This window comes from Homo sapiens, unplaced genomic scaffold (genome assembly GCF_000001405.40).
Source record: "Homo sapiens unplaced genomic scaffold, GRCh38.p14 Primary Assembly HSCHRUN_RANDOM_CTG28".
NCBI lineage: Eukaryota > Metazoa > Chordata > Mammalia > Primates > Hominidae > Homo > Homo sapiens.
In genome coordinates, this window is record NT_187506.1 from 1 (window position 1) to 72,089 (window position 72,089).

The following is a 72,089-nucleotide window of genomic DNA, read 5'->3' on the forward strand; positions in this document are numbered from 1 at the left end:
GAATTCCTAGTTTCTGAGTCTTATTTTTCCCCTGATTCAAGAAAACTGTGAATTATCCAGCCAGTAAAAAACTCTCACAGCTCTGGATGTGAGTTTAGGACACTGGATTTCTACCACTCATTTTCTTACTACTTTTCTTGTGCAAGGATCATGGCACAAGTTGCAGTTTCCACCCTGCCCATTGAAGATGAGGAGTCTGTTGAAGATGAGGAGTCCTTGGAGAGCAGGATGGTGGTGACATTCCTGTCAGCTCTCGACTCCATGGTCAGACCTTCTGTTCTCACATTCTGTATTTCAGTAGGACTGGGCGGTAGATAAGGTTGATTTGTTTTTGTAGAACTTACAATTTTGTGATTTTTAGTTCTAATGAGAAGACCTTTTTCGTGAATAGTAGTTACGGTCAAACACCTCTGACCAAATGTGCATGTGGAGTTTCTACACTGATTTTCAGACAATCTGGATCCCAACTGGGTATCCCACAATTCTATCCTGACACTCCCTGGAGTTAGTGCAGACCCCGCAGGAGGGGCGCTCAGTCCCAGGAGTCTACTCTCACTCCACATGCCAATTGCAAGTCTTGGGTTGTTACATGTAGTTTTGACCAACCAGTTAGAAAACAAGGTTTAATGACCCTCATTGGTGGGTGGAATCATTTGCTCGGACAGCTTGCAGAACTCAGAAAAACAGATTGTTTTCTTTTTTTTCTGAGATACAGGGTCTCAGTCTGTTGCCAGGCTGGAATGCAGTGGTGTGATCAAAGCTCACTGTAGCATGGGACTCCTGGGCTCAAGTGATCCTCCCACCTCAGCCTCCCAAATAGCTGAGATTATAGGCCTGTACCAGCATATCTGGCTATGTTCTTTTACTTTTTGTAGAGATGGGGTCTTGTTATGTTGCCCAGGCTGGTCTCAAATTTCTGGGCTCACGTGATCCTCCCACCTCAACTTCACAAAATGCTGGGATTATGGGCATGAACCACTGCATCTCACCAATTTACTTTCTTTTACTGGTTCATTTTAAAGGCTAAATCTCAGGATGTTGTCAGACTCCTGGCCTCAAGTGATCATTCTGCCTCAGCTTCCCAAAGTGCTTGGATTATATGTAGGTGGGAGCCACCTGTGTTCAATGCCCATTTTCTTTTTCTTTCTTTCTTTTGGAGACGGACTCTTACTCTGTCATGCAGGCTGGAATGCAGTGGTGTGATCTCAGCTGACTGCAACCTCCACCTCCCTGGTTCAAGCAACTCCCCTGCCTCAGCCTCCAGACTAGCTGGAATTACAGGCCCATGTCACCACTCTCAGCTAATATTTTTGTATTTTTAGTAGAGACAGAGTTTCAGTATGTTGGCCAGACTGGTCTCGAACTCCTGAAATCAGGCAATCCACCCACCTTGGCCTCCCAGTGTGCTGAGATCAGAGGCGTGAGTCACCACGCCATGCCCAGCCATTTTTAAAATAATAACGTTATTGAAATATGGTTAACGTATCATGCAATTCATTTATCAAAGTACGCAATTCAGGCCAGGTGCAGTGGCTAATTCCTATAACGCTAAGACTTTGGGCAGCTGAGGCAGGTGGATCGCTTGTGTTCAGGAGTTTGCGACTAGCCTGGGCAACATGGCAAAACAGCATCTCTAGCAAAAATACAAAAATTAGCTGGATGTGGTGGCTCATGCCTGTAGTCCCAACTACTTGGGGACATGAGACTGGAAGATCACTTGAGCCCAGAAGCCATAGGTTGCAGTGAGACCAGATGGCACCACTGCACTACAGCATGGGTGACAAAAGGAGACCCTGTCTTTAAATAACTAAAGAAAAAAAGAAAGTATACAATTGAGTGGTTTTTAGAATATTCAAGGAGCTGTGCAGTATACATACAGATGGATAATTGTATAAATAAGTACAGATGTGTATAAATGTGTGAGTATACATACATATATTTTCTAGCTCCTCTAACAAAAGGGCCTAGAAACAACATCATCCCAGTAACAATGAGAACACCATTCTCCAATTAAAGGAACCAAGGCTCCTTGGGGACATATTTGATATCAGGATTGGCCAGGGAAAATACAACATTAGTTTGAAATATTTTGTCATGTTAGGAAGTAAGGAAATGCTCACAAAATGGGGAAAATGTGAAAGGGAAACAGATCCATTTTGAATAAACTTCCATAGCCAAATTTGAGAAAATTGGGGCAATAAAATAGATAACAATAGTAATATATTACAATCTACAGAAGAAAATTTTCAATTAATCCAGGCCAGGTGCGGTTGCTGATGCCTGTATTCCCAGAACTTTGGAAGGCAGAGGCGGGCAGGTCACTTGAGGTCAGGAGTTCGAGACCAGCCTGACCAATGTGGTGAATCCCTGCCTCTACTAAAAATACAAAAATTAGCCGGGCATGGTGGCCCATGCCTGTAGTCCCAGCTACTCTGGAGGCTGAGGCAGGAGAATGGCTTGAATCCCGGAAGGTGGAAGTGCAGTGAGCGGAAATCGCACCATTGCACAACAGCCTGGATGACAAAACAAGACTCCAACTAAAAAAAAATCCATATTGACATAAATAATAAACCAAAGATTGAGAATGGGTAGTATTTATTACAGTAAAATTTCATTAAATGTAGGAGACATAAAATATAAGAATCATCACTTTGCAAATATCACAGTAATAATTGTTGCAAGAAAGAACCTTGGAGGGATGCTAAGATTAGTGGTGAATATATGTTGGGAAAGAACATATTTGCATAATATGAAAGTATCTTCCCACAACATAATTATAGAATAGTAACTTCAAAGTGGAGATGTCAACTTAGCCAAGTGATCAAAGTTAACGTTACTAATAATAAGATAAATGAACTTCATGTAACTTCTTATATGATGCACTGAGTAGGACAAAACATCAATTCTATGGTATTCTTAGACAAAATGTATAACTTTAGTCCTAACCGTGAGAAAACATCAGACTAACTGAAATTGAGGAGGGACATTCTACAAAATAACTGCCAGTATTCATCAAAAGCATTTTAGAAAGACTGAGGAATTCTCCAGAGACATGGAGGCATGTTATCTAAGTGCAATGGAGAACATGCATTGTATCATGAACCAGAGATGGACAACAGTAGGATATGTACAATAACACCCCAACATTTGAACATTAAACAAAATACTTCAGAAAAACCCATTGGCCAAGAAAAGTTTCACACACAAAAAAAAAAATAGTTTAAACTGAAAGAAAATTTTTTAAAAACTTAATAAAATGTGGGATGCAGATAAATCTTTTCTTAAAGGTACATTTATAGATGTAATATACTGAAAATAAAAGGCTTCAATCAATGACCTTTAGGTTCTTTTTTAAGAGGCTAAAAAATGAGCAAAGTATATCCAAATTAAGAAGAAGGAAGATGATAAAGATAAAAATGTAAACCAACAACATAGCAAATAACAAAAGGTGGAGCTAATTAATATACCCACAAATTGGTTCTTTGAAAAAAATTTTTTTAATAAACAATGGCTAGCAAGATTTATCTCGAAAAAATTTAGAGAAGCTACATAATGTAGATAATGGGAATTAAATAGAAGATGTAACTACAGAACCTACAGACATCAATATAATTATGAAAACTTTAGGCCAATACATTTGACAATTAAAATAACATGGGAAATTATTTGTAAAACTAATTCTTAAAACTGATGCAAAATGAAATAGAAAAAGTAATAGCTTCTCTATGTATTGAAGAATTTTTTTTAATTTAAAAAGATTTCTATACTTACAGGCTACATGCTTTCTTAGGTGAATTCTATCAAACATTTAAGAAAGTACAGAGAGTCCTCAACTTACAGTGGTTTGACTTGTGCTCTTCTGACTTGATAATGGTGCTTTCATCTGTGTACATTAATGATGAGCATCAATATGACCAGTTTTTCACTATCAGTGTAGTTTTCAATAAATTTCATGAGATACTGAATATTTTAAAATGGGTCTTGTGGTAGATGATTTTGCCCAATTGTAGGATAATGTAAGTGTTCTGAGCAAGTTTAAGGTAGGCGAGGCTAAGTCATGATATTCAGTAGGTTAAATATATTAAATGCGTTTTAGACTTACAATATTTTCAATTTAGGATGAGTTCATTAAGACATAAGACAATTGTAAGTTAAGGAATATCTATAATATCAATCTTGAACGGACTCTTTTTAAGAAATAGAATTTAAGGGCCAGGCACAGTGGCTCACACATGTAATCCCAGCACTTTGGGAGGCCAAGACTGGCAGATCACCTGGGGTCAGGAGTTTGAGACCAACCTGACCAGCAAGGAGAAACCCCCGTCTCTACTAAAAGTACATAATTAGCAGGGTGTGGTGGCGCTTACCTGTAATCCCAGCTCCTTGGGAGACAGAGGCAGGAGAATAGCTTGAATCTGGGAGGCAGAGATTGTGGAGAGCCTAAATTGTGCCATTGCACTCCAGCCTGGGCAACAAGAGTGAATCTCCGTCTCAAAAAAAAAAAAAAAAAAAAAAGAAAATTTAAAGGGACATTTCCTATCTTATTTTATGAACCCAGTATTGCCGATTCCAAATCGAGACAAAGGCATTATACAACTTTGATGTTTATCCCTCATAAACATAGACTCAAAAGTCCTTAAAACATAATAACCAATTGAATGTAGCAGTACATAGAATGGATAATAAACTGTGAACAAATTAATTTTCTAGCAAGATTGCAAAGTTAATTTATTATTTGAAAGATCAGTTTAATCAATTTTATTCACCTGGATGGTTACATCTGGCAAAACTCAGCAAACTGTGCACTTTAAAATAGTATTTATTTTATGTAAATTATGTTTCAATACAATGGATTTAAAAAAAAAAAACTTTTCCCAGAGTGATCAAAGTTGAGGGCAGGGAACAGTAAACATCAGTGCTTATGTTATAGCTACTAGAAGCCTCCCAATTCCAACGACATGCTTTCAAGCAGGTCTGATCCTTCCCCTGGAGGATACCTCTGACCCAGGTGTGCTACAAATGCATTGCCCCTAGTTGCTTCTGTCACCTTAGTGATGGAAGTGACAACAGGTTACTGGAGAAAGAAAAGGTGTACAGGGTTCCAAATATACATTCTATTTCCAAAGGACATTTGTGAAGCCAGTGGAAAGCGAACAAACAAGCTGCTAAATAAGTCACAAGTGTGTTCTCATACAGTTTTGCGATTAACTAAATAGGACATTCAACAGATAAAATTTGTTTTACATAGTTACTCCTCTAATAGGATGAACTTGTGGATTGTGAGATAGAGCTGATATAACCTGTTTTCTCTCTGCCTCTTTTTTTTCCCCCAAGTTTTGTGTGCAATACATTAGGAAAAATATAATTGGGCTACAAAGCTACAAAAATGGCTTCCTGGCAGTTCCATGCTTGTTTCCATGTGGTGCCTATATTTGGCACTGTGTTCTCATTTGCACTTTCCTGCTTGATTAGTTAATGTATGAAGGACAAGCCTGATCTCTACTGTGAATTTTTACCAAGGTATTCTAGTAGAAAAATGAGTATGTAATGGTGCTGTGGCATGCTAAAGTGTGTAAAACATTAAGAATCTAAAAATATGCTGATTTCCAAGTTTTGTCCCAGAGCAACTGTGCACTCTGATTATATCGCTACTGCTATTTAAAGTTATCCATTTGCATGTCTAAAAAATAGATTCATACTGATTGTCCCATTTTGATCTCAAAAAACTCCGGAATATGAGAGTCGTGATCAAGGGACGCTTCATGAAATGTTCCAAAGTTAAAGTGTGCAATGAAACCAGATTTATCATAGCCTTATTTAAAATAATTATTTCTAAAATTGTTATTGTTTAATTATAAACGGTATCCTTTCAGGATACTTGGAAGATCCATAGCAGTGCTTTTATTTTCACAGAACAAGCATAAATTATTTATGAAATAATAACTCAGATACAGAGATTACTTCCTATTGGCCTTACATATGAATATAAATAAATACATATTATGAACATGAGCATACTTATTTTATAATTATGTAAATGTGTGTGTAATGTTATATATAAGTTCAATAAAGTCATGCTTATACATGGTTTCAATTCATGCTTCTAAAAACCACTCAATGTAGTCATTATCATATGTTAATAAATAATCTCTGAAAATGTGCTTCTAGTAGTTTCACAATATCCCATCATAAAGATTGTCATGCTGTTTTTAAGTCATACTTTTGGGTATATAAGTTATATCTGATATTTTTCTGCTACATATATACTATTATAAATCTATTAGTAGCTGATTTTTTGTCAACACATATGATTGTTTCCTCATAGTACAAGAGTTGGTTGTAACTTTATTTCCTTCCAACATTTATTTTAGGTTCAGCGGGTACATGTGCAGGTTTATTATATGGGTAAAATGTGTGTCAATGGGATTTGGTGTACAGATTAGGTAGTCATCCAGGTAGTGAACGTAATATCTAATAGGGAGTTTTTTGATCCTCACTCTCCACCAACCCTCCACCCACAGTAGACCTTGTGTCTATTGTTCCCTTCTCTGTGTCCATGTGGACTCAATGTTTAGCCCCCACTTATAAGTGAGAACATGCAGTGTTTGTTTGGTTTTCTGTTCCTTCATTAATTCACTTAGAATAATGGTCTCCAGCTCCATTCATGTTGCTGCAAAAGACATTATTTCATCCTATTTTATAGGTGTGTAGTATTCCATGGTGTATGTACGCTGCATTTTTTTAATCCAGTCTTCTGTTAACAGGCATCTAAGTTGATTCCGTGTCTTTGCTATTGTGAATAGTGTTATAATGAAAATATGCGTGCATATGTCTATGACAGAATGATTTATATTCCTTTGGGTATATACCCAATAATGGGATTGCTGGGTTGAATGGTAGTTCTGTTTTAAGTTATTTCAGAAATCTCCAAACTGCTTTCCACAATGGCTGAACAAATTTACATTCCTGATGAAACTGGAGACTTCCCTGACTCCCCTTGGCAGGATGTGCAACAGGGGTGTGGCTTGTCTGGCCACCGTGTGTGCTGTCAAACCCCTTACTGGGCAGGGGAGCATGCAGACAGGCAGGTGCAATAGGCAGGGCAAGTGGCCATGGTACTGTCTAGGGGTGGGTTCCTGCGACTCCCACAGCCCAAGTGGGCATGTGTTACAGTGCACTCTTTTAGCTTTGCCATCCACAGACGGCTTAAGTGTTAACCTGTTCAGTGCCCTCTTGGTACCCAGTTCCTTGTCCAGCATCCAGAAAGAATTAAGTTGCACACAGACTTGAGGATGGTGAATGTGGGGGTTTTATTGAGTGGTGGAGGTGGCACTCAATGGGATGGATGGGGAGCTGGAAAGGGGATGGAATGGGAAGATGATCTTCCCCCGGAGCTTTGCCATCCAGAGGCTGATCTCTCCAACCACTGCCAGCCAAACTCCTCTAGGCATTCAGATGCTCCTTCTCTTCTTTCTGCCACATCATTCTGCAATTCTGCTCTTCTGTTCATCTCCTCATCTGCTTGCCATCCAGAGGCTGATCTCTACAACCACTGCCAGCCAAACTCCTCTTGGCATTCAGATGCTCCTTCTCTTCTTTCTGCCACATCATTCTGCAATTCTGCTCTTCTGTTCATCTCCTCATCTGCTTGTCTGCTTCTGGAGCCTGGGGTCTGGGGCATATATGGGTACAGGACAGGGGGTGCATGGTGAGCTGAAAGACAACTTTTGGGTGCAAAAGCAGGAATGCCTGTTCCCATTTAGGGCCATGGGTTTCCAGGCTTGTGGGCAGGGCTTTGCCAGGGAACCACTCTCTTCTACCCAGTATTTCCCTGTCTCCTTTCTATATCACCACCAGCAGTGTATAAGCATTCCCTTTTTTCCACAAACTCGGCACCGTCTGTTATGTTTTGATTTTTTAATAATAGCCATTCTGGCCGGTGTGATATGGTATCTCATGGTTCTGATTTTCTGATGATTAGTGATGTTGAGTATTTTTTCATACGGTTGTTTGCCATACATACGTTGTATTTTGAAAAAAGAATTCACAGACGGCTTAAGTGTTAACCCTTTCAGTGCCCTCTTGGTATCCAAGTCCTTGTCCAGCATTCAGAAAGAAGTTGCACATGGACTTGAGGATGGTGAATGTGGGGGCTCATGTTCTTTGCCTATTTGTAGTGGGTTTGTTTTTTGCTTATTGATTCTTTATACATGCTAAGTATTAGACCTTTTTCAGATATGTAATTTGAAAATATTTTCTTCTGTTCTGTAGGGTGTTCTCTGTTGATAGTTTCTTTTGCTGTGCTGAAGCTCTTTAGTTTCATTAGGTCCCACTCATCAATTCTTCTTGTTGCAATTGCTTTTGGAATCTTCATCATGAAATATTTGCCTGCGTCTATGTCCAGAATGATATTTCCTAAGTTTTCTTCTAGGGTTTATATAGTTTTGGGTCTTACATAAGTCCTTCATCCATCTTGAGTTGATTTTTTTATATGGTGAAAGGAAGGGAGTGTACATGCCCCTGTGATATTGTTCCTAATATCCAGGTTGGGAGAGGATATTATACTCAATATTGCAGGAAGTGTCGACCACCCTGAATATTGCTTTTAATATCCGGGGAGAGAGGGTGATATTACTCCCAATATCATCCTCTCCCCCCACACCCTGCATAGTACAAGCAATATCAAAGGGGGTCTGTGCAACACCTGCAATATTGGGAGTAATATCCTCCCCCAACATGGATATTAGAAACAGTATCACAAGGGGTTGTACACCACCTGTGATATTATGGAGTACTATCATTTTCTTTCCCCATGGATATGTAGAACAATATCACAAAGGTGGTGTACAACCCCTGCCATATTGGGAGTAATACTGTACTTTCCCCACCTAGATATTAGGAACAATATCACGGGGGGTTATACACCACTGCAACATTGGGAGTAATATCATCCTTTCCCTCCCTGGATATTAGGAACAATACCTCATGGGTGTGTACACCCTGTTCCATATTGGGATTAATATTTTCTCCCTTGCTGGACATAAGGAAAAATATAACGGGGGGTATACACTCCTTATGATATTGCCAGTAATATTATAGACTTCCCAAAGGGATATTAGAAAAAGTATCAGAGAGGGGTGTACATCCCCTGCGATATTGGGAATAATATTCTTTCATCCCTGGATATTAGGAATAATATCACAAAGGGGTTTTATACCCCCCGTGACATTTTAATTAATATCATCTTCCCCACTGAATATTAGGAACAAATTCCCAGGGGTGGTACACCACCTGCAATATGGACAGCTATATCATTGTCTCTCCCCCGAATATAAGGAACAATATCACAAGGGGGTTGTACAACCCCTGTGATATTGGGAGTAACTTTATACCCTTTCCACATGGATATTAGGAACAATATCACAGGGTGGGTGTACACCCACTGCGATATTGGGAGTAATATCATCCTCCACCCCCTGGGTATTATGAACAATATCATGGGGAGGGGGTGTATGCCCTCTGTGATATTGGGAGTAATATCATCCTGTCCCCTCTGGATATTAGGAATGATATCACAGCGGGGCTGTACCTTTTCTGCACTATTGGGAGTGGTATCACCCCCTCCCCCTATGGATATTAGGAACAATATCACAAAGGGGGTGTACACATCCTGTGATATTGAGAGTAATATTGTTCACTCTTCCCTGGGATATTAGGAACAATATCACAGGCAGAGTGTACACCCCCTGCTATTTTACCTGTAATATTATTCTCATCCAACTTGGATATTAGGAATAATATAACAGGAGGGGTGTACACCACCTGTGATATTGGGAGTAATATCATTCTCTCCCCCCATGGATATTGAGAACATTATCACAGGGGCGGTTTACACTTCCTGCGCCATTTAGAGTAATATCATCCTTTTCCCCCATGGATATTAGGAACGATATCGCATGGGAAGTGTACACGCCCGCCATATTGGGAGTAATATTTTCTCCCTTGCTGGACATTAGGAACAATATCACGGGAATGCACACACCCTGCGATATTGCCAGTAATATTGTAGTCTCCTCCCAGGATATTAGGAACAATATCACAAGGGGGGTGTACATGCCCTGTGATATTGGAAGTAATATCATCGACTCCCCCCACGGATATTAGTAACAACATCAGAAGGGGTGTACACCCCTTGTGATATTTATAGTACTATCATCCTATACCCCCTGGATATTAGGAACAATACAACGGAGGGGTGTATACCCACTGTGATATTGGGAGTAATTTCATCCTCTACCCCTTGGATGTTAGGAGCAGTATCACAAGGGGGGTGTCCACCCTCTGTGATATTAAAAATAATACCATTCTCTCCTTCTCTGGATACTAGGAATAATATCACAGTGCTGGTGTGCACCCTTTACACTATTTGGAGCAATATCACCCTCTCCCCAACTTGATATTAGAGACAATATCATGGGGGGTGGCGTGTAACACCCTGCACTGTTGGGAGTACTATCATCTATTCTTCCCCTGGATATAAGAAACAGTATCACAGAAGGGGTCTACACCTCCTGAGATTTTGGGAGTAATATCATCCTCTCCAAATCTGGATATTAAGAACAGTATAATGGGGTGTAGGGAGTAATATGGTGGGAGTAATACAATCCTCCTCCCCACTTGATATTAGGAACAATATCGCAAAACGTGTGTACACCCACTGTGACATTTGGAGTAATATCAACATTTCCCCACCTGGTATCACGGGGAGAGTGTACACTCCTTATGATATTGGAAGTATCATTGTCTCTCACTCTCGATATTAGGAAAAATAGCACAGGGTGTGTATACACTTCCTGTGATTTTGGGAAGAACATCATACCCTTCTGTCTTTGATATTAGGAACAATATCACAGAGGGGATGTACAACTTATGTGATATTATAATATTCTTTCTTCCCATGGATATTAGGAATGATATCCCGGGGGGCTTGTTGTACACCCCCTGTGATACGGACAGTAATATCATTGTCCTTCCCCCTACATATTAGAAACAATATCACAAGGGTGGTATACATCCCCTGGATATTAGAAACTATCACAGGGGGGCTGTACAACCTCTTTGATACTGTGAGTAATGCCATTGTCTCCCCTCCTGGGTATTAATAACAATATCATAGGGTGGGTGTACACCCCCTGCAATATTGGGAATAATATCATCCTGTCTTCCCCGGGATATTAGGAATGGTATCACAGGTGGGGTTTACACCCCCTGCAATTTTGTCAGTAATATTACTCCTGGATGTTATTGAATATATCACAGTGGGGGTGTACACCCCCTGTGATATGGGGAGTAATAGCATCCTCTTTCCCACTGGATACTACAAACAATATCGCAGATTGTGTACAACGTCCTGTGATATTGTTCACAATATTTAGGGAAGGAGAGGATGATATTACTCCACATATCACAGGGAGTGTTACATCCCCTGTAATATTGTTCATAATATTTAGAAGACGACAGGATGATATTACTCCCAATATAGTAGGAAGTATACACTACCCTGTGATACTGTTCATAATTTTTAGGGGATTAGAGGATGATATTACTTCCAATATCACAGGGAGTGTACACTGGTGATATTGTTTATAATTTTCAGTGGATTAGAAGATATTATTCCGAATATCACAGGGGTTGTACATCCCCAAGTGATATTGTTAATATCCAGTGGGGAAGAGGATGTTATTACTCCCCATATCACGGGGGATGTAAACCCGTTTGTGGTATTGTCACTTACATCCGGGGGGTAGAGGATGATATTACTCTGCATATCATAGAGGGTGCACACGGCTGTAATGTTGTCCATAATAACATCCAGAGAGGAAGAGAATATTATTCCCATGTTTCAGAAGGTGTACACACCCCTGTGATAGTCTCTGTAACATTTAGGGAAGAAGGGGATGATACTACTCCAGATATTGCAGGGGGTGTACACCCCCCTGTGATACTGTTCGTAACGTTTAGGGGGAAGAGGATGATATTACTCCCCATATCGAAGGGATTGTACATCTCCCTATATATTGTCCATAACATCCAGGACAGGAGAGGATATTACTACTCCCCATATCACAGGGGGTGGACAACCCCCTCTAAATATGTCTAACATCCAGGCGGGGACAGGAGGATATTTTTCCCCATAACCTAGAGAAAGTAAACCTCCTGCGATTTTGTCCATAACATCCAGTGGGGAGAGGATGATATCACTCCCCATATTGCAGGGGGTGCACACTCCACTCTGATATTGGCCGTAATATCCGGGGGGGTGAAGTATGAAGTCACTACACATATCGCAGGGATTATTAGTATCAGATTGTTTGAAGGACTCACAGTAAGGGTAGTAGTAGGGCGAGTTCTAACTCAAATAGGGGAAATGTGATGGCTACTAGAAAGAATTTTATGGAGAAGGGAATGTGGGCAGAGGATAGAGGGTCAAATCTGCATTCATAAGGGCTAGACTTTTCTATATATATTTATTTTATACATATATATATATTTTTATCTCTCTCTACATATATATATTAAGTTGTGGGAGCCAAAATGTAATAATTATTAGTAACAGGGCTAATAGGGTGTTGATTACTAGGGTTAATGTTAGGTGAATTACTGTTTTTCGGATGCTATCAAAACTTTGGAAATCATGGTACTATTTATACTAAAAGAGTAAGATCCTCATCAATAAGTAGAAACATACAAGAATAGTCATACTACATCTACAAAGTGTCGATATCAGGCAGCGGCTTCAAAGGCAAAGTGATGACTAGATGTAAAGTGGTATTTTAATTGGCGGAGAAGGCAGACTGAGGAATGTTGATCCAATAATGACGTGAATTCTGTGAAAGCCTGTAGCTATAAAAAATGTTGAGCCATAAATACCATCAGAAATAGCAAAGGGAGCTTTGAAGTATTCTGAGACTTGTAGGAGGGTGAAGTAAATATCTAATATAATTGTAACAGGTAGTGCTTAGATTGTATGTTTTTGATTATTTTTTGTTAGGCTGTGATGGGCTCAAGTAATTGAAACTCCTGATGCAAGTAATACAGATGGATTCAGGAGAGGTACTTCCAGGGGGTCAAGGGGAGAAATACCTGTTGGGGGTCAATGCCCTCCTAATTCTGGAGTAGGGGCTAGGCTAGAATGGTAGAATGCTCAAAAGAATCCAGCAAAGAGGAATATTTCTGAGATAATAAATAGGACTGTCCCATCATTGGAAGCTCCTGCATACCATAAGCTACTAGAGGTCAGTAAACATATTTGTGTGTATCCTGGAGTACCTAGAAGACAGTCTTCCATGTAAGAAGCATTTTACTTGTTGTTTTTTGAGATGGGGTTTCACTCTGTCACCCAGGCTGGAGGGCACTGGTGAGATCTTGGCTCACTCCAATCTCCATTTCCTAGGCTCAGGTGATCCTCACACCTCAGCCATCCAAGTAGTTGAAACAATAGAGCTATGTCACCATAGACCTGTGTCACCATGCTGGGCTGAGTTTTGTAGAGATAGGGTTTTGCCTTGTTACCCAGGCTCTTCTTTAACTGTTGGGCTCAAGTGTTCTGCTCGCCTCAGCCTCTCAAAGTGCTGGGGTTACAGACATGAGACATTCAGCCTTAATAGTTGTTTAATCTGAATAAATAAACAAATGAATTTTTATATAATGGAATGTTATAAGTAATATAATAAACCTAATGTATCTAATCATTAAATATTGTATTTAAAACATTGCTTACATTGTATTATTTTTTAATATTTAAGGGTGTATAAGTTTTGACATGTTATGTTGAGAAATTATGCAATAATTAAAAAGGAAATAAAAGAGAAATAGGTCATCGGTAGCAAAGAGGGTTACAATATATTTTCTAGTATCATTCAACTGGAATCTTAACATTGAGATTTTAGATTAACATTTCTTAAGGTTTTTATTAGACCCAACTCATGTTCCATTAAATATACCGTTTCAAGCCATACATTACTCTTTATTATTATTATTATACTTTAAGTTCTAGGGTACATGTGCACAACGTGCAGGTTTGTTAAATATGTATACATGTGCCATGTTGGTGTGCTGCACCCATTAACTCGTCATTTATATTAGGCATATCTCCTAATGCTATTCCTCCCCTCTCCCCCCACCCCATGACAGGCCCTGGTGTGTGATGTTCCCCATCCTGTGTCCAAGTGTTCTCATTGTTCAGTTCCCACCTATGAGTGAGAACATGTGGTGTTTGGTTTTCTGTCCTTGCAACAGTTTGCTCAGAATGATGGTTTCCAGCTTCATCCATGTCCCTACAAAGGACATGAACTCATCATTTTTTATGCTGCATAGTATTCCATGGTGTGTAAGTGCCACATTTTCTTAATCCAGTCTATCATTGATGGGCATATGGGTTGGTTCCAAGTCTTTGCTATTGTGAATAGTGCCACAATAAACATACATGTGCATGTGTCTTTATAGCAGCATGATTTATAATCCTTTGCATATATATCCAGTAATGGGATGGCTGGATCAAATGGTATTTCTAATTCTTGATCCTTGAGGAATCTCCACACTGTCTTCCACAATGGTTGAACTAGTTTACAGTCCCACCAACAGTGTAAAAGTGTTCCTATTTCTCCACATCCTCTCCAGCACCTGTTGTTTCCTGACTTTTTAATGATTGCCATTCTAACTGGTGTGAAATGATATCTCATAGTGGTTTCAATTTGCATTTCTCTGATGGCCAGTGATGATGAGCATTTTTTCATGTGTCTGCCATACATTACTCTTTAGAATTCTGGTGACCAATTCTTTTTCTGGGTGGAAAGTTGATGGAAAGTTCCAGTTTTCTCTCTCTGTTATAATAATGTTCTTTCAGGTAATGGTAGATGACCATATTTAGCTAATTGAATGTCTTATAGTAAGAAACACTATCACAGAAGTACTTACAAAAAACTAATTGCAGCATAAATACTAATTAGTATTATCAGAGTTATGAAAGACCGAAGGCTCTGTTATAGATCTATTTCCCCATGTACTTTATTGTACTTCATGTTTTTCGTTTTCTTTCTTGGCTTAAGCTCATATTTCATTGACTAATTAGGCTTGTTTTTTGTTTGTATCTCTCTTTGTTCTCACATTTTAAATTGAAATTTTTGGGGAGGCAGGGTCTAGCTCTGTTGTCCATGCTGCAGTGTAGTGGCATGATCTTGGCTCACTGCTGTATCCACCTCTCAGGCTCAAGTGATCCTCCCACATCAGCTTCCCAAGCAGCTGGGACTACAGGCACACACCATCATGCCTGACTCCTTTTGGTATTTTTTGTGTAGAGATGTGTCCTCATTATGTTGCCCAGGCTGGTCTCCAACTCCTGAACTCAAGCAATCCACCCACCTTGGCCTTGCAAAGGGCTGAGATTACAGGTGTGAGCCACCATGCCTGGGCAACATTGAGATTGATTTAAAGAAATTGATTAGGGCTGGGTGTGGTGGTGCACAATGCTTATCTCAACATTTTGGGAAGCAGAAGTGGAAGATTTGCTTGAGCCCAGGAGCTTGAGACCAGCCTGGGAGGTATAATGAGGCCTTGTCTCTACAAAGATAACAATAAAAACATTAGCATGACATGATGGTATGCACCTGTAGTTCCAGCTATTCAGGAAGTTGAGGTGGGAAGATTGCTTGAGGTCAGGAGTTTGAGACCACAGTGAGCCATAATCAGGCCCCTGCATTCTAGCCCTGGGTTGACAGAGTGAGACCCAGTTTCATAAAAAGAGATTGATAAGAAACTCTTGATGCAACTCATTATAATTTTAAATGGAAACTAATTCTTGATATTACCTTAGCAGTGTGTCCCCCAGAAAGTGTCAGAGCCTTTACGTGGACCTTCTCATGAAAACGGAAACAGAATAGTCAATGGAAAAGGAGAAGGTGAGAACCGTATTTTATTTAAAAAGTCATTTGATGGAGACCAGACGCGGTGGCTCACGCCTGTAATTCCAGCACTTTGGGAGCCGGACGTTGGCGGGTAATGAGGTCAGGAGATCAAGACCATCCTGGCTAACATAGTGAAACCCCATCTCTACTAAAAACACAAAAAAATAGCCGGGCATGGTGGCGGGTGCCTGTAGTCCCAGCAACTCGGGAGGCTGAGGCAGGAGGATGGTGTGAACCTGGGAGGTGGAGCTTGCAGTGAGCGGAGATCGTGCCACTGCACTCCAGCCTGGGTGACAGAGTGAGACTCCATCTCAAAAAAAAAAAAAGTCATTGATGGAATGTTTCTTTTAAAATATGAGCACTAATAGAGTTTAATAGCTAAAGAAAATGTCCTATTAACTGTATCATAAGTAAAAGAGAAATGAAAAGGTGATAAGTGGTGTCTCTAACCAAGGGTCAGCAGTTGATTCTATTGGAAGTACCACTAAAGGAGCTGAGTTATGAGTTCCATTTTAACATACTCTAAGACCTGAGGCAAGTCAGGAGAGAGGGAAGAAGAAATGAATAAAAGAGAAAGAAAGAATGAGGAGGGCAGAGTGTACATGGAATAAATAAAAAAAAGTGGATGTATGTAATGGAGGGTAGTAAAGTCAAATTGATCTGTAGAAGAAGGAAGAACAGGGTGTTAGAAATAGGAAGGAAGATAAAGTGAGCTTCCAGTACCAAAATGTGTCATATAATTACAGTAACATTTTCCTTCTCTTGCTGTCATTCTTGCTACTGGGGAGGCATTAAGGATTGAGGTACTTTACCATGCAGACCTGTGTTTTATCTACCATAGATGAACATCACCGTAAATGGTCAGCCATGTATGGCTATAATTTGTTTTTATAGAAAATGAAAAGAATAGTGTTGGGTGATTTATTGGGAAGAAATTAATTAGAGAAGCTTTGCCTGATTAAAAGTTCATTAGAAACATTATGGCTTATAACGTAGTATTAAATTCAGGGACATAATAGGAAAGAAGTTGAGGCTAGGCCAAAAAGGCCAATTAGGGTAAACCAATATGGAAGCACACCAGTGTAGAACAGGGCATTCAAATTGTCATGAATTCGTTGAGGAGCTTCTGGAAAGTGCACATTCTGACTCAGCAGGTATTGGAGTCTGCATTTCTCATGAGCACTCAGGTGATGTTTGTGCTGGTCCTTGGACACAGCTCTGAATAGCAAGGGAATAGCCTTCCTTTAGAGAAATCTGGAAAAAGAACCACTGGAGAGCAATTTAAAAAATAACAGAATCCAGGGAAAGCTTTAATTTCCTTTTATTTCTGAGCATGATTCTAGCCACAAGGGAAGGAAAATGAGATGAAAAAAGAGAGATTACAGGTGTATACTACTGCTGAATACAGATGAAAAAAGTGGTCACAATCATCCATATAAAGCAGTTAGGAAGGGAAGCATCAGGATGACAGTTCTGATAATCATTTTTTCAAAGGAAGAGGGATGGTGAATGGACACAAAAGGAGGAAAGAAAGACATTTGCTGGGGTCTTGGGAGTTAAAGCCAAGTAAACTTGAGACAACTCACTTCCAGTTGCTTCAGCATATGCCCAGTCTCACAAAAGAGGTTATTGCTGTGGAGAGTACTGGAGACAGGAGGGAGTGCTAGAGTTGGGGTAAACCACAGCAGCTCATTTCACTTGATAACTGTCAGGCCTCAGGGAGAGAAGTTTCACTGACATGAGTGAATAAGATATGATTAAGTTGCATATAGATGCTTTGGCGAAATTTTTTTGAGACAGCCAGTTCTTTGATATGATAGCTGTTTTATAAAAGTCCTTTACAGTGTAAGATAATATACCAAACTTAGTTAATTTTAGAAGTAATCATAAAATTCATTCCATGAAAACCAAAATTATCATTTTTAATAAATACTGCACTGATTTTGAAATATAAATATGTATTAATATCCAGCAAGTCTGTGGTCATTCAATGTTTTCTTTTTTGATAAATATTTTGATATCAGAAGCTTATTCGACATGGTTTATTTGATGTGTTTTATGGACCACCTTGCATGAGTGGATCAAGGAGCTCTAATTCAAGGCCAAATGAGGGGATAGGAGAAATGTAGGTGCTGCAGTAGCCCATGTGATCATGGGAAAAATGAGTACTTTGATTAGCTGTTATTTCATAAGTGTGTATCCTAGCTGATCAATGTAGAACCCTTTCTTTGATGAGAGGTGAATCCCACATTCACCTGAACTGTCATCCCAACTGAGTATTTCCTCAGTGACAAGACAAGGGGAATTTATTTGTGCTGTGCTGGCAGCAATGCCTCTGGTGTGTGGAGTTAAAATACTCTGTACATTCACCATCAGCTTTGACATTGATTCTCTCAGGTTTGATTTGCCCCTCTGTTTAATGGTCCCTTTTCTCCTCATTAGTCCACGTGTTCACGGTTATATCAATGCTTTTCTATTTTAAGTATAGGCATTTGAAACATAATCTCACTACTGAAATGTAAACTGTGCATTTTGGGAATCCTATATTCCTATTTTCCTCATTGTGTTTCTGTCATGTTGCTGTCCTAGGCAATGAAAAGACGAAGCCAAGAAGAACCCTCAAAACCTTAAGTAAATATTTTTATAGCCAGGCCTGAGAATTCAGCTCGACAGTAACACTGCATGAATGTTTGGTTGGTCCTGTCATACTTACATATAATTGATGACATATCCCCTTTGCTTTGTAGGGCCTCCTGCAAAACATCCTTCCTTGAAGATAATTAATTATGTATATTTTTGAATCACTAACTCCATGTTGTATAAAATATATATGATTTATGAATCGTTTTCTTTTAAAACCCATTCAGCCTAGCACTGAAGTGGAAGATCCTGCTGTGAAAGGAGCAGTACAAAGAAAGAAAGTACAGACATTGAGAGCAGGTACATTTGATGTAATACTGGAAATAAAGTACATTCAATGATTGGATGTACTCATATTATTCTTATTCCTAATTCTATTTGTTCAATATTGAACAGAAGGCATTGACATAAATGTTATTGTTGGTATCCATATTTGAATAAAAACAAATTTAGAAGCATAAAAAAGATTTTAAAAATGTAAGCTTTAAGTCAGATGTTTCTGTTTTAATGTTTTGAATAGCATGAAGTTTTCAGTATAAAATTTTTATACTTGTCAGGGATTCAAAGCAGTGAATTTTGAGACTCTTAAGATATTTCCAGTGAGTTAAGTGCTAGTTGGAGTTCTGATCTTTACCTAGAGGAAAGCTTTACCTATTAAAGTGTCAGTTTCTGTTTTAACTTCAGAGGCTTGCTGCTAGTGTTATTACACTGATGATCTGAAGCTTATCAGATGTTCTAATGAGCAAGACTGTGTGTGTAGGTGTATATATAGATGTGTGTATGCGTGCGCTTGTGGCATCTTTCACTATTACAAATGACGAAAGTAATGATTCATTTATGACTGGTAGACACAGTCTTTTAAAATGGTGATTTTGAGCCTTTTTAGTGTTAAAGTTTTTAAAACATGATTGCATAGAGGCTACCAACATCATAAGTTGGTTGTTTTTCATTTCAATGCCCTTTTGAAATCTTTAACTACATTGTGATGCCCAGAAATAATATGCAGAATTTTTTGTGTCCTAAAATAGTATGTGAGTGGTTATATACTTTATATACCTTTCTGCCACTTTCTTTGGTGTGTTTTGTATTATATTTTCCACTTGTACCCACATTGGTGTGATTATCTCTGGTTTAATTCATTTTACACTGTTCATTGTATTCCCTCATACCACTTTACCACATTTAGTTAGACTCTCCTGTTGCTGATAAATGAAGAAATAAAAAGAAAAATAATGTCAGTTTAAGAGGGCTTTTCTTTAATCAGTTTGTATCTATTAGCATTTACTATATGAGAGTTTAAACCTGAAAAGTTCAGAATACAAGCATGCACCACCATATTTTATTAATGCCCTTAGAACTATGACTCATGAGCCTTTAGCCTATGAAGTTAGGACAATTCATTTCTCTGAAGAAGAATGCTGGGCTGTTCTCAGAAAAGAAAACTGAAAATAGCAAATGATATTGTCTTATTTTACCTCTTGGACATCCTTGAATGAAACTGCTACTAAAGGGATACTCGGATCAAAATTCAGATCTAATGTTTTGAACAGTATAGTTTGTGAATGTCCAGTGATCATGAGCCCTTGATGGGGAAATGACCTTTCGAGTTTCACTTTTGCATTTTTTGCTCTTTTCGTTGACTTGTCTTGAAAGCTTAAATTCAACTATTTTATTTTTACAGAAATCAGGAATATAACTTTTAAAATATATGTCTGTCCTGTCTCACGGTGTTGTGTACTCTTCAGATCTTGTATGAACATAGACTTATATGGGAACAATTAGGTTTTTTGTTTGTTTGTTTGTGTTTTTGAGACAGAGTCTTGTTCTGTCACCAAGGCTGGAGTGCAGTGGCTCAGTCTTGGCTCATTACCACCTCTGCCTCTCAGGTTCAAGCAATTCTCCTGCCTCAGCCCCTCGAGTAGCTGATACTACATGCACGTGCTACCATACCCTGCTAATTTTTCTATTTCTAGTAGAGATGGGGTTTCACCAGGTTGGCCAGGCTGCTCTTGAACTCCTGACCTCAGGTGATCTGCCCACCTCGGCTTGCCAATGTGCTGGGATTACAGGTGGGAGCCACTGTGCCAACTACAAATAAGATTTTTAAGGCTATTATATTTTATACAATTCTTTGGTCTATGTGAATTCTGGAGGTATTCATGCATTGAGGGAAGATTATCTCAGTTTAATGAAAGCAGTTTTTAATTTAAAGTATATTCATTAAAATTTTTTTTGAAGTTTTTTTCTCTAGTACACAGAAACACACAATAGTATCATGGGTATTTGACCTTAATGTGTTTATGCACAAACTTAGTTATTCAAATATTTTCCTATCCCTGAAGAATCTTAATTACTAATAAACAAATTTCTCATGGAAAACAACATATATAACAGAGATGGTTGAGTGATTGAAAGTAAACTGTAGTAAATACCAGAAGCTTAGAACAAGTTAAGTAAACTTGTCTGAGTTAATAGCAATTACAAGACTTTTAAAATACATTGGACCACGGGGGAGTAGTGCATTTGTGGGGTAGAGGACAACATGGTACTGCTTCAGTGAAGAAAGAACTTTTACACCTTATTACAATTTGTATTATTATTTACATTCTAATAAATAAAAACTTTATTTTCAGATATTTTACATCATGTTTCTACTAGTTGAACCATCAATAGTAAGACTTTTCAAAGATTTGGGAAGTTGTGAGTTGATGATAAATATCTGTATCACCATCAGTGATCAAAAATCAGACAGCAACTACCATAGATTTTGGACATGCGAACTTCATAGTTAAAGAAAGGATTAATCTTGGAGCTGTGTTTCTATCAAGGAATTACACTCTTCATTACCTGTGTGAATCGCAGTTATTAGAGTAGAAAGAGAGCAAAGAAGGGAAAGAAGCATAGAAAATTTTATTCTAGATTACCTCGTTTGGCTTCATGCTACCATAGTTCTGACTTTTAAAGAGTCATTTTGTGGTCAAATATACTTTGTGTTCACTCCCCTTATGCAGCCTACAACCAAACAGAATGGTTCTTAGCAAGGCATTTGTATTCTTCCCTTAAGGAAAGCAACATATAAATAAGAAAGGGAATGAGAAGAAAGAGTGATTTCATTGAGGTTGGTATTTAACATAAATTTGAGTACAGGTACCATGATTATATTTAGAATTTTGTGGCTGGATGGGAAAACCAGCTAGATGTCTATAGATTTCCTACTCAAACACAATGTGCCTTTGTTTTACTTTTACGTCTCTAATTTAGCAATTATTAGGTACAACTGTATGCAGTGTCACTAAAAATACCTCCCAAAACCAAATATTAAATAATGTCTATGGCTTTTTGTTTTATAGTGTTGATTTTCCCAATATTAATGGGAACCACTGAGCATTTGCCTTGTGGTGTCTCCTCAGCTGTATTCACATATTCCATCACCTTTTCTTAATGGATAATCACGCACTATGAGTAAGGGTTTTCAGAAAAGCTGTGTCATTTAAAGATAACACAGGAGCATCAAATTTAATTCTGCTAGGACGCCTGGTCTACTGATTAACTGCAGCTAATATGAGGTCTACTTCACATCCAAGTTAAATTCAGTGCCCTTAATCAGTCATATGATGAGGTCAACAGTAATAAATTATGCAATATTTTTTCACCCACCCCTATAGTTTTAATTTCTTTTTCCCCTTATGTCTGTGTTTAACATTTTGCTTTGCAAAACATGATGATAATCTTCTAGAGTAGTGAGGACAAGCTATAAATCCAAAGTTTCTTACCTATGCAAATGACTTGTTTGCTCTATTTTCTCATGAGCTTGGTAGATCCAGGGAACAGAACTTTTAAAACAAAATCCCCATATGTTGCTGGGTGCGGTGGCTAGTGCCTGTAATCCCAGCACTTTGGGAGGCTGAGGCGGACAGATAACTTGAGGTTGGGAGTTTGAGACCAGCCTGACCAACATGGAGAAACCCATCTCTACTAAAAACACAAAATTAGCTGTTCATGGTGGCACATGCCTGTAATTCCAGCTACTTGGGAGGCTGAGGCAGGAGAATCGCTTGAACCCAGGAGGCAGAGGTTGCCATGAGCTGAGGTCACACCACTGCACTTCAGACTGGGCAGGAAGAGTGAAATTCCATCTCAAAAAACAAAAACAACCACAACCACAACCACAACCACAACAACCACCACAAAACCCAAATGCATTTCCTTGGCACAGTAAAACTGAAACAGAAAAAGGGTAAAGTAAATACAAGTAACTGAAAGAGTTTATGTATATTACTTTACTTCTCATTTGATTGATAAAATTTGTAAAGTAATGAGCAGAGTGTATTTCTCCAGGGACCGAGATATATACATTTATTTATTCAATAGAAATTCATTCTTATAATGGCCACTGATACCTATATCCTAAATATTTCTGAAAACATCTCCTCAGGCCTGCATCATCTTTGCAACATTGCCTTATATTTTATCTTTGTTCATTGATTTATATGCCTCAGAATTTTATGCTCCTCACAGTATTTAGAGTGAATTATCCCTAATGCAAATAGATCCGTGAATCACTCCTGAATACCTAATGTCTAAGCATCTTAAAGGTTTATATAAGGATTTCAGAAACTGACTTCTGGGTTGGGCACGGTGGCTCATGTCTGTGATCCCAGCACTTTGGGAGGCTGAGGCAAGTGGATCATTTGAGATCAGGAGTTCAAGACCAGCCTGGCCAACAAGGTGAAACCCCATCTCTAATAAAATACAAAAATTAGCAGGTGGTAGTGGCACGCGCCTGTAATCTCAGCTACTCAGGAGGCTGAGGTAGGAGAATTACTTGAACCTGGGAGGCCGGGTTGCAGTGAGCTGAGATCATGCCACTGCCCTCCAGTCTGGGAGACAGAGTATAACCTTGTCCCAAAAAAGAAAAGAAAAGGAAACTGATTTCTGCCCAAATCTCCATCTGTATCCCTTTCCCCATCTGCCTTTTTCTCTGGAATTACTGAGTTGCTGGTAATGGCCCCCTCACCATTCCTCTTCTGCAGAGAAATACATACGCTCTTGGAGGCTTCTCTTCCTCTCTTGTTGCTGCCTGGCATGTGCTCACCCTTTCCTGCCCTCTGCCTCGCTTAATCTGGCTAACCTCACTCTCTAAGTCTCAGCTCATGGATGATCTTTAGGAAAGCCATCCCTGACAGCTTCTATTTTCCTTCCTTATTCCCCAGTGCCTAACACTTAGCAGGAACTCAATAAGTAATTATTTAGCAAAATTAAGACTGCTTATACAAAGATGATTCAAAAGATTATCCTCTACAGTCTAGCAGCAAAGGGGTCAACATGTAAAGACATGATGTGCAGGTCAGGTGGTAAAGTGACACTAGAAAAATTGACAAGGTACTAAGGGACCCCAACGAAGCAGACACCTCTGTGTGTGGAGAAAGATACCTAGAATCAAGGAAGATTTCACATAGCATTCTGAGCCTTTTTTTTTTCCTCTTTTTGGAGACAAGTTCTTACTCTATCACCCAGGATTGGAGTGCAATGGCATGATTGAGACTCACTGAAACCTCAGACTCCTGGGCTCGAGGGATCTTCTCATCTAAGCTTCTTGAGTAGCGGGGACAACAGGAACATATCACCATACCTGTCTAATTTTTTGTAGAGTCAAGGTTACCTATGGTTCCCAGGCTGGTCTTAAACTCTTCGCCTTGAGCGATTCTCCCATTTTGGCCTTCCAAAGTGCTGGGATTACAGATGTGAGCTATTATGCCCAGCCTACTTTCTGAGTCTTAAAAGATGAAAATAAATTTTTCAGAATAGCAGGGGAAAACATTTGTGATGTAAAAAATGGGGTGCACACTAATTGAGGTATAAACAACAATAATTTTGCAAATTATTAGTAACTGCCAACTCAATTAGTGTCTTGTTAAAAAGATACTGTTATGAAGTATAATAAAGCATTACGTTGTATATTTTGACTGTATTTCAAATTTCTGTTTTGTTTCCAACAGTTTTGTTGACTTATGTTGGGTGGAACAATTTGTGAGTGACCCTGAGATTTTACATGGCTTGAATCTGGTGATATCTGGTGTCTCCCCAAGTGGTTTGTTGAAGTTTTGGATAATTAGAAGTATTTCTTACAGAAGTAAATATTTCAGTAAACATTGTTTCATTCAAACTCTCAAAATATAAAATACAAAGAAATGTTATTCTCTATTTATTTTTATAAAGATTATAGTCCTTATCTAACTCTTCTTAGTTCATTTGAACTAAATCAATGACTTTGTCAACAGAACAAACCTTACCAGTGGCTTTAGAGGAAGAGCAAGAAAGGTGTGAAAGAAGTGAAAAGAAGCAATCACAGGTATATGAAAATTTAAGTTCTTGTTTAATATTAGGGTTTTTTTTTGCTTTACTAACAAAGCATAGTCCAAATGACATGACCTTTCAGACTATACCTTTAGAATCCAATAGATCATAATTTTATATTTAATTTTTAAAACATCTTAACCAGTTATGAAACTTAAGATATTCTTACTATCTCTAGTAACTATTAGTTATTCTAGTAATTCTTAGTATCTCTAGTAATTCATAGCTGTATTTACCCTTAGAATTGAGGCAAGAAATTTTCAGAATTACCTTGCTGTTTTATTTATATAACCTTACTCATAATACACAAGGTAACATGAAGTATTGGGTCATATTACTGAGGAATAGAAATTATGAACAGTTTAACAACAATGGCCACTGAGTTAAACTAGTGTTAAAGGAGTCATCATTGCCAGTGCTTCAAATGTTGCAGTTTTATATTGCTGGTCACCAGTGCCGAGGTTAAAGATTTATTCTGTTTTGTGGTCACCAGTTGACTTCTGTGTCTGTGTTCAGGGAGTGAATGGGGTCATAAAAGTCAATGCAGTTGCCTATTAAGAGAATCCTACCTTGCAGAATGGGACCTTTGGTGTCAGGGTGTGAACAATAACTTTATTTCAACATAAATACATAGTAAACATTACTGAAATTTAAAAAATCCAAACCCTATCACTACTGGAACTTAAAATATATTAGAAGTGGATATAAGCAGAAATTCTATCTAGATACATAACACTATCATAGTATATCATTTGAATTAGAATTTAAAATTTTACTTCTCTTTCTTATTGGTGTTCAGTTTAGCTCTTAATAATTTAGTGTTTGCCTAGTGCTCTAGTTAATCTTCAGAAATAAACATGCACTGTAGGGGCTCACTCTTTCTGGTATGCTGAGGTAAAGTCTTTGTAAGAGAGGAAGCTTTTATAATACTACCTATCATCTTTGAATTCATTTCTGGTAGATTTTACACAAATGCATTAAGTTTAGTCCAAACAGACAGTGAGAGTTCAGCTTGCTGGTTCATGTTTCTGTCCTATGTTAAGCCAAAGCAAATTATTTTTCACTTTTTAGTTACAATCCCATAATTTAAGAGTAGCAACACATAGATTAAGTTTCACAGTTAAATTTTAATTATTTTCTAATATTTCTTTGTTTATACTTGATTAAAGCTAATTTTAAAACATGCACTCTGACAGAAAAGACATCTGAGAAACAAAACAAGCAAATTTGTTTTCCATTTTGCACCTGCCCCCCACCAAAAAAAGTCTCAAGAACCAGAACTGGGTAAGAACAGTGATAAAGGGAATCAATCTATATATTCATGACTTTCTTTAAAATTCATTACAAACAAGTTCAAGCTGAATATTGGTAAAAGTTCTGAAAACTCCAAAATTACTACTTGCCCTGAGGAAGAGCTCCTACATGGTAACTCTAAAGAGGGATGAACAAAAAAGGAGTGCCCTCTAGTCTGATGAATCATGTCCCTGATTGTGAGGAGAAAAATGTATCTGGAGGGTCTAGCTCTGTGGCAGTCCAGGCAGCGCCTGAACAGAGGAAGCCCATGTCAAATGTCTTTTTATTCCATTCACACTCCAGGTCCCTGAAATACACTTACCAGTCATCTTCTAAGCTTCATTTAATTTAAAATAAATCAGACTATAAAAATGATAACAAACCAGACACACAGCTTGTTTCTAACACAGATGATGGAAATTTTTGTTATGATATAGAAACTGAAAAAGTAAGGAACCCAGTAATTATGATTGAAATGAAAGATGATTAAGAGTTTGACATGCAAATGGAAAAATATATAAACCCAAATACCACTAATTGGAAATTAGGCATTGGTCTCAGTCTAGAGATCCAGAAAGCCTTTTTGATTTGTGGTTTACCCACCCCAAAGAAATGAAGCATATGATTCAGATAGAAAGTCACAGTATTTCTGCTGCTACAGATACTTATAAAAACAGAAAACCAACACAGTGCTTATTCCAGAAGCCGCTGTATGAAAATCCCAGTGTTAATAACTACAAAACCATGAATCTTGAACTATAAAATGCGGGTTATTCTTTGCCACATAGTGAGAGAACATCAAAAATATAGCTAGAAGACTTACAGCAAGATATTTCAAGGTCACCAAGATATCACATATATACATATGTAACAAACCTGCACATTGTGCACATGTACCAGAACTTAAAGTATAATAATAGTAAAAAGAATGAGGTAGGCATGTTACAAGTAGAGCTCCTGGCTTTGGAGAAACAGAAAGTCCAACTTCAAAAAGACAGAGGTTCACTTGCTGCTTCTTTTTTCTCTTTATCAATTATTTGATTTAGTCAAATTTTCTATTCAAGAAAATCTCATGTGTACAGTTACAGCGGGGTTTTCTAAATGTGTAATTATGTGTCAAAGTAGATTAGTCCTGCTATCTAAACAATGGTTCTGGAGAATGTTCTCATAATGTTTCTTCATTAATCAACCTAAGTCTCACTCTCAGTCTTCCAAGTGGCATATGAGCTGGGAAACTAATTCAGCCATATACCACGTGACCTTCTGAATGAGATCAACATAAAGAAATTGCTAAAGAAATAAGCTTTAGATTCTAGATTCTTTTTTCTGTATTCATTTAGAGATGAATTACATTTATTTAATGATAGAATGGGAATACAATGGGAGGGAAGCAATGACTGAGACGAGCCACAAAAACACGTCTAGCCTTGAGAGTTGCAATGAATATTCCCAGCCAAATGAGTCTGTTTAATGTATTTTCATGCATGCAAGTTCATCTGCTTAGCTCAAACTGTTTGAACTTATAGTTCCATCATGGTTATTTCCAATATTTTGAAAACAAATATATACTTCCACATATTTTAAAAAATCACCACTCCAATATTTCTGTTGAATCAGTCCTTACATTATGTTGTTTAATAAAGTATCATAAGTTTTGGCATGTGTGATTTTTATCATGTAAGAAGCATAATTTCTTAGATAAAAATTTATCCTTTGATTCTTTAGTAGAAAGTTGAGTTCTGTACATTGTGTCCTAAAGATAGACAAAATCTAGAGATTTTCTTCTTCAAAGTAAAAGCAGATGAGGCCTTTTTCCACCCTCTGAGGCGTTAAATTGCTTTGCTCAACTTAGACTTTTAATATATCTGACTAATTTGATAAATTTATTTGGTAATTTATGTAATTCAGCAATATGGAATTGTATCATGTTATTTGGTGCCATGAAATGCTAGAGAATGCCACCTCAAGAGCTCTCGATGAAACATTTCATATGTCTTTGTTAGTTTGACTCCCATTTTCAGTAGATAATGGGGCTAAAGTAGATAACTGTACCGTATGTTTTCCACCTATAACTTTTCTGATAATTGAATGTGAAATCTGGGAAGCATGTCGTTTTCCAGAATTCTGCACTGGAAACTCAGCAGTTTCACTCTGCTTCTTGTGTTGTGGCAAACTTTGGTTCCCATAGTTCAGGGAGAACTTTCACTTTTTTGATATCCCAGAATTAAAAAAAAAAAGAGATAAAAGGCAATGGGGAAAAGAATAGCTCAGTGTAGAAAAGGGAAAACTTCTTTACTGTTCCTGAAGCCCTACAAGGTCACATCCTCTTAATCTGGCTATTTCATGTAAAATCCAGGTGGCAATGACAGAAGATATATGTTATGCCTGTGTCTTTTTATTTCTCTGTTTCTGCCAGTCAGATAACATAAATATTTATATCAGATAGCAAAGAGTGGATGGGAATAAAAGCACAAAATGGAGAAGAGTCCTTTTTGAAATTTTGGAAAATTCTTCTATTCACTCAAACAGAAATGAGCAGACTTGACAAAAATTTCAATGATAAAATGATGAGTATCTTATAATTATAATAATTATGTATAATGATAAAATTAAAGTAAGCACAAAATATTTTTATCATTAAAACGGTGATAGTTAACCTGAATCAAGTGAAAAAATCAGGGAAAAACTTCTTTTTATTGAATAAAATAATAATTATTATTCATATTACTTTTGTTAAAGGTCAAAGAAGGAAATAATACAAACAAAAGTGAAAAAATACAACTATCAGAAAATGTATGTCATAGTACATCTGCTGCTGCTGCTGACAGATTAACCCAACAAAGAAATATTGGGAAAACCTATCCTCAGCCTTTTACCAAGAAGCTGAAGGAAGAGCATCATAGGTAAGTAAGCCTATAGCAGTGTTTATTTATTTATTTATTTATTTTTTGAGGTGGAGTTTCTCTCTTCTTGCCCAAGCTGGAGTGCAATGGTGTGTTCTCACCTCACTGCAACCTATGCCTACTGCATTCAAGTGATTCTCCTGACTCAGCCTCCCTAGCAGCTGAGATTACAGGCGTGTACCACCATGCCCAGCTAATTTTTTGTATTTTTAGTAGAAATGAGGTTTCACCATGTTATCCAGGCTGGTCTCGAACTCCTGACCTCAGGCGTTCTGCCCATCTCGGCCTCCCAAAGTGCTGGGTTTACAGGAGTGAGCCACCGTGCCTGGCCACCTATAGCAGTATTTCGCAGCAGACAATTGTCATTGTGCTATAAACTAATTCAAAATTGGACTAATATTCCTTATGATTAACAAGTTTTATATTTTTACCAGAGATATTTAGCCCTGCCTGGTAATCAGAAAAGTGCAAATTAACATAAAATAAGATATATTTTGTAAAGTCATGCTGGTATTGAAAAAGTAATTACTACCATTGGCAAATGTGAGGAAAAAGGCATTCTCATACACTGTTGGTATATGAAATTGGTAAATTATTTCTGAAGGGTAACTTAGTGCTGTGTATCAAAATTTCAAATAACCTGACATCTCTTTAACTCAACAACTCCACTTCTGGGACTAGATTTCACAGGAAAACATAACTTGTGTAAACATACACTTATTAAGGGCATTAATTATATATTACACATAATGAACAATAGCTTAATAAATACATAAAATATATGTAATAAGAAGGTGAATTGGAAGTATTAAGAAAGAATTATAAAAAGTGTGGGGTAACAGATGTTAGACCCTTTAGCCTAGTTTTAGTTGACAATCATCTGCAGATATAGTTTGTGTGAGAGACATCTTACTCTGTAAATCATTTGGAGAGACACCTGCAATATTTCATAAAGATGAAAATTTATTTCTAGTGAACTTATACGCTTGTCAATAAATAGTAACTTTAAAAATTTAGTTGATTGTAAATGACCTTTTCTAATCGGGGAGTAATTATGACTGTGTGATTTGAAAAGGTAATTTTGAAATTCTAACTATACTGAATTATCTCCAGTATCCTTTTTTATAATATATGCTAGAGTGACTAGTAACAAAAACTTCAGCAGAATATTCTTTCCTTACTACTTTTCAAGTATATGCATTCTTTTGAAGATGTTGAAGTGAGAGATTAAATATCTGAGAACTAAACAGGAAAAATAATTCAGAACACAGAAATTTTATTAGGATGATAAAGAGCATCTGCAGAGGTAGATCACAGGATGAACTCTTTATTTTTTAACAAAATGAGTTTTAAGATAAATGTCTTTATCTGCAGATGCATCTTAAGATAAGAAAATAAAGAAAAAACAAATGTTAATATGCTGTACAAAAAAATAGAGAAGAATTAGAAAGGAAAGAGAAACAACATAAGAAAGAAGTTGAAGCAAAGCAACTTGAACCAACTGTTCAATCACTAGAGATGAAAACAAAGACTGCAAGAAATACTCCAAATCAGATAAATCAATCTTTGGTAAAAATTCTATATTTTAAACTATTTTATGAAAGTTTCTTCTAATATTCTCTTGATTTAATATATAATATTTAGATCTAAAACAAACCAGAAATGTTATCTCATTTTTAAAAAATGAATGATGCCACTTACAGGTACAATTATTAATATTTATTATAAATCTTGGCATCCACATAAGATATTATTTTATAACAAAGAGCTTTTGAAAACAATAATATGCCATAGTATATACTTAGTGATAACCTATTGATAAAGATTCTGTTCCCAGTAAAATTGTTCCTTGTACTTTCCCCTATTTCATATTGATTACTGTACCTAATATTATAAAGAGGAAACAAATTATTGCAATCACAAATAATCTCATGATATTCTAAGAAGAGCTCTATAAATTTTATCTTATTTACCATTGGTGTTTTGAAATAAAAGTTTTCTTCCATATGGATATATTTACACCACAGAAGTAACTGTGATATGTCAGAGAACTAGAAGTAGAGTCAGAAGTCCTGGGGAAAATCCTGTAGCTTGCTTATATTTTTAACATTTCTTTTTCAAAATTGTGATAACTAGATGAGTTCATCAATGAATGTATATAGGAGTGACTAGTATAATGTCTAGATTTATGATTTAGTAAATGTAATTCTTACAACTGAATATAAAAGTGTTAAAAGAGTCAAATTGAAATAGAATGTTATCAGCGAAACAGAACTGTAATAACTCTGGGAAATTTTATCTGTCCAAATACGTGTGAACCAAGGTTCTTACTATAGGGTGTTGTATGGGTTAGATATCAAAGTGTAAATGCAATTTTTTGATATATTTTAATTTAGTCAAATTTGTTAATGCTTTAATTTATGCTTTTCAGTTTGTTGTAATTCAAGGAAAGGCTTTTCCAATTCTGAAATTCTTAAAAATTCTCTGGTTTGTGTGTGTGTGTGTGTGTGTGTGTGTGTGTGTTTACTTTTATAAATTCATTGACTTTAAATAAATTTCTGAACTTTTTGGAATTTATGCTCTATAAGGTTCAAAGTGTTGCTTCAACTTTGTCTCCAGTTGGATATCCACTTACAGTAACCTTTTTAGTGTATGGATGTGCAGGTTATTCTTTAACTTCAGAGGTAATCACGATATTTTATTGAGTACTAGCTAAAACTTTCTTTAGTTTTATTTAGGATTTTCATAATCACGAAGAAATGAAAGATCTGATGGATTAAAATTGCATTTTGAATACAGATATTGCTATATTCAGACAGGAAATGTGCACAATGAAAAATGACAACCTGGAAAAAGAAAATAAATAACTTAAGGAAGTTAAAATTGTTAAAGAAACAAATGCTGTCCTTGAAAAGTATATAAAACTCAATGAGGAATTGATAACAATAACAGCATTCCGGTATCAACAAGAGCTTAATGATCTCAAAGCTGAGAATACAAGGCTCAGTTCCGGACTGTTGAAGGAAGAAGAAAGCAACAAAAGACTGGAAGCTGAAACTGAATCTTATCAGTCTAGACTGGCTGCTTCTATAAGTAAACACAGTGAAAGTGTGAAAACAGAAAGAAACCTAAAACTTGCTTTAGAGAGAACTCAAGATGTTTCCGTACAAGTAAAAATGAGTTCTGATATTTCCGAAGTAGAAGATAAGAATGAGTTTCTTACTGAACAACTTTCTAAACCACAAATTAAATTCAATACCTTAAAAGATAAGTTCCTTAAGACAAGAGATACTCTCAGAAAAAAGTCATTGGCTTTAGAAACTGTACATAACAACCTAAGCCAAACACAGCAGCAAATAAAGGAAATGAAAGAGATGTATGAAAATGCAGAAGCTAAAGAGAATAATTCCACTGGAAAGTGGAGCTGTGTAGAAGAGAGAATATGTCAACTCCAACATGAAAATCCGTGCATTGAACAGCAACTAGATGATGTTCATCAGAAAGAGTATCATAAAGAGATAATAACTAATATCCAAAGAAGCTTTATTGAGAGTGGAAAGACCTCATGCTAGAAGAGAAAAATAAGAAGGTAATGAATGAATGTGATCATTTAAAAGAAAGTCTCTTTCAATATGAGAGAGAGAAAGCAGAAAGAGTAGTAAGTATCAAGGAAGATAAATATTTTCAAACTTCTAGAAAGAAAATTTAAACATTTGGTTCTGGATACATGTTGAACTTAGTTGAATATAAAAATCAATAGATAAAAAGTGTGTTTACCATACTGTATAATTCCATGTACGTGAAGCATCCAGAAAAGATAAACGTATAGGGACAAAAAGTAGATTAATATTTGCAAAGGGCTGGGACTAGAAGCTGGTAGTGACTGCTAATGGGCATGAGGGATCTTGCAGTGATGGAAATGCTGTAAAGTTGGATTGTAGAGATGGCTGCACAACTCAGTAAATGGACTAAAAATCTTTTAACTTTAAGTTAAAACAGATACATTCTATAGTATGTAAATTATATTTCAACAAAGCTGTTTTAATAAAAAAAGGAAAAATGTGTTTACTATATCAGCTTAGAAACATGCCTCATTTCTAGGAAATAAAAGGTAGAGATGAGAGATGATTTACTTTGAGAAAAGACATTGTGTCACCTATGAAATTTTATTAGGCACAGAGTCATATTTTAAGATAGATAGTTCTGTACTGCTGAAATAATTTTAATGACTTTATGTTGCCACATGTTAAGACCATAATGTAGGTATAAATGGAAATGTTTACACCTGAAATGAGTATTTTCAAATTAAAATTTAATTAAGTGATTTCCTTCGACACTTAATTCTAGACTTCCCAGATGAACTGAAGTGTATTGCTGTGTCTTGTAATACCTTGCTTTAAGTAGTTTTTTATGTGTTTTTTTTTTTTGGTATATCTTTGTTATTATTCATATTAATTTTAAAAATCTGAAAATACTTCAAATTACATATTTTTATGACTACGTAATGTTGTAAAGGCACCTACATGTCATAAAATCATAATTTAGAATGAATGTAATAATTAGCAAAACTATGTTTGATTTAGTTTTGCCACTGGTATTTATAGTTTACTTTGACTATTTATATTAATAATTAGCTCATAATTTTTATTTCAAGGCTCAATGACTATCATTGGAATATAATTTTGTTCAGTACAAAGATACTTGTAGCTGCCTGTGATTTATGAGTAAGGCATTAGATCCCCATTTTCAGACTGAGGGGTGGCAGGCTTCATGTACAGTGGGAATGGAGTAATTACAGGAAGGAGTTGTAGGAGCTTTGAAGTCAGAGAGGGAGGTAGAGGACTGTTTACCTAGGGCCTCAAAGGCCATTGGAATTTCACTTTTATCCTGAGATAGGAATCTGTTGGAAGGATTTGAAAAGGTGATTGAATATGTTAGGAACTTTGAGGTTGAGTTGAGCTTCTAAGATGATTGAATGGTGGGATGAACCTGTTGTGTAAGTAAGAGAATACCAATTTGGCAGGGAGTTAAATATTATTAACATAATTTAATAATAAGGCAATTTATAAAATCAGTAACAAAAATATTTTCTCAGGTGGTTGTGAGACAACTTCAACAAGAAGCGGCTGACAGCCTAAAAATATTAACTACGTTAGAGTCTCCACTGGAAGGTATGTCACATTATCACATTAATTTGGATGAGACACAGGCCCCAAAGAAGAAATTATTTCAAGTGAAAAGTCAAGTGTGTATGGAATTTAACATGTCAACTCTTATTCTGTAGCTAGTTGAGTTTATATAACGTGTTTTAGGATACTAATTTTGGCAGAAGCTTGATTTTTTAGTTTCATTACAATGAATTATTTCCATTTTACTATCTTTATAATGTACTTATTTTTTTATATTGTGACTTTCATTCTACCATTTTGAAAAACCATTGCATACCTTTTCTGTTACAATATGTACCCTTGGAAAAGTGGAGAATTATATATCATTCCTCATAGAAAACTTACTTTTTTCCTGTAAAAACAGTATTTTTAAGTAATTTTTGTATTGTTCTGATGAGGCAGGCCAGATTAAATCAGAGGAGAATATTTCATGGAAAGTTCCAGAAAGTTGTCTTATTTCTTCACTTTCGTGAATGGACACAGAATCTGTGTCTATTTATTTCACAGATTGCAGGTTAACTTGTACAGAAAGGCCATTATACTATTCTTTGAAATGTGCATGTTTTAGGTTAATTTACAAACTATTTGAAAATTTAGGCATTTTCTTTATCTTTAATTTAAAATATACTATAAAACTCTAAAAATATTTAGATTTGATATAGCATGTAAGTCAAAAATTGAGAGTTGAGAAAATTATCTTGATCCTGCCTTTGGATTTTAAAAACAGTTTCACTGAGATATCATTCACATTTGAGAGAGTTCAACCATTTAAAATGTACAACTGAGTATCTATTAGTATATTCACAGCATTTTCATCACCCTGAAAAGCAACCCCACATCTCCTAGGCATGACTGCAGCCTTCCTCCATGTCCCTCCACCTACCTCTGTTGTAGGCAACCACCATCTATCTACTTTTGTCTCCATATATTTACCTGTTCTGTATATTTCGTATACATAGCGTTATACAATATGTAGTCCTTTGTGACTGGCTTTTTCACTTAGCATAATGCTTTCAGAATTCATGCATGTTTTAGCACACATGAGTAGTTTATTTCTTCTTATAGTTAAATGATGTACTATTCCATGGCTATACTGGTTTTCCATTCATTCATCAGTTGATGGACCTTTAAGTTAGTTTCCACTTTTTAGCTATTATGAACAATGCTGCTGCGAACATTCACTTACAGGTTATTATGTGGACACGGGTTTTTATTTCCCTGCCATTGGACTTTATCCTCAGAGTTAATTGGGCAGATTTCAGCACTTGTCTTGCTCATGCTATCCTTTCTGCCTTCTCAGTTTCTGTTCATCTAGCCTCATTCACTCAGACGTGGCAGACAATTTATTGTTTTCATGAAGCTTTCTCTGACTGTTCTCTCTTTGACCTTATGTGTTAGCAATCGTTGTCTAGTCTGTGCAGAAAAACTTAGTCCTTAATTTTACATGGCTTTTATTTTTTTATGGAAGATAATTTTCTCTCATTATAAATTTGCTTAATGGGGGAATAGTATCTAATATGTATGTCACCTATCCTTGCATACATTGAAAATATTTTAGCTTAGAAGTTTGTAGCATAGAATTCAATACTTCTTTATACCATACCAATTATTTATTCTTTGAGACCTTGACACAGTAAGGTTTATATTCTAAGTGTATTTTTAGCAATTAAATATCAAAGCCAACCCAATTAGTCTAATACAGGAGACTCGTTCAATCACATGTTTATGTTTTTCTCTCTATGAAAAAGAATCTAAATTGGCCTTTTTTCACTATGCAGCAGAACTGTGTTTCTGGACCTCTACCAGTTTGTCAGCTGAGCAGTTCTGGCTGCAGCTTGTCTGTTGACGGATAGCACAGCCCCTCTATCTGAGTGCTCAGCAGAGTGCTTGTGAAGGCAGCACCACAGCAACAGTTGCTCAGAGCGAACGGATTCAGGAGCCTCAATTTAGCAATAGAGTCCAGGGTTTTCAGCTCAGTGTCTTTAGCCTGTCTCTGCTGGTCATGTCAGTTATGTTCTATTCAATCCAGGAGGTGCTGTTTACGTTGTAGTACATATATAGTCATTGCCTAATGAGTCATACAGAAAGAAAAGTAAGTTATAAATTATGTCCCCCATTTGCTGCAACTCTCAGTGGTAAGAATGATTCAGTGCAGCTATAGGAGAATACTTCCATTGGCATGCCACCTGCCTAACTTACACAATTTTGTTAAGATATGCAATAAAATTATTATGCTAATAGCAAATATTTTATGTAGCTCACTATGTTCCACGTAGTCTTCTAAGTGCTTCATGTTAGTCCCAAGTTAAACACCTGGTTTTGGAAGGCTGAGGCAGGAGGATCGCTTGAGCCCAGGAGTTTGAAACCAGCCAGAGCAATATGGTGAGACCCAGTCTCTAAAAAAAAAAAAAAAAAAAATTAAACACTTAGCTGAGGCATGGTGATGCATGCCTATAGTCCCAGCTACATTGGGAGGCTGTGGTAGGAGGGTCGTTTGAGCTTGGAATATTGAGGCTGTAGTGAACGGTGATCAAGCCACTGCACTCCAGGCTGGGTAACAGAGGGAGACTCTGTCTCATAAATAAAACATTTTCTATAGATTCCCATAGAAGTGAGTTAGACATCAGTCATAGAATTATTAGCCACTTTGATGTCTACCTTGGGAGTAAAACATATAATAAGGGGCAGCTTTAAACCATCTCAATCAATAGCCTCCAACTTCTTGAGAAGGTTCTTATTTCATGAACTTCTAAACAAGAGACTACCTGGATTAAGACATTTGGTGGACACCATTTTGAGATGAAGAATCTTGAGTGAGAAGAAGGGAGATCTCTACTTACTGAAGCTTCCCAATGACATAGTTAAGTGTCCCCCAAAAGAAACTATAGAACAAGACTTTCATCATGCCACATCTCTATGGAAAAGGAATTTCTTTAAAAGAAAATAAAGGCAAACAATTGATAATCTGATTCTCATGGGAAAGTTTTCATTATAAAAGAAAAAGAGTGCTGGGTGCCGTGGCTCACGTCTGTAATCCCAACACTTTTGGAGGCTGAGGTGGGTGGATTACCTGAGGTCAGCGGTTCAAAAACAGCCTGGACAACATAGTGAAAACCTGTCTCTACTGAAAATACAAAAATTAACCAGGTGTGTTGGTGTGCACCTGTAGTCCCAGCTACTTGGGAGGCCGAGGCAGGAGAATCACTTGAACCCAGGAGGTGGAAGTTGCAGTAAGCCGAGATGGTGCCACTGCACTCCAGCCTGGATGACACAGTGTGACTCCATCTCAAAAAAAAAAAAAAAGAAAAAAAGAAAAACAAAAAAGGGACAAAGTATACTGGTCCAAAAAAGAAGAAAGCAAGAAAAAAAGGACAAAGTATACTGGTTAGTATCATAACAGTGAGATAGTCCCCCTTTGAGATTAGACAATAACAGTATACTCAAAGTAACATTAATGAGAACCAACATAAAATACACAAGATTCACTATCTACAAAAGTAATCTGCACCAATTAGCAATGTATGAGCATGTGGTTGAGAATATTGTCTATAATATGTGTACTAGAAGGAAGAGACCTCAAGAAAATGGTCAGAGCTGGAAATGTAGATTTGGGAATCTAGGTCAAAGTTTTGAGATTTTAGGAGTCCTGAGAGAATTTAAAAAGAGAATTAGCCACCAGGCATGGTGGGCCACACCTGTAATCCCAGCACTTTGGGAGGCCAAGGCAGGCAGATCATGAGGTCAGGAGTTCAAGACCAGTCTGACCAGCATAGTGAAACCCTGTCTCTACTAAAAATACAAAAAATTAGCTGGACATGGTAGCACATGCCTGTAATCCTAGCTACTTGGGAGGCTGAGGCAGGAGAATCGCTTGAACCCAGGAGGTGGAGGTTGCGGTGAGCCAAGATCATGCCACTGCACTCCAACCTGGGTGACAGTGGGAGACTCCATCTCAAAACAAAAAACAAAAACAAAACAAAAAACCAGAAAAGGACAGGGCTGAAGAATAGAGGTTGCTAAATTTAGAAATGAAGTGGGGTCAGAGGAATAGAAAGGGACAGGGCTGAAGAACACAGGTCGCTGCATTTAGAAAGGAGGCGGGGTCAGAGGAATAGAAAGGGATAGGCCTGAAGAACACAGGTCGCTGCATTTAGAAAGGAGGCGGGGTCAGAGGAATAGAAAGGGATAGGCCTGAAGAACACAGGTCGCTGCATTTAGAAAGGAGGCGGGGTCAGAGGAATAGAAAAGGACAGGGCTGAAGAACAGAGGTCGCTGCATTGAGAAAGGAGGCGGGGTCAGAGGAATAGAAAGGGATAGTGCTGAAGAACAGAGGTCGCTGCATTGAGAAAGGAGGCGGGGTCAGAGGAATAGAAAGGGATAGTGCTGAGGAACAGAGGTCGCTGCATTGAGAAAGGAGGCGGGGTCAGAGGAATAGAAAGGGATAGGCCTGAAGAACACAGGTCGCTGCATTTAGAAAGGAGGCGGGGTCAGAGGAATAGAAAGGGATAGGCCTGAAGAACACAGGTCGCTGCATTTAGAAAGGAGGCGGGGTCAGAGGAATAGAAAGGGACAGGGCTGAAGAACACAGGTCGCTGCATTTAGAAAGGAGGCGGGGTCAGAGGAATAGAAACGGATAGGGCTGAAGAACAGAGGTCGCTGCATTTAGAAAGGAGGCGGGGTCAGAGGAATAGAAAGGGACAGGGCTGAAGAACACAGGTCGCTGCATTTAGAAAGGAGGCGGGGTCAGAGGAATAGAAACGGATAGGGCTGAAGAACAGAGGTCGCTGCATTTAGAAAGGAGGCGGGGTCAGAGGAATAGAAAGGGACAGGGCTGAAGAACAGAGGTCGCTGTATTTAGAAAGGAGGCGGGGTCAGAGGAATAGAAAGGGACAGGGCTGAAGAACACAGGTCGCTGCATTTAGAAAGGAGGCGGGGTCAGAGGAATAGAAACGGATAGGGCTGAAGAACAGAGGTCGCTGCATTTAGAAAGGAGGCGGGGTCAGAGGAATAGAAAGGGACAGGGCTGAAGAACACAGGTCGCTGCATTTAGAAAGGAGGCGGGGTCAGAGGAATAGAAAGGGATAGTGCTGAAGAACAGAGGTCGCTGCATTGAGAAAGGAGGCGGGGTCAGAGGAATAGAAAGGGATAGGCCTGAAGAACACAGGTCGCTGCATTTAGAAAGGAGGCGGGGTCAGAGGAATAGAAAGGGACAGGGCTGAAGAACACAGGTCGCTGCATTTAGAAAGGAGGCGGGGTCAGAGGAATAGAAAGGGATAGGGCTGAAGGACACAGGTCGCTGCATTTAGAAAGGAGGCGGGGTCAGAGGAATAGAAAGGGACAGGGCTGAAGAACACAGGTCGCTGCATTTAGAAAGGAGGCGGGGTCAGAGGAATAGAAAGGGACAGGGCTGAAGAACACAGGTCGCTGTATTTAGAAAGGAGGCGGGGTCAGAGGAATAGAAAGGGATAGGGCTGAAGAACACAGGTCGCTGCATTTAGAAAGGAGGCGGGGTCAGAGGAATAGAAAGGGATAGGGCTGAAGAACAGAGGTCGCTGCATTTAGAAAGGAGGCGGGGCAGAGGAATAGAAAGGGACAGGGCTGAAGAACAGAGGTCGCTGCATTGAGAAAGGAGGCGGGGTCAGAGGAATAGAAAGGGATAGACCTGAAGAACACAGGTCGCTGCATTTAGAAAGGAGGCGGGGTCAGAGGAATAGAAAGGGACAGGGCTGAAGAACAGAGGTCGCTGCATTGAGAAAGGAGGCGGGGTCAGAGGAGCAGAGGGAGCATTTGGTCACTGCTCTGCTGAGTACAGCAGGATAAAGTCCTTCATGACCCTTGGACTTTTTTATTGGGATTATTAAAAATCAGATTTCAGTATAAAAAACACCATAATTGATGAAAAATAGATTTCTGAATGAGACCATGTGCCATAGAGTCTAATGGAAGGGGAGAAACACGATAATAGAAAAGCCACAAAAAGTAGACAAAAGTTGTTTTTATTATAGAAAAATATACTTTATTTAAAGAGAAATGGTTAAGAGAAAGGGAAAAACTGAAACCTATGGGTGAATACTTAGAATGACAGTATTTAGCTCAACCTGAAGACAGATGAGGATGAAAAATGTAATGGGAACTAGATAAGAGTTTTTTAAAAATTGTCTTAGTAAGATGTAATTTAAGAAAACTTGGAATATCTTAAACTATTAAAGACAATATTTCTAGAGCATGTTTAAAAACTAAAATGTAAATATAACTGCTCTTTTTTTTTAACTAACCCTTAGTATTTTGAGTGTAAAAACCCTCATTTGTAACAAACATTGTTGGCAGTTTAAATTTCAGAAAAGATAACGATGAAAATTTGAAACACTTATAGCAGTTTTAAGAAAAGTGACTATTTTTGAGATCTGCCCTTATTGGCATCAGGTTTACAAAATGCACTTTATACACCTGCTTAAATACATATTACTCATCCACTTATGAGAAATAATATTTTTGAGATAAAAGAGGGACTCTAGATTTTACAAAAATAATTTTAAACACTTTTTTAAGCCTGAAGAAAAAAATGAAGAATTAAGAAAACTTTTTGAGTTAATATCATCACTGGAGTACAATGTGGATCGAATAAGAAAGAAAAGTCATGATTTAGAAGAAGAAGCAACTGGGCATGGATGGTTTTCATATTGTAGAACATGTTAACCACTTATTAATTGATTTAACTCTAATTTTACTTGACTAAAACCTAGATACAAATTCATTTTAAGTTTGCATTTTCATAATTAAATGAATTCTATTTTAAAATGTATTTCAGAAACTCACAGCACAACTTTTTAGATATGTGTGTCATGGGGGCGGGAGTCAGCTGAGCTGCTGGGGCAAGGTGAAATTTTTTTTGAATGCCAAAATATTTTTTTTTCTTTTTGAGAAAGAGTCTGGCTCTGTTTCCCAGGCTGGAGTGCAATGGCACGGTCTTGGCTCACTGCAACCTATGCCTCCAAGCAATTTTCCTGCCTCAGCCTCCTGAGTAGCTGGCATTACAGGCATGTGCCACCACTCCCAGCTAATTTTTGTATTTTTAGTAGAGATGGGGTTTTGCCAAGTTGATCAGGCTGGTCTTGAATTCCTGACCTCGTGATCTGCTGCCTCGGCCTCCCAAAGTGACGTGAGCCACCATGCCCGGCCACTTATTCTTTCATGATTTTGAAAACAATGACCAAGCCTTGGACATATAATGTCCAGTGCACTCTTCATTATCTAGTTTGAATTTTTATTTCTGAAGATATGTTTTGCTGTCTGTGGTCATTTTTTCTTCCTTTTGTAGTACCCTCTGCTGCATTCAAATTCCTTAAAGAAGACTTGTTTGTGTCATTCTTTAACATCAAATTTATCTTGATATGTAGCTTATATTTTGTTTCTGCTTCTTTTTCTTTTAGATATAAAACATATCATGGAAATTTACTCATTGTAGATGAGTACCTCTGTTGTATACATGAAGTATACATGTTATTAAACTTGTTTTACATAAATAAATTTCATATATATAAATATATGTATAACTTGAAGAAAAAGTAAAATGAACATTTATGTTTTGATCACAGATTTTTTTTAAAACAACGGAATCTGTCTTTGAAGCCTTGAACACAGCTACTTTTCTATTTATTTACTGAGCACTTAATTTGGTTTTCTGATTCGAATCAACATTTTTCTGTCATTGCCTTTCTCTACATGGTTTTGTGTCTGTTTAATTTTGTTGACATTATGTCAGCAAAGATGTCTAGATCTCTTCTTCAAAGTCTTTAAATCGTCACACATCTCTCCGCCCCTTTCCTTTTTTCTAAAACTGCCTGTTTCCTTTTTCTCTTCAACTCAGATATTAAAGATGTTTTCTTCTCTTTTTCTACATTGAAAGATCTCCTTGATGCTTTTTGTGTGTACTTTTTTTTCTCTGATAGACTGTGATCAATGCATATCAAAATGTATTTTTTGTCTTTTTCAAACGTATGTGTTTTACTTTTTTATCTTGGTTACTTATCTCTGGGTTATGGCTTATATTTAGTAATAGGTTATTTTACCTAGCATACCAACATGGATATGAGTAGTTTATTTACAAAAAGTGTACAGTTAGGCCAGGTGTGGTGGCTCACACCTGTAATCCCAGCACTTTGGGAGAGCAATGTGGGTGGATCATTTGAGGTCAAGAGTTCAAGACCAGTCTGACCAGTGAAACCTCATCTCTACTAAAAATACAAAATGAGCCAGACGTAGTGGTACACACCTGTAATCCCAGCCACTTGGGAGGCTGAGACAGGTGAATCACTTGAATTCAGGAGGCAGAGGTTGCAGCGAGCTGAGATCACTGCATTGCACTTTGGCCTGGGCAACAAGAATGAAATTCCATCCAAAACAAAAAAAACAAAACAAAAACACTGTATGTTTATAATATCACTTTACCTGCCATATATGACATAAAATTGTTCTTCATATTATTTATCTAAGATTATAATTTCATATAGAATGCTTTTAAACTATGTTCAGTTGAAACTGAAAGGAACATAGTTTATAGATTTGTTTCCTTGATATGCCATAACATATATTTAAACAATTATTAAATATTTACTCTTAAAAATACTTGACTTACTAATTCTGTACATTTCTGCAGATATAAACGCCTCCTGGAAATGACAATAAATAAGTGAAATGTATTTGGAAATGAAGACTTTGGTTGCCATGGAGACTTAAAAACAGATCAACTGAAAATGGATATTCTGATTAAGAAGCTAAAACAGAAGGTAATTTAAAAAAAATTATTTTATCTTAAGGTCTAGATTACGTGTGTGAGATGTGCGGGTTTGTTATATAGGTAAACATGTGCCATGGTGGTTTGCTGCACCTATCAATCAATCACCTAGATATTAAGCCCTGTGGGCATTAGTTATTGATGTTGATACTCTCCCTCCTGACCCCAACAGGCCCCAGTGTTTGTTGTTCCCCTCCCCGAGTCCATGTGTTCTTATAGTTCAGCTCCCACTTATAAGTGAGAAGATGCAGTGTTTGGTTTTTTCTTCCTGCAGTAGTTTGCTGAAGATATCAGCTTCGGGTTCATCCATATCCCTGCAAAGAGCACGATCTCATTCATTTTTATGGCTCCATAGTATTCCATGGTGTATATATACCACATTTTCTTTATCCCATTATCACTGATAATGTCCACCTGGGTTGATTCCATGTCTTTACTATTGTGAATAGTGCTGCAGTGAACATACAAATGCATGTATCTTTATAATAGAATAATTTATCTTCCAATGTATGGTAATTTTAAATCAGTTTTGGTATTAAAAATCATGCATTTTGGAAAATATTGATAATGGAAAAACCCAAATTCTGCCAAAATATGTTGATAAAATAGAGGGTAAATATATCTTTTCAAACTTTAAATGCCTCAGGCTCTTAGTTAATCTTCCCCAGATCTGGGAAGACCTAGAAGGGGAGAGATTGGGCTACCTTAATGAGGGCCATTTCAATCTCTTGGCCTGCAGCAGCCATTTCAAAATACGTCAAAAAATATATTTGGGGGTAAAATATTTTGATTTCCTTCAGCCTCTTCTCTCTGTGATGCTGCACCAGAATCAGATTAGAAAGGAAGCCACATTATAAGTGTTAATAAAACCCATCTGATGAGATTTGATAGTTTGAAGGGTGTGTTTCCCAGACCCTTTAGATAGAAATTGGGGCCAAAGAAAACAAGGTCTTATTCCTCTATATAAATCTGTCAGTGCTTTAAGCAGTGAAAGAAAGATTTTTCATTTAATTTTACAGACTTGATACTAATGAAAAGGATAGCTTGTAAAATATAAATCTCTTTTTCTATAAAAAGGACATGTTGTTGATTCTCTTAGACCTTGAACCCTGGCCAGTGATTTGAAACCAAGCAGTACCTATCTCCGGATCTCTAGTACCAAATTAATTCGGGGTGGGGGGGTAACAGGTTTATTGAGAAATAATGAACACACCATGCAATTCACTCATTTAAAGTATACAATTCATTAACTTTAGTATTTTCAGAGTTATGCCGTCATCATTACAATTAATTTTAGAACATTTTCATCACCCTAAAAACAAACCCCACATCATTTAGCCATCTTCACTAGTTTTCCCTTCCTCCCTCAGCCCTAGGGAACCACCCAGCTTCTTTGTATAGATTTGCCTATAAGCCTCTGAAATAAAAAGCAAGTGGTCTGCTGGGACTGGCTTATTTCACTTAGCATAATTTTTCATGCTGCATCTGTGCTGTAGCAGGTATAGATGTCGGGTTTTTGCTCCTTAGTTCAGCTACATCTGGGTTCTTCTCTCGTGACCAGGAAAAATTAAGCATGCAGACACATTGAGGAGGGCAGAATTTATTATGTGAAAGGACAGCTCTCAGCAAAGAGAGGGGTCCTGCAAACAGGTTTCCACCTCACAATTGAATACCAGGAGCACATGAGCTGAAGCGGCCAGGCTCCTCCTCTGCATAAGGCGTGAATTCCTGGTGACTCCACCCCATCCCCCCACTGCATGTGGGCCTCCGGTCTGCTGCGGGCATGTCCAGGCAAGACAAGTCCAGCTTCCCTTATCTGCACATAACATCTGGTGTAAACACTTGTGGAGCTGGTTGGAGATTTTCCGGGCACCCTTCCGTATCTGCCTAGGCATTTTGCTGTCTCCTCCTAATACGGTATCTGTACTTAATTTCTTCTTATTGCTGAGTAATAATCCATTGTATGGATACATCAAACATTTTATTTATCTATTCGCCAGGTGATGGGACCTTTGGGTTCTCTCCCACCCAAAGGTGACAGACGTTCTGGTTCTTTCCACCTTTTGACTACTATTAATAATGCTGCTGTAAACATTTATGTATGAGTTTTTGTGCTTGTGTATGTTTTTATTTTTCTGGAGTATATACTTATGACTGGAATTTCTGTGTCATATGGTAACTTTATGCTTAACCCTTTAAGGAGCTGCCAGTTTGTTTTCCAAAGTGGCTGCATCACTTTACATTCCCAGCAGCATTAGTTAAGGGTTTTAATTTCTTTACATTTTTTTCTAACCCTCTTTTTTCTTGAACAAAGATTTTATCCTGTGGTGTGAAGTGATACCACATGTGGTTTTGATTTACATTTTCCTAATGACTAATTACATTAAGCATCTATTAATGTGCTTATCCATCTTTATATCTGCTTTGCAGATATATCTATTCAAAATCTTTGACCATTTTTTAAAATTGGCTTATCTTGTTATTTATTAATTGCAAGAGTTATTTATATTTCCTATATATGTAAGTCCCTTATCAGATACACGCTTTTCAAATACTTTCTTCTACTTGGCGTCTTACCTTTTCACTTCTTCATACTGTCTTCTGAGGCACAGCAGTTTTCAATTTTGAAGTCCATTGAATCCATTTTTCCTTTGGAGTCATAGCTAAGAAAACACTGGCAAATGCTGTCACAAAGATTTATGCCAGTGTTTTCTTCTGAGGGTTTTATAGTTTTAGCTTTTACAGTTAACTATTTTATTTTGAGTTAATTTTTAAATAAGATATTTGGTCGAACTTTATTTATTTTTTCTTATGGATACCCAGTTGTCCCAGCACCATTTGTTGAAAAGACTATTCTTTTCCCATTGTGTTCTTTCGTTAAGTTTGTATAAAATCAATTGATTGTAAAAGTGCAAGCTTATTTTTAGATTGTGAATTCTTAGCTTCTTTATGTCTATTCTTATGTCAAGGCCCAATCGAATTGAATGAGAAGTTTTTTTCAATCATGTTGCATATTACCAGTTGTCTTATGTCATAATAAAAATTAAATTTAGTGGAATATCTGTAACTTCACCTTTTGTGTCACAAAGGAGTCTCTGGCCAGCTTATACCTTACTTCGTCTAAGACATGATCAGACGCCAGGCTTACAAGACACATTTAATTTCTTTTTTTCTCCATTCAAGCCTTTAGTCTCTTTTCCATTGCCTCCCGCTATAGTTATATTTTCAGTAAGTTTTGGTCGCAGGATCTGCTGACATAGTCTAATATTTAGTGCATTATGTTTTACTAACTCATTATAATTCATAGAACCTTCCATAGATGTTTACCATCGAGGAAGGAGAAGTTTAAGTCTGAACCACCAGCTTTCCTCAGTGGAAATCAAGTGAAGTCATCATCTTGCAGTTTACAGACCCTCTTTCCTCCTGGTAGCTGGTTCTCTTGGGTAGTACTGTAGCTAATCCTTTTCTTAGTGCAGATCTTGCATTCTCAGAGACCACAGTTCCCTGTATTGACCTCCTTTTACTGAAACAGAGATGCACAGCTCTGCTTTCTAGCTCAGTAGAGGATTCTTGGAATAAAACGTTTAACTCATTCCAAGAAAAAGTCTTAGGAGTGCAGCACTTCAAAATCAGGTAATGTTCAGGCAATTTATCAGAGACACATAGTAGGTTAGTATTTTGACTTTCAAAATTTCGGAGCCAAGTTGTGTGCTATAGAGGAGCATTGTGGCATAACATAGAGATGGGATGGTCTTAACTTCTCCATACAAACAAGCTTGGAGTAAGGTAAAGGAGAAATTGCATTTGATGTCTTAACACTCAAAACACACTATGCTTATTTTACTTCTGTGAAGACTAAAAATCATTCCATAATCTCCTTATTTGCTCATTTAGAAAAGAAAATGAAAATTGAATACTAGGTTGATTAATAAACACTCAAAGCTTCTTCTTTTAGAATTTTAGTTAATTGAAATCAGGTAAATGTCTGATTTTGCCTATGTCACCAAGTATCTCTAGTTGTTTTTCAAATCATACATCTTCTTGCTTCCCAATCTTATTTCCTAACTTGAGGGGAAATTGTAAGGAGACATCCTTGCCTTGTTATCAGAGTTCATAATTGAAGGAGTTTTAGGAAAATTCCTCCTCAGCAGCTTATGTCTCTCTCCTGGTTATCTGCTGCTTCTCAATAATGTTTGACATCAATAAATAAATCTCAACATTTATTAGATCCTACTTTAAAGGAGACTTTTCTGCTGCATAAGTTATGTTTCCTGTTGTCTCTTTTTAAAAGTTATTTTTCTAACAATTACCCAGAGTCTTGTGGCTTGAAAGAAAAACATTTATTTTGTTCATGAACCTGTGGTTTGGGAAAAACTTGGCCAGAACAGCTTGTCTCTGCTCCCTTCAGCTTCCCTAGGAAGAGCTGATCAGTTGGGGAAATGGAATCCTCTGAAGCTTTGGTCACCCACTTGTTTGATGGTTGATGCTGGCCATCGGCTGTAAACTTGGTTGGGACAGGCAGCATGAACACTGACACAGGCACTTTCAGGCTCTCACAATTGGGGCTGGGTTCCAAGGGAAAACAGTCTGAGATAGGGAAGCCACATGGTATCCCTTTCACTACATTCTACTCATTAGAAGGAAGTCAGTAAGGCTGGCCCATATTCTGCTTTTTAAATGGGATGAATGTAGCTTCTCTTTTGTTTTAATTGACACATATATACATAATTATGGGCTATAGAGTGATATTTTTATACATGTATATAGTGTGTAATGATCAAGCTAACTAGCACATTTACTACTTCAACCATTTTTCATTTCTTTGAATTGTGAACATTCAAAATCTTCTGGCTTTTTAAAAATATACAATAAGTCGTAGTTAACCATATTCACCCTACAATGCCACAGAACACCAGAACCCACTCCTCTTATCTAACTGTAATTCTGTATCCATTAACCAGCCTCACCTCCCCTACTTCTGTGAGCTTTTTTTTGTTAAGAGACAGGGTCTTGCTAGTGTAGTCTGGGCTCTGGGCAACTGTAGTCACCCAGACTGGAGACAGTGGTTTGATCATAGTTCACTGCAGCCTCAAACTCTTGGGCCCATCTGATCCTCACACCTCAGCCTCCTGAGCAGCTGGCATTATGGGCATGCACCATTGCACATGTCTGATTTTTGACTTTGTAGAGATATCTCCCTATGTTTCCCAGGGAGCTCTGGAACTTTTGGCCTCAAATGATTCTCTTGCCTTGGTCTTACAAAGAGCTAGGAAATTACAGGCATCAGCCATATTGCCCAGCCTTCAATTTTCCTTTAGCTCCCACACATGAGTAAGAATGTGCAGTATTTATCTTTCTGTGTCTGCACTTAACATAACATCCGTCAGACTGATCCACGTGGCCACGAATAACAGGATTTAATTCCTTTATACGGTGAATACTATTCCACTGTGTTTGTGTGCCACAGTTTTTCGTCCATTCATTTGGTGATGGACATGTAGGTTGATTCCATACAGAAGCTGTTGTGGATAGTGCTACAGTAAACATATGAGGACAGGTATCCTTTTGATCTATTGTTTTCTTTTCTATTGCCTGAATACCCAGTAGTGGGGTTGCTGGATCCCTCGGCAGTCCCATTATTAGTTTTTTTGAGAAAACCTCCTGTTGTTCTCTATAGTGGCTGCACTAATTTACCTTCCCACCAACAGCATGTAAGAGTTTACTGTTCTCTGGAGCCTCACGAGCATTTGTTATTTTTTTTGTCTTTTCAATGACAGCAATTTATTCAAATTGAAGCAAGATTATATCACATTGTAGATTTGATTTGTATTTCCCTGAGGATTAGTGATACTGAGCATTTTAAAATTTATTTATTGGTTATTTGTATTTCTTTTTCTAAAAAAAAGTATAGTTATATATTTTGCCCAATTTTGAACTCAGATTTTTTTTACTGTGAAGTTGTTTGAGTTTTTTTGTATATTTTGTATATTAGTCCCTTATTAGGTGAATAGCTTGACAATATTTTCTCCTATTCTACAGGTTTTTTCTTCACTCAGTTGTTTGCTGGACAGAAGCTCTTTAGCTTAATGTAGTGTCATTTGTCTATGATTTGTTGTTTGCCTATGCTTCTGATGTCTTACCCATAAAAATCTTTGTGCAGACTAATGTCCTCAAACATTTTCCCTATATTTACTTAGAGTAGTTTGATAATTTTGGGCCTTATATTTCAGTCTTCAATCGATTCTGAGTTTATGTTGTTATATGGTGTTACATAGGAAGCTAATATCATTCTTCTCCATATGGATATTTAGTTTTCCCAGTGTCATTCATTTGAAGAGGCTGTCCTTTCCCCAGCGTATGTTCTTGGCATGTTCGTCCAAAATCAGTTGGCTGGAAATATGTGGATTTATTTCTGGGTGCCGTATTCTATGGTCTTTACCCCAAGAATCATTACTTCTTAAAATGCAATTCAAATTAGCATGAAACATTTGCAGTTTAAGGAAAGGCTTATAGCATCAGAATCCTTAATCATAGATTTCATTATTTTGTGTTGTTTTTTTGAGATAGGGTCTTTGTCTGTCATCCAGGCAGAAGTGCAGTGATAATAATTCACTGCAGCCCTGAACTCTGGGTACAAGCCATCCTTTTGCCTCAGTATCCCAACTAGCTGGTTCTACAGGCATGAGCCACCATGCCCGGGTAATTAAAAATTTTTTTTTTGTAGAGATGGGGGTCTCACTATGTTGCTCTGGCTGATCTCAAATTCCTGGCCTCAAGTGATCTTTCTGCCACAGCTTTTTAAAGTGCTAGGATTACAGGCATGAGCCACCATGCCTAATATAGAGTGTAATATTATTTTCAAAGTCTTATTCCTAGGCCCATTTATTGACTTTGGCCTAAATAACTCAATATGATATCTCTGAAACTTTTTTTGACATACTGTGGGGAATGATAATGAAGGAAGGGGGTTAGACACTTTTTACTAGGAGATAACTTTGTGCCATTTAAGGAGGAACAAAAATGAATTATCGAAAAATAAAAGTAAAATGAAGTACAAAAATTCTGTGGCGAAGATGATGATAGTAAAGAATATATTTTTATGACTCATGGTAGCTTTAACTTTGTTCTTAAAATTCTGAGTAATTTCAGGGTTCACATTTGAAGAATCTGCTGCATTACAGATAACATTTTATTGCAAGTAAATGCATTTCAAAATTTGCTATTGGTTTTGTATTAGATTATTCTCAGCCTACTTCATTATCAAGCTATACTATTTTATTCATGCAGTTTGATGATCTTATGGCAGAGAAGGAAGCTGTATCTTCAAAATGTGTCAATTTGGCTAAAGAGAATCAAGTTTTTCAACAGGAGTTATTATCTATGAAAAAAGCACAACAGGAATGTGAAAAATTTGAGGAGGATAAAAAGATGTTGGAAGAAGAAATATTAAATCTTAAGACACATATGGAAAACAGTATGGTAGAACTTAGTAAACTACAAGAATATAAATCAGAGCTAGATGAAAGGGCAATGCAGGCAGTAGAAAAATTAGAAGAAATACATTTACAGGTGAGTTGTTTCAATCAGGTAAGTTTACTTGTAATGTGCTTTCATTTATTTCACTTCAAATTATATTTATATAGTGTTTCCTCTGCCTCTCTTGTAGCAATCTGCTTTGTAGAGTTCTAGAAAAAAATGGTATCTCTTTTTTCTTTTAAATATTTAAATATCCATTATTATTGTAACAAAATCAATCTTTCAGAGTAATGATTCTCATTATGGAGTCATTTGATGATTAAGACCAGTTGGCATAGGAAGAAATTGTGATTTAGAAATTATGTGATAATTATGAATTGGTCTTAAGCTACAGTGTTCATTGATCACTTTTTCAAATTACGAATGGATTCTATTACTTTTTATATGACCAGATTACATTAATACTAGCATAATTATGATTTCAAATTTTTACAAATCAGACTTAATTCTGAATTCAGTTATTAGTTTTGATATTGCTGAAATATTTTAACCTTCAGCCTCTTTTTTAACATATTCAAAAATACTCTTTGAATCACTGACTCAAAATGAAAGGCAACAAACATAATAATTAGGTTATAATTGTTTTAAAAGTGTATTCTTTTCCTCTGTTTTAGGAACAAGCACAATATAAAAAACAATTAGAGCAGTTAAACAAGGATATAATACAGCTTCACTAAATAAGAAGGAACTCACACTTAAAGATGTGGAATGTAAATTCTACAAAATGAAAACTGCTTATGAAGAGGTTACAACTGAGTTAGAAGAATATAAGGAAGCCTTTGCAGCAGCATTGAAAGCTAACAGTTCCATGTTAAAAAAATTAACTAAGTAAGTCAAAACATACACTCATAGAAAATGAATTAACCTCATTAATTTGTTTCAAAAGCATAATTTTTAGTGAGATGGCTTCAGGAGATTAGAAGGAAGTGAATGTTAATTTGACAATGTAATTTTGAAAAATAATGTTAGTAAATAATCTTACCTTTAAAATGTTAGTCAAAGATAGTTTTTGTCTCTCCCCTCATTTTTTTTTTTTTTTGCTTTTGTATGGCTTTTTTTCCTGAAAAGTCTCAGGTAATTAACCTGATCTGTTAGTTTTCTTCACTAAGTATTTTTGAAGCTTTATAATTAATGAAGTGATCTTGTTATAAAATTACTTGTCAGAATTTCCCTAAATAGAAATATTAATGTGTTTAATTTACTTTTCTGTAGATCACAACCTAAATGCAAAGTGGTACTGCTACTCTGGGCACAATTGTTTTTGATTGTGATCTTTAGTATTATCACCAGAGTGTGCCTCAAGAAAGACTATTTGTGTAACATATTCAAGATGTTACAGAAAGGCACCCTTGTGAAATAGGGAATAATTATCACAGGAATTTAAAGAAGTGTAATTCACAAAGCGGTTAAAAAATAACACCTTGTTCAGCCTGAAGCGTTGTGTGGAAGGCAGAAAGAACATGCCCCACCTCCAGGGCCTTGGTCACAGTGTTGGGGGCTAATTCCCTTCAGAGATGCTTTAGTTCTTTTTGATCACCAACCAGACAATCTAGTTCTCCCCTAGGAGTTGTTGCTCTGAATTATTCCTCAGTGCCAAATGTGTAATTGGTCCTAGATAATGGGTGAAATGTACAAGAGTGAAATCTAAAACTGGTTTACTAAACACAAGTATTCCTAGATTTTTTTTGTTTATTTTAGTTTTCTTCACCTACATTAAGGAGTACAACATTATGTTTTGATATAATTATTTCTAGTGAAGTGGTTCTTATAATCAAGCAAATCAACATATTCATTTTCCCACATTATTACCCTTTAAATACAAGTATTTCTAATGGAATCTTCAGAATCTTACAAGTAGAGCCATTTTAGAAGGCAGGAAGTTTTACCTGTTGAGCCATACATCACTGATAGCCATTTCTCTTCCCTGTCTACTTTGTTTGAACTGCTTGTTCAGTAGAAATCACCTTAGAAACAATGGTGCTTCTTTAGAATGATTTTAAAATTATAATTCCTTACAACAGGTATGCTCTTACACATCTTCTGTGTGAAAACACTATTTAGTGGGTAATTTGGTTTACTCTCAGGGTAAGTTTTTAAAAACTGCAAGTCATTAAGAATCATTTAAGGAAAAATGAAATACTAAGCATTTGTCTTTGCTATCTTTACAGATCGAATAAGAAAATAGCAATGATCAGTATCAGCTCTTTATGGAGAAAGAGCAGGTGAAATATTTTCTCAGCACTCTTCCTGCAAGGCGAGGTCGAGAGTCACCTTGTGTTGAAAATCTTACTAGTATAGGACTCAATGAAAATATATTCCCCAAATGCCCGTAAGAATTCCTACTTCAAGCCTCAGACTTCAAATAATTGCCAGAACTACTTGACTGAGGTTAGTTATATGACCGTTTCTCTTTAGGGTTTCATTTCTCTAGCGTAATTCTTGTTTATAATTTGGTGAAATACTGAGTTGTTCTGTTGACTTTTGCATGTGAAGTAAAGATCATAATTAGCTGTGTTAACACAGAAAGGAAATGGGAACTTTACATTTTTTAATTCCCTGGAGCTCTCATTTTCAAGAGATATCCATTTGCTAACTTTATTCAATAAATGTGACTAAACTGAGACGTTTGAAATGTCTTTAAAAGCTGCATTTAAGTTAGGTTTTAGAAATTGCATGTTATTGCCTGATAACTGATGATATACTTTGAGATGCTTTGGCTTACTCTCTAATTGATTATAGTTTAGCTGTGGTTCATACCACATTTTTTTTTTCTTTTTTTTGAGGCAGTATCTCACTCTGTCACCCAGGCTGGAGTGTCTTGGTGCCATCTATCTCCACTCACTGCAAGCTCCACCTCCCGGGTTCAAGTGATTCTCCTGCCTCAGCCTCCTGAGTAGCTGAGACTACAAGCACCCACCATTACACCCAGCTAATGTTTGCATTTTTAGTAGAGACAGGGTTTCACCATATTGGCCAGGCTCTTCTTGAACTCCTGACCTTGTGATCTGCCTGCCTGAGCCTCTCAAAGTGCTGGGATTACAGGCATGAGCCACCGCACCCGGCCCATGTCACTTTTAAAGTTTCTTTGCACCAGCCAGGTGCAGTGGCTCATGCCTGTAATCCCAGCTCTTTGGGAGGCCGAGGCAGATGTATCACGAGGTCAGGAGTTCAAGACCAGCCTGGCCAAGATGGTGAAACCCCATCTCTACTAAAAGTACAAAAAAAAAAAAATATTACCCTGGTGCGGTGGTGGGCACCTGAAATCCCAGCTACTAGGAAGGCTGAGGAAGAGAATTGCTTGAACCTGGGAGACGGAGGTTGCAGGAGCTGAGATTGCACCACTGCACTCCAACCTGGGTGACAGGGCAAGACTCCATCTTGAAAATAAAAAAAATTAAAAAAAGTTTATTTGCACCATCTCACCGTATTTTGTATAGAGATACTTTGAGGCTCTGTAAATATCTGGTTACTCCTCAGAACCCACTAGATTTAGCATTTCATGGATGACTTGTGTTTGAACAATTATTACTATGATGGTTGCCAGATGATTATTTTCTTATTCTCTTCTTTGTTCTACATGGAGAAATAAAACCAATAAATAAGGGAGAAGGAAAGCTCATGATTCTGATGCTCCAATTCCCCAAGATTAGGCCAGTAGTAGACATTCCAAGCTGACTTTATGTCTCTTTGATTTGTCTCCATTACTCTGTCGGCACTTTTTTACTTTCTGGCAGAAGATGTTCTAAGCTCATCTTGTATTTTCTCTGCCCCAGCCCTGCAATGAGTAATTCTTTTTAGAAGCAGAGGTGGAGCCACTGAGGAAGCACAGGTGAGCCCTCCCCAGTGCCTACTCACTGGTCCCCAACAGAAGAACCGCTGCCGCATCCAAGAATGACACTGTAAATGTAACAAAGCTTCCGTGCTTGTTAGTGAACACCAACTCAGCTCCTCTCCTGTATTCAGAAATCAGGATGAGATGAAAACAACAAGCAGGCCAGGCACGGTGGCTCACGCCTGTAATCCCAGCACTTTGGGAGGATGAGGCAGGTGGATCACCTGAGGTCGGGAGTTCGAGACCACCCTGATCAAAACAGAGAAACCCCATCTCTACTGAAAATACAAAATTAGCCAGGCATGGTGGCAAATGCCTGTAATAGCAGCTACTCAGGAGCTGAGGCAGGAGAATTGCTTGAACCCGGGAGGTGGAGGCTGCAGTGAGCCGAGATCACACCACTGCGCTCTAGCCTGGGCAACAAGAGTGAAACTCTGTCTCAAAAGAAAAAAAAAATAAAAATAAAAGAACAAGAAAACAAAACTAACAAGGCTTGACACCAGATGAGCCTGAATCTAAGCAAGAAAAGCCCAGAAGAAATCCCATTTTGGGTCACTGGCTGCATTGTAGTAATACCATACACATAAAGGAAGAGAGGAGGATGTGGCTTTCACTTTGAATTTTTTGAGCTTAAGGTAACTTTTGCGTAGCTACAAAGAAGCATTCAACAGAGAGTTAAACCTATGATGGAAAGACTGAAGAGGTCCAAGCTGTAGAGAAACAGGACTGCAAACCACAAAGGGCTGAATCAGTCAAGGAGAACTGCACGGCGGGATGAACAGGGACCAGTGGAACATTTGGATAAGCTGTTGAGAAGAAAGGAGAATTCAGAGAAAAAGAACTGTCAGTGAGGTCATAATAGGAACTGTTACAGTGAACTAAATATGGCCTGGGAAGGACTCTGTACTTCTAGACTTGAGTCCCTGTGGACAAACTGCAACCTAACTTAATAGGTAGAAAGACTGAAAACCTAACTTAGGAGTATGCACCTGTAACTATAGCTGAGTCCTGGCCAATCCCAACAGCCAAACTTCTGCCACTCACACACTGCTGAGTGTTCAGCTGTGTTCAAATAAGGCAAATGCTGAGCACTGTAACCAGTCCAGTTGTTTCTGGACCACATTGCTGAGAATGGTAAGGGACCCAGTTGCTTCCGGACCTCACTCCTCACTCAGATTTCTGTACATCACGTTCCCTTTATTGTCTATAAATCTTCCACCCTGTAGCTGTGCTGGAGTCTCACCAAATCTTCTGTGATTCTGGGGGCTGCCTGATTTGTGAATCATTCATTTCTCAATTAAGTTCCTTTAAATTTAATTCAGCTGAAGATTTTCTTTTAACAGATGGTGTCAGAAGTGGGATCTGTGGGAGCAGGACTGCTAGGGCCTCCGGAGCTATAATGTGGTGAGCAGTGTTCCTAGGGCTTCTAATGACCCCCAGGAGTGCTGAAGTACAAGAAAGGCACCTGCAAGGACTGCTCTGTGATGGCAGCAGTGGCCCATGTGGAGCAGTTGCTACGGAGACACTGGCTGCAGTGAGGAGGAGTGGCTGGGGCTGTGCGCTCCTCGAAGCTGGTGGGAGTCAGGAAAGGGTGGGAGCCCCACCCCTTCTAAATTGGCAGGCAGGAGCCCCGCCCTCCCAGGCACAGCTGCAGCCATCCAGCCATGACTGCAAACCCGGGCATCTTTGCACTCTCAGAGGCCCAGCAAGCCCCCCTGCCCCCGCAGGCTCAGTTGTACCTGGTCCCACCACCTGGCGTCTCTCCACTCCCAGAGCCCACTCCAACCTCAGATCCAAGTTGAGGCTGAACCCAGGCACAGTCGGAACCCGGCCTGGTATGTGCAAGCTCAAGGCAGTGCTGACATGCCAGCCCCCTGCCACCTCAGCCCCCTCCAGACTTTGGGCACTGACGAGCACAAGAGGGAGGTTGAGGTGGGGCTAAGAGTGGCTCAGCACTGGCCTGAAGGCACTCCTCAGCTCGAACAGCCTCGGCAATGTGGGCACAGCTAACCACAGTGCATCTCTCTCAGCTGCTGAGAGCTGAACAGACGTTGGGATGACTTGCCTGCAGAAAGGAGCTACCGACTGCAGGTCTCCTCTGAGCTGAACTGTTGCTCAATAAAGCACCTCTTCACCTTGCTCACCTTCTACTTGCCCACATACCTCATTCTTCCTGGACTCAGGACAAGAACTCGGGACCTGCCAACTAGCAGGGCTGAAAGAGGTGTAACATAAACAGGGCTGAAACGCACCCCTTGCTTGCCAAATTGCAGGCAAGAAGAAGAGAAGAGAGAAGGAGACAAGAGCTGTGGCCCTTCAGGGAGCCCAGACCTAGGAGCTCCCCAAGCCAGGGCTATGATGCCTTCTTTGGGGTTCTGCAGTTCCTGCATCTCCAAGTTTCTGGGCGCCACTGCATTCCCTGATACCCACAGTGGAAGCTGTTTGCAGTCGGCCTGGTCCAGCTGCAGCCTCACAGGGATCTGGCACCTGTGCCGGTGCCTGGAGCTGCCCACCCCACTGCAGCTGGCATGCTTGACTGTGTGCAGTGGCCAGATCCCATGCTTGCTTGCTCACACACCCTTCACTGCTCTGTACCCAGATCACCCTTGGCAAGTGTGGGATCCAAACCACTAGCATGACCCGAGTGGACAGAACGAACCCAGTGGGCCCGAGCAAAACACAGGTAAAGGCACCACCAGCCAGAGGCTTCAGGCAGAAAAGTGATGTCTCAGGATTCTGTAACACTTGTGCCCTTTGATCTCTCAGAGCTGCTGGGGATCATGATAAATTCTTTCTCGGATTTCAGAGCTCCATGGATTTGTGTTTTGAGCTCTGAGTTTCTTTGAGCAAATTTCTGTTCCAAACTGCTATCCAGCCATGACTGGCTGGATGTTTTAGAAGTTATGACAGAAACGGGACCGGGTCCAGGATCAGATTTGATCCAGTAGTTAACTGGCTTGAATCCAGTTCCAGTTAGAGACCTCCTACATCTGAATGGGTCAGAAGGAAAGTGGTAGTAAATGATAATATTGTAGGGCTGTAAAATTTGGCTTTTGAAAATTCACAGGGATTTTTGTGTTCTACCCCTTTGTTTCATTTTCCTCACACGCTTAGGTAGGAAAAAAAATCATTGGCTAAGTCAATCAAGGGAACCTGGGAGTAAAGCCAATATATTAGGTAAAAATAGGATCCTTAATTTCTGGAAAACTTAGTTCCTTCTGGCTAATTCATTAGGCCTGGGAGGCAGCAAAGTCTTACAGAAATGGCAAAATCTTACTAAAGTTAACTTACAGTGGAATATTCCAAATGAATAATGCCCTGAAGTGCATTTAAAAATGAGGGCTCCCAAATTAGTCTCATCTAGGGATGCCTATTAATATGCAGAAGCTTCTAAAAAGATTTAGAGATGGCACGGCCTATCTGGGAGCAAGTTTGAGTCTTACCAGTTTGACACTGGGTGCTAAGCAAAGTGGCTCGTGTCTATGTTTTGTCACATGTATTTTGCTCTGAGCAGAATGAAAAATGTTAATTTGGTTACTCCAAGCAACCCCTTGGGCAACATCTTGCAAAGCTGAGTGGATTCTTCCTGTGGCTCCATGATTTCCATTGTGATGCAGCTTGGCCCCAGAGCTATAATGTGAGGAGGGTGACAGAGAAAGATGTTATCTTTAAAAAAAAAATGGCCAGAGGCAGTGGCTCACGCCTGTAATCCCAACACTTGGGGAGGCTGAGGCAGGTGGATCACCTGAGGTCAGGAGTTCAGGGCCAGCCTGAACAACAAGGAAAAACCCCGTCTCTACTAAAAACACAAAATTAGCTGGGCATGGTGGGGCACGCCTCTAATCCCAGCTACTCAGGAGGCTGGGGCAGGAGAATTGCTTGAATCTGGGAGGCAGGGGGTTGCAGTAAACCGAGATCGCGCCATTGCACTCCAGCCTGGGCAACAAGAGGGAAAATCCACCTCAAGAAAAGAAAATAATAATAGATTTGCCTATAAGGTTTTATGAAAAAGTGGGTGACATTTGGCTTTCTCTCTTTAAAGAAGATTTTCAGAAAATATTAAAAAATAATGGGAGAAGGAGCCAAGCTGGCCGAATAGGAACAGCTCGAGTCTACAGCTCCCAGCATGAGCGATGCAGAAGACGGGTGATTTCTGCATTTCCATTTGAGGTACTGGGTTCATCTCACTAGGGAGTGCCAGACAGTGGGCGCAGGACAGTGGGTGAAGTGCACTGTGCACTAGCTGAAGCAGGGCGAGGCATTGCCTCACTTGGGAAGTGCAAGGGGTCAGGGAGTTAGTTCCCTTTCCTGGTCAAGGAAAGGGGTGACAGACGGCACCTGGAAAATCAGGCCACTCCCACCCTAACACTGCGCTTTTCTGACGGGCTTAGGAAACGGCACACCAGGAGATTATATCCGGCACCTGGCTCAGAGGGTCCTATGCCCATGGAGTCTCGCTGATTGCTAACACAGCAGTCTGAGATCAAACTGCAAGGCGGCAGCGAGGCTGGGGGAGGGGCACCGGCTATTGCCCAGGCTCTCTTAGGTAAACAAAGCAGCCGGGAAGCTCGAACTGGGTGGAGCCCACCACAGCTCAAGGAGGCCTTCCTGCCTCTGCAGGCTCCACCTCTGGGGGCAGGGCACAGACAAACAAAAAGGCAGCAGTAACCTCGCAGACTTAAATGTCCCTGTCTGACAGCTTTGAGGAGAGCAGTGTTTCTCCCAGCACACAGCTGGAGATCTGAGAATGTGCAGACTGCCTCCTCAAGTGGGTCCCTGATCCCTGACCCCCAAGCAGCCTAACTGGGAGGCACCCCCCAGTAGGGGCAGACTGACACCTCACACGACCGGGTACTCCTCTGAGACAAAACTTCCAGAGGAATGATCAGACAGCAACATTCACGGATCACGAAAATCCACGGTTTTGCAGACACCACTGCTGATACCCAGGCAAATAGGGTCTGGAATGGGCCTCTAGCAAACTCCAACATACCTGAAGCTGAGGGTCCTGTCTGTTAGAAGGAAAACTAACAAACAGAAAGGACATCCACACCAAAAACCCATCTGTACATCACCATCATCAAAGACCAAAAGTAGATAAAACCACAAAGATGGGGAAAAAACAGAGCAGAAAAACTGGAAACTCTAAAAAGCAGAGCACCTCTCCTCCTCCAAAGGAATGCAGTTCCTCACCAGCAATGGAACAAAGCTGGACAGAGAATGACTCTGACGAGTTGAGAGAAGAAGGCTTCAGATGATCAAACTACTCCGAGCTACAGGAGGAAATACAAACCAAAGGCAAAGAAGTTGAAAACTTTGAAAAACTTTAGAAGAATGTATAACTAGAATAACCAATATAGAGAAGTGCTTAAAGGAGCTGATGGAGCTGAAAGCCAAGGCTCGAGAACTATGTGAAGAATGCAGAAGCCTCAGGAGATGATGAGATCAACTGGAAGAAAGCATATCAGTGATGAAAGATGAAATGAATGAAAAGAAGCATGAAGAGAAGTTTAGAGAAAAAAGAATAAAAAGAAATGAACAAAGCCTCCAAGAAATATGGGACTATGTGAAAAGACCAAATCTGTGTCTGATTGGTGTACCTGAAAGTGACGGGAAGAATGGAACCAAGTTGGAAAACACTCTGCAGGATATTATCCAGGAGAACTTCCCCAATCCAGCAAAGCAGGCCAACATTCAGATTCAGGAAATACAGAGAATGCCACAAAGATACTCCTCGAGAACAGCAACTCCAAGACACATAATTGTCAGATTCACCAAAGTTGAAATGAAGGAAAAAATGTTAAGGGCAGCCAGAGAGAAAGGTCAGGTTACCCACAAAGGGAAGCCCATCAGACTAACTGCTGATCTCTCGGCAGAAACTCTACAAGCCAGAAGAGAGTGGGTGCCAATATTCAACATTCTTACAGAAAAGAATTTTCAACCCAGAAATTCATATCCAGCCAAACTAAGCTTCATAAGTGAAGGAAAAATAAAATACTTTACAGACAAGCAAATGCTGAGAGATTTTGTCACCACCAGGCCTGCCCTAAAAGTGCTCCTGAAGGAAGCACTAAACATGGAAAGGCACAGTCGGTACCAGCCACTGCAAAAACATGCCAAATTGTAAAGACCATCAAGACTAGGAAGAAACTGGGTCAATTAACGAGCAAAATAACCAGCTAACATCATAATGACAGGATCAAATTCACACATAACAATATTAACTTTAAATGTAAATGGATTAAATGCTCCAATTAAAAGACACAGACTGGCTAATTGGATAAAGAGTCAAGACCCATCAGTGTGCTGTATTCAGGAAACCCATCTCACGTGCAGAGACACACATAGGCTCAAAATAAAAGGATGGAGGAAGATCTACCAAGCAAATGGAAAACAAAAAAAAGCAGGGGTTGCAATCCTAGACTCTGATAAAACAGACTGTAAACCAACAAAGATCAAAAGAGACAAAGAAGACCATTACATAATGGTAAAGGGATCAATTCAACAAGAAGAGCTATCTATCCTAAATATATATGCACCCAATACAGGAGCACCCAGATTCATAAAGCAAGTCCTTAGAGACCTACAAAGAAACTTAGACTCCCACACAATAATAATGGGAGACTTTAACACTCCACTGTCAACATTAGACAGATCAATTAGACAGAAAGTTCACAAGGATACCAAGGAGTTCAACTCAGCTCTGCACCAAGGGGACCTAATAGACATCTACAGAACTCTCCACCCCAAATCAACAGAATATACCTTTTTTTCAGCACCACACCACACCTATTCCAAAATTGACCACATACTTGGAAGTAAAGCCCTCTCCAGCAAATGTAAAAGAAGAGAAATTATAACAAACTGTCTCTCAGACCACAGTGCAATCAAACTAGAACTCGGCATTAAGAAACTCACTCAAAACTGCTCAACTACATGGAAACTGAACAACCTGCTCCTGAATGACTACTGGGTACATAACAAAATGAAGGCAGAAATAAAGATGTTCTTTGAAACCAATGAGAACAAAGACACAACATACCACAATCCCTGGGACGCATTCAAAGTAGTGTGTAGAGGGAAATTTATAGCACTAAATGCCCACAAGGGAAAGCAGGAAAGATCCAAAATTGACACCCTAACATCACAATTAAAAGAACTAGAAAAGCAAGAGCAAACACATTCAAAAGCTAACAGAAGGCAAGAAATAACTAAAATCAGAGCAGAACTGAAGGAAATAGCAACAAAAAAACGCTTCAAAAAATTAATGAATCCAGGAGCTGGTGTTTTGAAAGGATCAACAAAATTGATACACTGTTCGCAGGACTAATAAAGTAAAAAAGAGAGAAGAATCAAGTAGACACAATAAAAAATGATAAAGGGGATATCACCACTGATCCCTCAGAAATACAAACTACCATCAGAGAATACTACAAACACCTCTATGCAAATAAACTAGAAAATCTAGAAGAAATGGATAAATTCCGCCACACATACACTCTCCCAAGACTAAACCAGGGAGAAGTTGAATCTCTGAATAGACCAATAACAGGATCTGAAATTGTGGCAATAATCAATAGCTTACCAACCAAAAAGAGTCCTGGACCAGATGGATTCACAGCCAAATTCTACCAGAGGTACAAGGAGGAACTGGTACCATTCCTTCTGAAACTATTCCAATCAATAGAAAAAGAAGGAGTCCTCCCTAACTCATTTTATGAGGCCAACATCATCCTGATACCAAAGCCGGGAAGAGACACAACAAAAAAGAGAATTTTAGACCAATATCCTTAACGAATATTGATGCAAAAATCCTCAATAAAATACTGGCAAACCAAATCCAGCAGCATATAAAAAAGCTTATCCACCATGATTAAGTGGGTTTCATCCCTGGGATGCAAGGCTGATTCAATATACACAAATCAATAAATGTAATCCAGCATATAAACAGGACCAAAGACAAAAACCACATGATTATCTCAATAGATGCAGAAAAGGCCTTTGACAAAATTCAACAACGCTTCATGCTAAAAACTCTCAATAAATTAGGTATTGATGGGACGTATCTCAAAATAATGAGGGCTATCTATGACAAACCCACAGCCAATATCATACTGAATGGGCAAAAACTAGAAGCATTCCCTTTGAAAACGGGCACAAGACAGGGATGCCCTCTCTCACCACTCCTATTCAACATAGTGTTAGAAGTTCTGGCCAGGGCAATTAGGCAGGAGAAGGAAATAAAGGGTATTCAATTAGGAAAACAGGAAGTCAAATTGTCCCTCTTTGCAGATGACATGATTGTATATCTAGAAAACCCGATTGTCTCAGCCCAAAATCTCCTTAAGCTGATAAGTAACCTCAGCAAAGTCTCAGGATACAAAATCAATGTACAATAATCACAAGCATTCTTATACACCAAAAACAGACAAACACAGAGCCAAATCATGAGTGAACTCCCATTCGCAATTGCTTCAAAGAGAATAAAATACTTAGGAATCCAATTTACAAGGGACGTCAAGGACCTCTTCAAGGAGAACTACAAACCACTGCTCAATGAAATAAAAGAGGATACAAACAAATGGAAGAACATTCCATGCTCATGGATAGGAAGAATCAATATTATGAAAATGGCCATACTGCCCAAGGTAATTTATAGATTCAATGCCGTCCCCATCAAGCTACCAATGACTTTCTTCACAGAATTGGAAAAAACTACTTTAAAGTTCATATGGAACCAAAAAAGAGCCTGCATCACCAAGTCAATCCTAAGCTGAAAGAACAAAGCTGGAGGCATCACCCTACCTGACTTCAAACTATACTACAAGGCTACAGTAACCAAAACAGCATGGTACTGGTACCAAAACAGAGATACAGACCAATGGAACAGCACAGAGCCCTCAGAAATAATGCTGCGTATCTACAACTATCTGATCTTTGACAAACCTGACAAAAACAAGGAGTGTATTCCCTATTTAATAAATGGTGCTGGGAAAACTGGCTAGCCATATGTAGAAAGCTGAAACTGGATCCCTTCCTTACACCTTATACAAAAATTCATTCAAGATGGATTAAAGACTTAAATGTTAGACCTGAAACCATAAAAACCCTAGAAGTAAAACTAGGCATTACCATTCAGGACATAGGCATGGGCAAGGACTTCATGTCTAAAACACCAGAAGCAATGGCAACAAAAGCCAAAATTGACAAATGGGATCTAATTAAACTAAAGAGCTTCTGCACAGCAAAAGAAACTGCCATCAGAGTGAACAGGCAACCTACAAAATGGGAGAAAATTTTTGCAACCTACTCATCTGACAAAGGGCTAATATCCAGAATCTACAACGAACTTAAACAAATTTACAAGAAAAAAACAAACAACCCCATCAAAAAGTGGGTGAAGGATATGAACAGACACTTCTCAATAGAAGATCTTTATGCAGCCAAAAGACACATGAAAAAATACTCATCATCACTGGCCATCAGAGAAATGCAAATCAAAACCACAATGAGATACCATCTCACACCAGTTAGAATGGCAATCATTAAAAAGTCAGGAAACAACAGGTGCTGGAGAGGATGTGGAGAAATAGAAACTATTTTACACTGTTGGTGGGACTGTAAACTAGTTCAACGATTGTGGAAGTCAGTGTGGCGATTCCTCAAGTATCTGGAACTAGAAATACCATTTGACCCAGCCATCCCATTAGTGGGTATATAACCAAAGGACTATAAATCATGCTGCTATAAAGACACATGCACACGTATGTTTATTGTGGCACTATTCACAATAGCAAAGACTTGGAACCAACCCAAATGTCCAACAACGATAGACTGGATTGAGAAATTGTGGCACATATACACCATGGAATACTATGCAGCCATAAAAAATGATAAGTTCATGTCCTTTGTAGGGATATGGATGAAATTGGAAATCATCATTCTCAGTAAACTATCACAAGGACAAAAAACCAAACACTGCGTGTTCTCATTCATAGATGGGAATTGAACAATGAGAACACATGGACACAGGAATGGGAACATCACACTCTGGGGACTGTTGTCAGGTGGGGGGAGAAGGGAGGGATAGCATTAGGAGATATTCCTAATGCTAAATGACGAGTTAATGGGTGCAGCACACCAGACTGGCATATGTATACATATGTAACTAACCGGCACATTGTGCACATAAACCCTAAAACTTGAAGTATAATAATAATAATAATAATAATAAAAATAAAATAATAAAATGAAAAATTTGTTTGCCTTGTAAATAAACTACCAAAAAAAAAAGGAAAAACAAGAGGCAGATTATTTGTGGAAATAAGTCTTCCCCCTATCAATGAGTAAAGATTTTTGCCCTTTAAAAATTTTTTAAGTCATGATTTTAGGTAAATGAATGACTTACGTTGACATGGAATTCTATTTCATAACATCAAGTGTTTAAACCTTTAATATATTTAATAGGCTTCCCAAAATCAAATTTCAACTTCAAAATTTTTTTTCTGACCTCTAACTTTGGGATACTACAGAGGCCCCTGAAGTACCCAAAAGAGAAGTAAACAGGACTATTTAACATGTTAAGTCACATGGCTAGAACTGTCAAAATAAAAAATAATGTTGAACCTTCTTTAGGTTATATTCAGTGTATGTCATCAATCCATTCTAAAATTGTATAGGATTTCTAAAATTCTTGTATTTTTTTTTTTTTCTGAGATGGAATCTTGCTCTGTCACCCAGGCTGGAGTACAGTGGTGCAATCTCGGCTCACTGCAACCTCCACCTCCCGGGTTCATGCCATTCTCCTGCCTCAGCCTCCTGAGTAGCTGGGACTACAGGCACCCACCACCATGCCAGGCTAATTTTTGTATTTTTAGTAAAGATGGATTTCACCATGTTAGCCAGGATGGTCTCGATCTCCTGACCTTGTGATCCTTCCACCTCGGCCTCCCACAGTGCTGGGATTACAGGCATGAGCCACTACATCCACCCTAATTATGGTTATTAAGTTATTGTAGACCACAGAAATAACCAAATTTCCTTGTCAATTGTCTTTAACTATAACTATTTAAAGTCATTTCCACAGTTAATTGCTTAATGGTGATGCAGTTTCTAAAAACTTCACAAGCATGTAAAATTTTAGAATATGGTGTCTCTTAGAAGATCCATGAAAGAAAGAAAAGGACCCTGAGAAACACTTGTGAACACAGGTTTCTAATAACTTTAATATCATGGGTAAAAATTCCCCATAAGTTCCCCGATCCCCCAAGAATTGGACTGGCTAAGAATTCTCAAAAGTTAGGCTGGGTGCAGCGGCTCACGCTGGCAATCCCAGCACTTTGGGAGGCCAAGGCCGGTGGGTCACTTGAGGTCAGGAGTTTGAGACCAGCCTGGCCAATGGTGAAACCCCACCTCTACTAATAATATAAAAATTAGCTGGGTGTAGTGGTATGTGCCTGTAATCCCAGCTACTCTGGAGGCTGAGGCAAGAGAATTGCTTGAACCCAGGAGGTGGAGGTTGCAGTGAGCCAAGATTGTGCCACTGCACTCCAACCTAGGTAACAGAGTGAGACTCTGTCTCAAAAAAAAAAAAAAAATCCCAAAAGTTTAATAAAAAGACCAACTGGTTTATAAAACTGCTAACCTAAGTAAAACAAAAATTGTATACCAAGGAAATATTTTGCCACATTTGCATGCTAAATCACCAATATTGAAATTGTTTAGATATATAATTTAAATAAACTCCATGGTCTAAGTCAAATCACCTATAACTACTCATCAGTTACCAGTACCATACACCTAATTTGGAGAAACAGCTGGTATTCAAGAGGATGTAAGTCTAATGTTAATTAAGCACAGACTTATGAAGAACCAGGATGGCCACCTTATCCTTCTTAAGTCCTTAAAACTTTTGTTATTAAAAGTTCTGCATTCCATAACTCATCATGGAAAGAGAAAATGATCCAAATTAAATATATTGGTGTGGTGATTTCTAAACTGCTAAAATAGTTTATAACCAATGTTTGGTTTGTCATACCTATATTCCTAGGAAAACAATCAAAACTTCAGGTACATTTGGTTATGTGATGGGCCATTTAAACATTTTATAAAGGGATTTCATTCAGTTGTCATTTTCAGTGCATGTTTTCTGATTGTATAAAAGCTCTTCCATGCGAGACAGTTGATGTTGAAACAGTAGATTATTACCCTGAAGTGTATTTTCACCAGGTAAAGAAAGCCTTTTATGGCTCACTGAGGACAGTCAACCCCTTCAAAATCTAGAATCTGATGACTGGATCTTCTGAGAACATCAGAGAAGGACTGCCCTTGCCATCCACATGACAGCAAAACTTTAAAACCTTAAACTTTGGGTTCATAGTCTCACAACTCAGAAGGGTCCTTCCACACTTGGAACCATATACCCATTGGAACCCTTAAGGTAAAGCTAACAAGGACAGTTCCCCCCAGAAGAAGATGGTATCCCTAATGTGAACAGCTTTTCCCAAGATCACAGATCAAGACTTCTCTACTATCATGAGACACTTATCTTAAGTATCTGTGCAGCTGCTAACACTTACAGCATGTGGAGAAAACATGGGGTATTATAAAGATTCGGTTGTAGGGAATTAACAAAAAACCCACTTAGTTAAGCAAGTAAACTCTTTAATTCATTCTTTAATCTATTTGATTTTAGGTGGTTTGATTTATGGGGACCCTGAGTTAGGAGCATATACCAAATTCTTGGTGTTATCCCAATAGTCATAAGAGTCTCCCTGGTGCACTGTACTTACTCAAATGTTTTAAGAGTTTGCATGCAGGCATCTCTAAAATATCAAATGGTATCTCTTCAACTGGAATGACAAGTGATTAAAAAAAAAGTGCAACCATAAGGACACCATATCCTATGAGTGATATACTAAACCGGAAACCCAAAACAATGAGAGTGACATGCTAAACCAGAAACCCAAAACAATGGGAGTGATGTACTAAACTGGAACCCAAAACAGTGCGAGTGACGTGCACTAAAACCAGAACCCAAAACAATGGGAGTGACCTGCAAAACCAGAAACCCAAAACAATGGGAGTGACTTGCTAAAACTGGAACCCAAAACAATGGGAGTGATGTGCTAAAACCAGAAACGAAAACAATGGGAGTGACCTGCTAAACCAGAAACCCAAAACAATGGGAGTGACATGTAAAACCAGAAACCAAAACAATGGGAGTGATGTGCTTAAACCGGAACCCAAAACAATGGGAATGACCTGCTAAACCAGAAACCCAAAACAATGGGAGTGACCTGTTAAACCAGAAACCCAAAACAATGGGAGCATCCTGCTAAACCAGAAACCGAAAACAATGGGAGTGACCTGCTGAACCAGAAACCCAAAACAATGGGAGTGATGTGTAAAACCAGAAACCCAAAACAAAGGGAGTGACATGCTAAAACCAGAAACCCAAAACAATGGGAGCGTCCTGCTACACCAGAAACCCAAAACGATGGGAGTGACGTGATAAAACCAGACACCCAAAACAATGGGAGTGACGTGCTAAAACCAGAACCCAAAACAATGAGAGTGACGTGCTAAACCACAACCCAAAACAATGGGAGTGACGTGCTAAACCAAAAACCCAAAACAATGGGAGTGATGTGCTTAAACCGGAACCCAAAACAATGGGAATGACCTGCTAAACCAGAAACCCAAAACAATGGGAGTGACCTGCTAAACCAGAAACCCAAAACAATGGGAGCGTCCTGCTAAACCAGAAACCGAAAACAATGGGAGTGACCTGCTGAACCAGAAACCCAAAACAATGGGAGTGACGTGTAAAACCAGAAACCCAAAACAATGGGAGTGACATGCTAAAACCAGAAACCCAAAACAATGGGAGCGTCCTGCTAAACCAGAAACCCAAAACAATGGGAGTGACGTGCTAAAACCAGAAACCCAAAACAATGGGAGCATCCTGCTACACCAGAAAACCAAAACGATGGGAGTGACGTGATAAACCAGAAACCCAAAACAATGGGAGTGACGTGCTAAAACCTGGAAACCCAAAACAATGGGAGTGAGGTGCTAAAACCAGATACACAAAACAATGGGAGTGACGTGCTAAAACCAGAACCCAAAACAATGAGAGTGAAGTGCTAAACCAGAACCCAAAACAATGGGAGTGACGTGCTAAAACAGGAACCCAAAACAATGAGAGTGAGGTGCTAAACCAGAAACCCAAAACAATGGGAATGACGTGCTAAAACCGGAACCCAAAACAATGGGAGTGACGTGCTAAACCAGAAACCCAAAACAATGGGAATGATGTGCTAAAATCGGAACCCAAAACAATGGTAACTAAGAGTGGTGTTAAGGCCCTACATTTTGGTCACACTCTCAACTAAGTGAGAACTTGACTGAAAAAGAGGATTTTTTTTTCTAAGACAGAGTCTTGGTCTGTCCCCCAGAGTGGAGTGCAGTGGCACGATCTCGGCTCACTGCAAGCTCCGCCTCCCGGGTTCAGGCAATTCTCCTGCCTCAGCCTCCTGAGTAGCTGGGACTACAGGCACCCGCTGCCACACTTGGCTAATTTTTTGTATTTTTAGCAGAGACGGGGTTTCACCTTATTAGCAAGGATGGTCTCAATCTCCTGACCTCGTGATCTGCCCACCTCAGCCCCCCAAAGTGCTGGGATTACAGGTGTAAGCCACCTCACCCAGCCAAAAGGAGGAATTTTTTAAGCAAAATTATGGGAGGCCATTGTTTTGAACTAAGCTCATGCAATAGGTCCCAACAGACCAAACCAAATAAAATCGAGTCACTCATGCTAAATGTAACATAATCAAACTAAGACTTTAAGGAAACACATAAATCCTAGAACAAACCAGGTTTTGTTTTTCTCCTGTAAACAGGATGTTCCAGCATAAGAAGATATATTCTACTCAAGTCCTTGTTCCACCTTTTCAAATCTCACTGGTCTATTTCCCAGTGGGTTTCTAAACCAAGTAAGTACATTTGCAATGGTAATAGTGACACCAGTGACTGAAGTTTTGGCCAATCTCTCAAAATTGAGAAAATAACCAAAGGGAAGGCATTGTTAAAGTGAACTAAGTATGGCCTGAGAAGGACTCCATAATTCTATATATGAGTCCTTGTGGATGAACTGCAACCTACCTTAATAGGTATACAAGAATGAAAAACTAACTTGAGAGTATGCACCTGGAACAACAGCTACATCTTGGCCAATCCCAATGGCCAAACTTCAACCACTCAGGCACTGCCAAATGTTCAAAATGTGTTCAAAGAAGGCAAACGCTGAGTTGTTTCTGTACCTCACTTCCGATTTCGGTATGCCATTTCCCTTTTGTCTATAAATCTTCTTCCACCACATGACTGCGCTGGAGTCTCTGTGAATCTGCTGTGATTCTGGGGACTGTCTGATTCGTGAATCGTTTATTGCTCAATTAAACTCCTTTAAAGTTTTTCTTTTAACAGAACTAACACAGAAGAATTTCCAGGTCATGAACAGACGTTTTGTAATACCCAACGTTGTATTAACATGAATAGACTCTTCCTTAGATAGCTAACCTTGTTTTTAATATGAATAGACTCTCCCTTAGCTGAGAAAACCAGACAAACTCTATTTGGCTCCTTCATTTACAAGACATCAAGGGCTCCTTACCCACCCCCTTTCCTCAAGGACTTTAACTTGTGCAAACTGATTTTCAACATATCAAAGAGTGCAATTAACTGATAAAGTGCTGAGACAAGCGATGTCGGCAGTTCCCAGCAAATTACTCAGAGATAGTATCATAAAGCCCCCACATTTGTCCAGCAGATAATGCCCAGAGCCCCCTCACCTATCACTTTGTGGTGAATTTAAAGCCCCTGCACCTGGAACAGTTTGTTTTCCTGTAACCATCAGTCTTTTTAACTTTTTTGTCGTTTTTTTCTTCTGTAAAGTTGCTGCAGCTAGAATCCCCCCTCCCCTCTCTAAACCAAAGTATAAAAGAAAATCTATTCCCTTCTTCGGGGCCGAGAGAATTTTGTGCATTGGCCGTCTCTCAGTCACCGGCTAATAAAGGACTCCTGAATTCGTCTCAAAGTGTGGCGTTTCTCTCTAACTCACTCAGGTATGACAGTTTCAACTATGGTAGAAGACTCGAGTAAGGCAAATACAGTCCCCCTAAATTTGACTATTATTTAGGTTAATGGTGAGTTTAGAAGAAATAAGTTAAGACTACACAGAGTGGGCTAAAGTGCAAATAAACACTGGAAATATTTCCCAGAAAATATGACTTTGAACAGGCTGCTGCACACCCTGCATGTAGAGATAAACTAAGAAAAAGGTGTGGAGAGTTATTTAAGGACCTATGGTTAACTCAGTCCTCAAGATGTTCCAGGTTTCATCCATGAATCAAGGAGGACCTCCCAAAAGCTGTTTGGGACCACACTCTTTGAGCAAGGAGCATACCTTACGATGGAAGCTGTGCTTTAGTGGCAGATGACCATTTCCACTGCACAAAACGCCATGCTTTAGCGGAAGATGACCGTTTCCACTGCACAACACTACAAGTGGTTACTGCCAGGCCGGTGTGAAATATGTTCCAGCACATAATCTATGTCACCAATGAAGGTGGTGGTTCTGACTTGGTGCACAGAAGCTTTCCTGTCCCACAAGAACACAGCATGCTCTCTTCTCGGATTCCATTCCAATCACGTAACAAATATGACTGCCTTTTTTGTCTCGGCATCAGAAAGATCAGAGGAAACTTTGCACCCAACTTAGACAACTCTAAGCTCTTATAACCTGCCTATATCTACAGGTCAGCTTTATCTTATTTATGTATATTTCCTTCAACCTGAGTTTTACTTATTTCTACTTTTCCTTTTTAATTCACAGACACCAATAAACTCAGAAAATACAGTGTAAAACAAAGTGAAGAACAAATAAACAACTCACCAGAGATTTATTCGTTTCCTGTTGCTCTTGGAAACACCCAGAGGACACTGGAAACACAGCTGGGATAGAAGGCAAATGACGTGGGTTAAGGAGAGAACTGGTGTGGTGTGGTCCCAGATTCTTCTGCCCAACACTCTAGACACATTACTTGGGAAAGCCCTCCTCCCTCCTGAAAAATAAAAACTTCCCCATGGGAGAAGAGTCCTTCATGCCCCATTAGGGGCAACAAAGACTCAAGTTAAGATGATACATCTACAAGTACATTAATTGGTAGACATTAGATGCACAATTTATTTTTGAATAAAAACATGTATTACCTACTAATTTAGTAACAATATTATCTAAAGATATAATCTAATAATTTAATACAAAGAAACATAAGTTCACTAAAATAAATGTTATAGAAATATACTAGGCTGTATTAACTATTTTCCTATTAATATGTAGATTCCACAAATAACTTCATATGAGTGTTCCCATGACAGTACATCTTGCTTTTCTATACCTGAACATCATGGAAAGTGCATCTTGCAATCCAGCAATTTTGGCCTACAATTACGTTTTTTAAAATGTACATAATATGTATTTCCTACAGTACACCATTCTACTCATGTTTCCCAATAACACCTTTCCTTCTATCCAAGCCCTCA

General features: G+C 38.5%; 1 long non-coding RNA gene and 1 pseudogene across 1 annotated transcript; one reads left to right on the forward strand and one right to left on the reverse strand.

The window, feature by feature from the left end:
* The first annotated feature begins 7 nt into the window (after positions 1-7).
* Positions 8-32,864, forward strand: LOC100996316 (putative ankyrin repeat domain-containing protein 20A2; annotated as a pseudogene).
* Positions 29,947-36,741, reverse strand: LOC124905337 (uncharacterized). Its single transcript, XR_007068558.1, has 2 exons — positions 36,586-36,741; positions 29,947-36,391 (listed from the first exon to the last, which is right to left on the reverse strand). It is a non-coding gene; the product is annotated as an uncharacterized LOC124905337 (long non-coding RNA).
* Positions 36,742-72,089: the final 35,348 nt, after the last annotated feature.